Raw genomic sequence first — 70382 nt, 5'->3', positions numbered from 1 at the left:
GACAGTATGACACCTAACTAAACATGCCATGTTGGTTACTCGACTCCTATTGTGTCCATTCGAATTACCAAGTTAAATGGTCAATGCAATGTCACTAGAAGGCCAACAAGTTAACTATTGTTGTAGCATTGCAATCACAGCTGTTCACAGGAAGGTTCCTTTGCATAGTGTCCTGAAAGGCATACCTTTATATATTAATCTCCTCCTTTTAGTTCTCAAGCCCCAATTCTGGTCCTTCTATTAATCGTTAGAAAATCTCTTGTTCTGTCGGTGTCAGCCAGCACTTGAGAAGCCATGGCACCATCTCCCAAGAAAAATAATAAGAAAACCCCTTAGGATTGCCATCATTTCTTATTGCTGCAAATGGAGTCCGGTTATATAGAAGCTACTGCTAGCTGAACTGATATGATTTGGATCCTGCTGCTTCCCTTCTGCAAATGCACACGATTCGCAGCCTATTCTATGTAGTAAGGATGTCTATCCACCACAAAATTAACCAGGAAGGATGGAGCTCTGACCTGAAAAGGAGCCTGTTGACAAAGAGTGTGTGGTTTTCAGGCTAAGGTTCTTGCTAGTTCTACTGTTCTCAATACCTCCAATTTATCTAGTATATTTATAGCTCTTCCCTGGTCTACCTTTTGGTTCCTCTGTATGCATCATTACAACAATTGAGTTAAACTATTAGCACTATCGTAGTGGAAATTTCTTGTGGATCTTATCTTTCCAACTTTTTTAAGCTCTATTTGCTTTTGTTTAGCAAGTTATGAACTTATGCTTTACTAAAATAGTTGATCTTAACCTTGCAAACATACATGATACAAGTTGCAAATATTGTGGATATGTATTTGCTACTTGCACTCATGATTCTGTCATCAGAAGCATGCTTGTTTGTTACTCTTCAAAAGTATTCACTTTGATTGAAATTAGGGAGACATTTCTTTTTAACGCATCAAGAAGTTAACACTGTTAACCATGTTTTGGCTATTGAAACATTGCCAAAATATATCTCTGGTGCAAAATTGAAGACAGCTTGAGCTTATCAGATCTCAGGTTTGAGAAACCTGTGGTTTATTGGCCAAGCTACATGTTGCTAAACAATTTTTGTATCATCAATTTCTTTAACGCATAAAGAATGTAACACTGTAATCATGTTTTTTCTGTTGAAACGTTGCTGAAACATATCTCTGATGCAAGACTGAAGAAAGCTTTAGTTTATAAGATCTCAGGTTTGAGAAACCTGTGGTTTATTGGCCAAGCTACATGCTGTTAAACAATTTTCTCATATCAACATTTCTTTAACGCATCAAGAATGTAACACTGTGACCATGTTTTTGCTGTTGAAACATTGCTGAAACATATATCTGATGCAATATTGAAGACAGCTTGAGTTTATCAGACCTCAGGTTTGAGAAACCTGTGGTTTATTGGCCAAGCTACATGTTAAATGTTTTCTTGGATTATAAAAATTATATCCATCCATAGATATCAGTACATAACAAAATGACCAAATCATCAAATCAATCCCTTAACCATGCTACAGGTCTTGCAACATCATCGTTGAAGATGGTGAGCACCAATGTCATTGACAAGTTGGTGCTGAGATACTAAACATTAGCTGAGTGGTCACTTCTGAAATTAGTTGTGCAGACAAATCTGTTTTTAGAAAAGAGTGAAATGCACCGGCGGCCCTCGAACTTGTCACTGTGCCAAATAGGTACATCAACTCTGAAAACGCATTTTTGGGTCCCCAAACTTGCTAATCGGTTCACGCGAGGTCCAAATCCCGTTAGCTAACTTAAATCACCACCTGTTAGCTGCGGGGCCCACCTGTCATCCTCTCTTTTTTTACCTCACCTTTATCTTCTCTTTTTTTCTCCCCGGCACCTCCGCCTGCCTCCCAATTCCTAGCCGGTGCCGCCGCCCAGCCTCCTTTCCTGGCACCGACCTCCTCCCCCGGCTCGTGCTGATGTTCTTCCCGGGCGGCTGGCGTAGCTCGTCGCCGGCGGCTTCCGCCGCGAGTGGAGCTTGGCCGCAGCCCGGGGTGAGGCAGCGCAGGACGCCCCTACCGGTGTGAGGCCACGGGCACGAGCAAGCTGGGGCCTAGGAGGCGACGCGGAGCGAGCCGCCGACGTGGGGAGAGGTGGAGGGCGGTGGCCGGCGTGGTCGCAGAACAGCGAAGCAAGGTGAGGGGCGGCGGCCGACGGCCTGCGTGGGCGCTGAGCGGGGGCGACGCGGGCGAGCTGGGAGGCCGCTACCACTGGCGAGCCGCGGTGGCCGAAGGCTGTGGTGGGGCCGCAACAGCGCCTGTTTGTGGCCCGAGCCAGTGCGCGCAGGGAGGAGGACGAGCTGGAGGACGACGACGAGGCGCGGTCCTCCATGACCTCGAGGAGCTTCGCCGGGTCGAGGGCGTAGTCCGTCTCCGGGCCGGTGGGGATGGAGCAAATGTTGGCCGGGTCGAAGCCGGCGTGGCGGCACGCCTTGAAGGTGGTGGAGTGGGTCGGGTCGGCGGCGTAGATGGGGAGGCGTGGCAAGCCGGCGATGCTCTCCGACCCGCTCCAGCGCCGCGCGGCGTCGAGCGCGGCGACGAGCATGATGATCATGGCCTCGCTGGTGGTGCCGAGGATGACGCCGGTGCCGCAGCCGGCGGCGGTGCGGTTCATGAAGCTGGCCGGCAGGCGGTGGAGCTGGGCGAGCCAGTCAAGCGCGAGGACCTTGTGTAGTCAGAGATGAAGTCGACGGCCTTGTGGAGGTACGAGTGGACGTCCTCGGCGTTCAGCGGCTGGAAGCCGGTGGCCTTGTCGCCGAAGACGGAGAAGGCCCCTCTGCCGGCTCAGGTTGTGGTGGCATCGGAGATGCGCCCACCGGCTCCTCCGCCTTCGGTGGCTCATCTGCAGAAGCCGTAGCTGCAGCATCGTCGGCCACCAGCGGTGGCGCTTCTGCTTCCGCCGCCGTGGCATCAGGGGCAGCAGGTGGCTCCAGCATTGGCTCGCTGCCGCCTGGCCTCCTTCCCCGGCGTCGTCTACCTCATCCTCCTCCCACGCCACGCCGGCGTAGGAGACCGTGCTGCTCCCATCGCCGTAGGAGACCTCCGTGCGCACGGCGGCGTCTAGCTCAGGGGAGAGCGTCAAGGAGGACGAGAGGGAGGAGATATGGAGAGAGAGGGGGGCTAATTATAGTGTAATCGGCATTTTAATACAAATTGCTAGGATTTGGACCTATTTGGCACGATTAGCAAGTTTGGGGAGCCAAAAATGCGTTTTCAGAGTTGATGTACCTATTTGGCACAACGTGACAAGTTCAAGGGCCGCCGGTGCATTTCACTCTTTACAAAATGTGTTAAAGTGGATTAAAATAGGCTAACATGATTGCCACAGATTTGTGTAACTTTAGGAGGTAACTGGTATATATACAATCATTTTTGAGGTGCTGTTTACTCTCATTATCTAGTAATGAGTCTTCTTGCTCAGCTTCTAGCTTCCACTACCATTTACACAAAAGACATGTTCAGTTTTGAGTAATTTTTAGATCCTAGACTCTTTTTTTTATCTGTTATTGTACATTTCAACCCATTTCACAAGATAAAATTAATGTCCCATTAATACTCCCACTCTGCCAAAGAAGTTTTTCTTTTGTTTTTTCCCTTCAAATTTTCCTTGGGGCATATGCTTGCCCTCACATGGTTTTGCAGTTGTATCTTTGGTCTCAAGCCCCATTTTTTAAACTTTCACCACTGCCCTTGCATTGACAATGAGCTGTTGCTTTTTTTTCCGAACAAACTGTTGCTCCTATTTTGATGGCAAAAGGTGGCAAAAGCAGGTGCAAAGGTGCGTTGACTTGGTCAAAGAAGGGGAATTCTGCAAAATTGGAAGAAAGGAGGCTGGAACTTACAATTAGAGTTCAGGGCGTTGTAGCAATTATCCCGTTTTCATAGCACAGTTTTAGGAAGCTGGTACATTGACATACTATATATAGGCAAACTTCTTAGCTTGTGAAGCATGGTCAACACATTTCTAGCCCTTATGGACAGTGACCCTCCCTCCAATTGATCCAGCCTTTCTCATCAACTTCTCTAAATTAGTTAATAGCATGTAGTCTAGATCCACTTACAGGTAGCCTAAGACACTTAAGTTATGCACCATGTTTTCAATTAATCATTCGAGCAGACGAACTGCCATCATTTTGCCCTGTTCTTCAGAATCTTTATTTTTTAGTCCATACATGAGACATGCTGCCATTATTGTTACAGATGCACTAGCACAGAACATGCCACGTTACCCATGTCTCCAACTGACAGAAATTGCTGACCAAGTGAAAAGTGGCAGTGAAATTGCCCTACCACTGCCGGTTCATAAGGAAAACCAGCAGTATGAGGCCTTGTTTGGTTTGATGTGGATTGAGAGGGATTGGCAGGGTTTGATTCCCTGCCATTCCATGGCAATCCTTGCACAACCGAACAAGGCCGGGGTCTAAGGAATACACTATTTTAGTTGCCAAGATTGTGGATTCTCCAGCTACATATTACAATGGCTTGCTCTTTAGACGGGTGCAATCTTGGCTAAGTTTTTTATGTACCATGCACGGCAAAATTTAATAATGTAGTATGATGGTCTCTCTAAACAGGTGTCAAATGTCTCTTCTCATAATAAGTCTGCTGCTTTCACTGTTAACAACATGAAATACTTATACCATTTGTGGATATATAGACCATTGTTTGATTTGTAAACTATCAAATGCCGTGCTAACTGATATTATGAATGTTAACTATAGTTTGGCATCTGATTTTAATAACCTGCTAGTTCCTTGATCCTAAATTCTTGTGGTTTTTTTTAATCACATTGATGTTCCTTGTAGAGCTGAAGAAAATTCCTGTATTCTTCCTTTTTCCGTGCATTATGAATTTATGATACCTTGATACTGAGCAACTGGCACAGAACTAGAGTCTTGGTTCAAAAAACAGAAGTACAATAGCTTACACATCCCAACAAGCCATCACTTTATTTTTTGCTGTTGGATTGCCAGAAATTGATATATAACAAACCAAGCAGATATTAAAAATAGCTTACATTTGCACTGGTGAATTCTCCAAGCCAAGCTGACCGATTTTGCTGTTTGTTTCACAGATCAATTCACCGAGATCGGAGTTGCCCAGCCCAAGATTAAGAAATCGCCAGGATTCAGTTTCATTGTTTCTTTATGCTCTTAGACTTTAATTTACCGTTGTCTTTCGTGTGGGAATATGGCATTCTAGCCTTCGTTTACTGTGGAGTGGACCTATTTATCTGTCATCAACATTAGATTGTCAACTAAGGTTGTTTGCTTCAATTAACCTGCCTACCAATTATCACAGAGTTTCTGTGGTCGATATTGATTGACGCCTGGTTGACTTCGTTCCAACGTACAACGAACATTTCTATATTCCTTTATACAAGGAGGACGTATATATACCCCTTACGACGCACCATACTAGGGGTGACGGGTCCATAGACCCGGGGTTCTTGGATTGCCTTCTCACAATGCTTGGCCTAATAAAGGGCTCAACAATAACGCGCACTTGGGCTGGCCTAGTTGCGCAACGTCAGGCGGAGACCGTGATCCGGCCACTGACTGGCTCTTCCGACTAAGAGGCCTAGTCGGCACCTCGACCCAAGGGTCCAGTCAGGGGTGGGATCACAGTCCGACCCCAATCGAGTTCCCCCGAACCAGAGTTCCTCCCGACCAGTGATACATCACGTCGTACCTCACCGCTCCCCGATCGCTGACTGCCGAGATCGCGATCCGGCCACTAACTGGCTCTTCCAACTAAAAGGCCTAGTCGGCACCTCGACCCAAGGGGTCCAGTCGGGGGTGGGACCACAGACCGACCCGACCGAGTTCCCCCCGACCGGTGCACCTCGACCCAAGGGGTCCAGTCGGGGGTGGGACCACAGACCGACCCGACCGAGTTCCCCCCGACTGGTGATACATCGCGTCGTACCTCACCGCTCCCCGATCGACTCAGTCGGGGTTGACTGGGACAACCGACCGGGGATGCTCGCTCGGTGTGGGCCAGGGAGCAGGTGGGACGGATACGAGGAAGCGTCCGGTCAGCCGGTCGTACGAATAACCGTACCGTGCCATGCCCTGCACAGTATCGCCGTAAACCTACCCGCTACAATGGAGTGGCCTGACGAGGAGAATAGGGACCGAGGACGGAGGCCATACCGTACCCGACGACATGGGCCTAGGTAGCACATGTACACTCTCTTATCCTTCCCGGACTTATAAGGCCGTTCCCTTGTACTATAAAAGGGGACGAACCCTCCACTTCTACAACTTATGCTCTCCTTTACGCTCATACACTCTCTCACATTACGCCACTCGCATACTCGTAACACTTAGCGCACGTCTGGGCTCCTGTCACTCTCCTCCACTGAGACGAGAGCATGGCTAGGACTCAGGCACCCCCTCTCATCCTCCTCTTGTTTGTACCTCCACTGCAAACTTTGAGCAACTAGGCTCATGAATAAAGTCGACCGACCCTGACTGGACGTAGGGCACGCTTCTCAAACCAGTATACATCCTGTGTCATTGTGTGCTAGGCCATATCCGATCTAACGCATGGTAAAACTATAAATATTTACTTGTCAGCCAGATTTCGCACCAACAGTTGGCGCCGTCCGTGGGGAAGACGCCGTTGCGTTCACGTTTTTGGAGGTCATCGGATGGCCCATCTTCCAGCTACCTCCAGCATGGTGGGCTCCAGCGATACGATTCGCTTCGGTTCGTTGGAGTTTCCCACCCACACACTCGGTGGGGCATGGGTTCCACCTGTTTTCGCCCCGTCCTAGGCCTTCCGCTTCGAAAGTCTGGACTTTGTCGCCGATCGGCTCTGCGTACACTCCTGGGAGGATTGGCTCGCATCGTCACCCATGAGCCGCTTGATGATCTCGACGTGGAGGCACTCACGCTCCACATCGAGTCCATGCTGGGCACGAACCTCATGGTAAGTGATGTGAATACTATCATGTATTCACTGGCTAACACTTTTCACCAGCTCTCCGAAGAGACTCCGCTGTCCCCACCGCGCTCGCCACACGACTAGCTCCCCTTGGGTCTCGCATCCCCTATGGACTCGTACACCCGAGGGCTCTGGAGGATCATGACGTCGCCTCCTCACCCCTGCGAGTTCGTGGAAATGGCAGACTATGCTCCTGCCTCCTTCCATGACCTCTGCGACGAGGAGCTCGAGAGCGACGGCTCCAGCATCAGCGATGAGACTTACACTCCGCCGAACCACCGTGCAGAGGCCCTGGCGCAAGCGCAAATGCACAGCGACGAGCTACGCTAGCGCCAGCAAGACGCGCAGCTGCCGCCACCAGCGTGCCTAGTGCATCACTCCATACCACACGCGTGCAACCCAGCAAGTGGCGCACGAGCCCGCGCTCGCCAGGTCCAGCGCAACATCCTGGCCGGGAGGGATGACCTCCCGCAGTTTGCTCAAGCCGAACAGAACATCGCCGCCGCAGCGATGCTTCTCCGAAGCCTCCCCGAGCCGGTTGACCCCCAGGAACAGGCCATCCACCGAAACCTCCAGGCACTAGTGGATACTATCACCGTACAACAGGCAGAGAGCTCCGCATCGCGATAGCGACACGCGGCTTCATGTCCGACTGGAGCACTGGGGCCGCACCAGCCAAACCACTCCATTCGCTCGCCTCAACAGCTGCACCGTGCAGGGCAGAGCGTCGCGGCCGCGCCACAGCCTGACCCCGCACTAGCTCCATGGCGTCAGCACGTGCACGAGTGGATTAAGCCGAATCACGATGCGTGCAGTGTCATCCATGCGTGATGCCTAGCCCAGCACGATGCCGACGTCCACCAGATGGCAGCTAGGGTAGCTGACGCGGGCCGTAACCGGTTCGACGAGGAGCGCGAGGAGATGCACCCCAGGCGTGGCGGCCGATCGAGCAACCAGAATGGCAACCGGAGTCCCAGCCCAGATGGGTTGGGTCCCTGAGCTTTCGGTCGCTGCATCCAGAAAGCGACTTTCCCGCAGTGCTTCCGACCGCCCATCAACATCACCAGGTACACTGGGGAGACGAAACCCGGTGTGTGGCTTGAAGACTTCCAGCTCGCCTGCCGAGCCGGAGGAGCCGATGATGACTATTTCATCATCCAGTACCTCCTTATCTGCATAGGGGAGTTTGTTCGAGCGTGGCTCGAGTTCCTTCTGCCTAACAACATCCGCGACTGGGCGGAACTCAAGGTCTTCGTGGGAAATTTCTAGGGGACGTACGTCCCCCTGGGAACTCTTGGGATCTCAAGAGTTGCAAGCAGGAGCCTAATGAGTCTCTGCAGGACTACATTTGTAGATTCTTAAAGCAATGCAACTCCCTCCCTGACATCGTCGACCCAGACGTCATCATTGCTTTCCTCTCAGGGACAACGTGCAAGTCCCTGATCCACAAGCTCGGTTGCGTCAAGCCTCGGACCACCCGCAAGCTGCTCGACATCGCCACAAACCACGCCTCGGGAGAAGAGGCTGTTGGGGCGGTCTTCAGCGCCGGTCGAGACAAGGTCAAAGCCAAGCATGAGGACCGGGATGATGGCCCCTCCACGCAACGAGGCAAGAAGAACAAGAAGGATCAGCGTCGGCCAACCGACCCGATCTTGGTCGCCGTGGCCGGCCGACCGGACAAACAACCCCAGTCGGGCTAGCACGACCACTTCAAAATGCTCATGGAGAGCCCCTGCACCAACCACGCCTACCCCATCAAGCACCTCTACAAGGACTGCAAACTCCTCAAGCGTTTTCTACGGCAAGCCAAAGGAGCGGAAGGGCAAGGAGGACATGGCCAACAAGGAGGGCATGGCGTGCAAGGATGGAGACGGCTTCCCCGACCCCAAAGCATGCCTCATGATCTTCGGGGGATCCAACACCGACCACTCCAAGCGGCAGCACAAGGTGTGTTACCAAGAGGAATGTGCCATCGATTCAGTTGTCCCTACTTTTCTGTGCTGGTCGAACCATCCAATTACATTCGATCAGAAGGACCATCCCCCGTGCGTCCCCCGACCGGGTCGATACCCGCTCGTCATCGAACCCATCGTTAACAGGAAGTGCCTCACCCGGGTGCTCATGGATAGGGGCAGCAACCTCAAAATCCTGTATGTTGAGACCCTGGATGCCATGTGCATCCCCCGGTCCGAGCTTCGACCGGTGAGTGCACCCTTCCACGGCGTGATCCCGGGGATGCAGGCATATCCGCTCGGGTAGATCGACCTGTCAGTCACGTTTGGCGACCGCGCCAACTTCCGCATAGAGGTCTTGACCTTCGAGGTGGTGGACTTCTTCGAGTGCTACCACGCCATCCTGGGGTGGCCATGTTACGCCAAGTTCAAGACGGTCCCCAACTACACCAACCTCAAGCTGAAGATGCCGGGACTGCACGGCCCATCACAGTGGGTAGCACCTTCTCACACGCCTACACATGTGACCGTGAGAATCTCGAGCTCACCACTGGCATTGTCAACTCCGTTGAGCTCTCGAAACTCAGAAAGGAGGCATCATCGGCAATGCTTGACTACAACGAGCCGACCTCCGTGAGCACCTTCAGTCCAACCGAGGAGACCAAGGCGGTGGAGATCAACCCCAGCAACACGACCAAGATGGTGCAGATTGGGACCAAACTCCCAGCCAAATAGGAAAGCGAGCTCATTAACATCCTGCGCGCCAATCGGGATGTCTTCGCATGGAAGCCTGCTGACATGCCAGGGATCCCGAGGGAGGTTGCCGAGCATGCACTACGAAGCACCTCATGTTCGAAGCCCATCAAGCAATGCCTGTGCCGCTTCGACGACGAGAGGTGTAGGCCTATAGGCGAGGAGATCGCCAAACTCCTGGCGACCGGTTTCATCAAGGAGATGTACCACTCCGACTGGCTTGCTAACCCAGTTCTTGTAAAAAACAAAAATGGGAAATGGAGAATGTGTGTTGACTATAATGGCCTTAACAAGGCGTGTCCTAAGGATCATTTTCCTTTACCCCGCATAGATCAGATAGTCGACTCCAGCTCAGGATGCGAAATCCTCTCCTTTCTGGATGCCTACTCCGGCTATTTCCAAATCGCGATGATAGAGTTTGATCAGGTCGTGACCTCCTTCATCACCTCGTATGGTTCGTACTGTTACGTGACCATGCCCTTCGGTCTGAAGAACACCAGTGCCACGTACCAACGGTGCTTCGTCGACCAAATCGACCTGCCCGACCATCCTGATCAGGTCGAGCGGCTGAAGGCCACTATTGCCGTCTATGTGGACGACATAGTGCTGAAGATGGCTCAAGCGGGTGACCTGCTGGCGAACTTAGCCGCAACATTCGTGAACCTCTGAAGGTTCAGCGTCAAATTGAATCCTGAGAAATGAGTTTTTAGGGTTCCCAAGGGGAAGCTGCTCAGGTACATCGTGTCCGAGCATGGCATCGAAGCCAACCCTAAAAAAATCATGGCCATCGCGAAAATGGGTCCCATAGGCAACTCAAAGGTGTGTAGAGGCTCACTGGCTGCTTAGCCGCTTTGAGCCGGTTCATCTCCCAACTCAGCGAGAAGGGGATGCAACTCTACAAACTCCTCAAGAAGTCGGACGCGTTTGTCTGGATAAAAGAGGCACAGAAAGCTTTGGAAAGCCTCAAATCGTTGCTGACTTCAGCCCCGATCCTCATCGCTCCCGAGCGAGAGGAACCCCTCCTCCTCTACATCACGGCAAATGACCACGTGGTCAGCGCCATTCTCGTCGTTGAAAGAGAGGAGCCCGGACACGTGCTGAAAATTCAGCGACCGGTGTACTTTGCCAGTGAGGTGCTCACCGACGCCAAGGTATGCTACCCCTAGGTCTAGAAGCTTCTGTACACTGTGCTGATGGCAAACCAGATGCTCCTATACTACTTCACCAAACATGAGGTCATGATCGTCACCTCGTACCCCCTGGGTGAGATCGTCTGCAACCGCGACACCGCGGGCCGGATCTCCAAGTGGGCACTTGAGCTCATAGGCCACAACATCATGTATGCCCCGCGCACTGCGATTAAATCTTAGGACCTAGCTGACTTCGTCAGCGAGTGGATGGAGGTCCAGACCCTGATCCCGGATGTCGCCCACGAGTACTAGACGATGTTCTTCGATGGGTCGATCATGGGACCCGGCTCGGAGGCTAGAGTGGTCCTGGTCTCCCCAGAGGAAAACAGGCTCCGCTACGCAATCAACCTCCACTTCATGGCCTCGAATAATGTCACGGAATATGAAGCCCTCGTCAACAGGCTACGAATCGCCATCGAGCTCGGCGCAACATGGCTTTACGTCCGCGGTGACTCGGAGCTGGTGGTCGACCAAGTCATGAAGGAATCTTCCTGTAAGAGTCCCCTCACGGCAGCGTACTGCCAAGAGGTACGCAAGCTCGAGGGCAAGTTCCAAGGGATCAAGCTGCATCACATCCCGCGAAAGGACAATGATGCCGCAGACTCCCTCGCGAAACTGGCGGTCAAACGGGGCTCGCCCCCGGACGGGGACTTTGTGAAGGACCTCCACGAGCCATCCGCCTGCATCCGGGAGGATTCGACCCAGATGCGGCCAGCTCCTGATCGCATGCTCGGGAGCTCCAACGCATCGACACAACCCAACTTCGACCAAGCGCTCGGGGGCTCCAACCCCGACACCGCGGTAATGTTGCTTGACCCGATCGACCGGAGGGCGCCACTACTAGCCTACATCCTTGAAGAAGTCCTCCCCCGGAGAGGACGGAAGCGCGCCGAATCGCTCGACGCGCCAAAACGTTCGTTGCCATCGGTGATGCACTTACAAGTGGAGTCCGTCGGGAATACTCATGTTGCATCCTGACCGACTCGGGGAAACAACTTCTCCTTGAAGTGCACGCCAGGATTTGCGGACATCACGCGGCCCCGCAGTCGTTGGTTGGGAAAACCTTTCGCCAAGGTTTTTACTGGCCCACGGTGCTGGGAGACGCAGAGGAAGTGGTTCGCAGGTGTAACGGATGCCAGTTCTACGCTCGGCAGAGTCACCTGCCAGCGCAGGAATTCCAGACCATCCCCATCACCTGGCCATTTGCGGTCTGGGGCCTCAACATGGTCGGACCCCTCAAAAAGGCAGCAGGTGGCTTCACCAACCTACTCGTGGTGGTGGATAAGTTCACCAAATGGATCGAGGCGAAACCCATCACCAACATCCTCTCACAAGAGGCAGTCGAGTTCTTCCTCGATATCGTCTACCGGTTACTGTATCATCATAAACAATGGAACAAACTTCACTGGCAAGAAGTTCCTGGACTTCTGTGACGGTTATGGCATCAGGGTCGATTGGACCTCGATCGGGCACCTGCGAACTAACGGTCAGGTCGAGCGGGCCAATGGTATGGTCCTCCAAGGCTCAAGCCATGCATTTTCGACCAGATCAAGGAACACATCGGACCATGGGTCGCAGAGCTCCCAGCTGTCCTATGGAGCCTGAGGACGACCCCAAACCGATCGACACGGTACACCCCCTTTTTCCTGGAATACGACACTGAGGCGGTGTTACCATCCGACCTTGACTACGGTGCCCCAAGGGTAAAGGCGTTCGACCCCACCAAGCCGCGGAGGCTCAACAGGATGCGATAGACCTACTCGAGGAGGCGCACGAGATGACCCTCATCTGCTCCACCCGTTACCAACAAACCCTCCGCAGGTATCACGAGAGAAAGATTCAAGGGGGAACCCTTGAAGTTGACGACCTCGTATTCCAGAGGACCCAAACAACCAAGGACAAGCACAAGTTTTCTCCACCATGGGAAGGACCGTACACGGTGGCCGAGGTGATCTGCCCAGCCGCCTACCGACTGAAGGACGACAACGGTAATATTTTCACCAACACTTGGAACATTGAGCAGTTACTACATTTATTTCCCTAACTCGGTTCATTACCAGTCCTTTCCCATTCAACACTTTCTCCTACAGCATCCCAGCCCGAACACTCTCGGCCTGGGTCACTCGGGGGCTCCATGGGGGTACGGCTCCACCCCCTCTTTTACTTTTTTGTGTAATCACGCACCTTGTCCAAATGAAAGGGTGCGCCCGAACGAAAGGGCATCCCGTCCTCTAAACTACCCTAAGAAACTTACGCTCTAGCTTGCAGACCGATCAGACCCCGCCATGACTATGGTTACAAGCCTCATGGGCCACGCCCAGATTCTTAAGATTGTAGCCTATGGTCAACGGGCAAGTTTGAAAGGAAAAGGGTGAAAAGCAAAAATTACTTAAGGGCAGAAACAAGGACGGGCGGGACAAGCTCCCAATCACAATTACAAATGAACATAAAACTGTTCACTTGGGGGCTCGCAGTCCCCCACAAATATATCTTATGTACCGAGAAGAAAAGGCATGGATGGAGTACGAGCACTCGTCCCAGGTCACTTGGGTAAACTGGCTTTCGGCCACCATCGACGCCTACATATCGTGCCTACTCGGCGTGCATCTCCGCTGCCACGCCGCTAGGCGCGCAGTAGATCAGGATGATGAGTCAGAGGCCGAGCATTCCGATGATGACGTCCGGCCTTCGACGGCCTGGGGAACGAGCACGGCATAGAGGACAAGGAAGCCATGGTTCCTCTTCCTCCCTCGGCAGCGCCCTCATCCTCCCATTCGGCCTCTCAGGCAAGAAACATCCAGGATGCACGGCGGATCCATGTTATGAGAATTCTTTTCGCATTGTGCCCCCCGGACATGCCCAAAGAGGCTCTAGAGGGAAGGAGCACGCCGACGCCTATTACTAGAAATCTTCTGGCATCATGAGGAACAGCCTAAGCCGCCCATGGTGAAGAGCAGGAGTCTAAAACCTACTAGATCGACAACCCGAGCTATGGGAACTCCAGATGCAGAAGCCCCTCCTATTTATAGCCAGGCGGCCGGCTACCGCCCAGGGATGGTTACAGTACGCGTCTATGAACGCGCGATAAAGGCTCCTAGCATCGAAGCGACAGTTCAGCAACCGCGCACTAAAGACGCCTGGCTCTAAGGCGATGGTTCGACTACCGCATAGTAAAAGGCGCTAGAAATTGAGGCGAAGGTACCGGGCCACGAGGCAACGGTACGATCCCCACGTGGAGTTCGTCCTTATCATTTTGGATACGGGGCCACCCCCCACAATGCGGCCCGTCTGCCCCACAAACAAGACAAAAAAAACAACACCCTTGTGTGCTCCCCCCAAGGAAGCAGCAGCCTACCGTCCGAAAGCCCCTTCACAGCTTCAACAAAGCCCTAAAGGGACTCAAGGGCTCCTGACGGGTCCATAGACCCGGGATCCCCAATGGAACTGCCTTGTCACAATGCTTGGCCCAACAAAGGGCACAGCAACAATGCACGCTTGGGCCGGCCCAGCTGCGGAACAAAGTGGAGGACTAGTTTAATTTAATCCTAAAGTAGTATGATGATAGCCTAAATATGAACTAATCACGCCTAATTAGTTCATATTTGTAACTTTCTAATTGGCATCCAAATCAAGACTTATCTTTTTCTGGGATACAAACTGGAAATTGCCTTCTTATCATGTGTAGGGATTTATTCTGGGATCCAAATAGGAAATTGGCTATCCCTCCAAGGCTAAAGCCACAACATCAACTTCCCTTCTTCCTGGCCACCTGCCGTGCCTCCCTGAGCCCGGCCACGTCTCATTTGGCGTCCGTCGGATAGAAGAGATCCGGTCGTTATTTGGTGTCCGTCGGATAGAAGAGATTCGGCTGTTCACAAGCACACATGCATGCATGTGGAATTTTGCAAAAAGCCCATCAGTTCTCCGCTAATTAACTTCGGGTTCAGGGAGGTCCCTCGCCAACCGTAACCACGTTTGGTTTCTTTGCGGCACGCCCCCTGAGTTCCAAAATATTTCAATACCATGAAGAGAACATTTCTCTTGGAGCCCTCCCCTTCCATGCCATCGGCTCCCGGCACCACACGGCTCGCTGCTACTTCCCCCTCCTTCCTTCCTCTCCGTCCTCGTGACGGGCGCTCGATCCCCACGTTACCGCCACACCAGGGAGCGTCCCTCGCTGCTCATCCCTTACCACGAGCAAGCAGACAGAGCGGATGTGGAGGCGACGCGAGCGTGCAGTGGGGAGGAGTGTGGCAGCCGGTGCATGGGAGGGGAGGAGCGGGTGTCTGGGCCACCGGGTTGTCGCTGCTACAGTCTCGCTGTCCTGGCCGCCGCTGCTGCCGCCGCAGCCAGTGCAAGAGTGCCCCCACCCGCGTGTACTCCTGCGTGAGCTCACCCTGCTCGCGGCCCCTCAAGAGGTGGCACCTCCATGATGACGGGCAGATCCCAATCGGACACCGCCCACTGGAGCAAGGCTTGTCCTCCTCACGGCTACATGGCGACAGCGACGCCCCTTGGAAGGCGTGGCCATGGGTGCTGGTACGGCGGCGCATGCCCCTGCATTCAACGCAACGCATGCGAGCTTCCACCAAGGCCAGCCGTCCGCCTACTCCATCGTTGGTTGCAGCTTCTGCCTGCTGCAGCTGCCTCATCCTTGCGCATTGTTGCTACACCTTCTTAGCCATGCGTGTAAGTATGTGTTCCATGAAATTCCCCTGGAGCTTCTATTTTTCGTTGACAAAAACCTAAACCTAAACCTGGTTACTGCTCTGTAGTTGTTCGGATTTCACGGTGGAGGAAAACATTTTATTTGTACTCCCTCCGTTCTCGAATATATGATGCCGTTGACTTATTCCTCCAACTTTGATCCAATATCTATTGAATGAGTTAGTTAACTAAAGTAAAAATGTATATCATTATATCTATTGTCAAATATACTTTAGATTTAATTTGTAGGTTTATCTATTTGTAAAAATATTTGTAGAAAAGATGAATAGTCAAACAAATGAAAAAAATCAATAGCGTCATATCATATATTTAAGAACGGAGGGAGTAGTTTCCAGCGACTCGTAAGAATCCGTTTTTACGGTTTTTTTTTCTTCTTCTTGCACATGTTTTTTCTTCTTCTTGCACATAATAGAGACAAAAAATCATTCCCACACCTTTATCTCCAACCGTCCAACTCTTAACATTCTAGTGGAACTGCCTCACGCGGATCTTCATCGATTGGCCCGTGCTCCTTCATGCCTTACGAGGCTTGCCTTCGCATTTCCCCGTGCGCTGCCTGGTCTTCCTACTCTTCCTACTCCCGACTCCACCGCCGCCACCTTGTGCGTTGCTCCACCTCCACCACCACCGCCAGGCCTACCACCACCTCCTACGCACATCATCCGCCGCTGCAACATCCTCTACCCTCCCCGCTATCTCCGCCCTCCTCCGACGTCGTCCCCGATGCCCTCGCCCCTGCTCCGGTCCCATCCTCGGACGTGGTAGCCCTCCCCCTCGGCGTTCTCCCCCTCTGACGTCATCCCCAGTGCCCGCCACTTCTTAGGCCCGTTCCTTCCATCTTCCGGTGGGATATTTAAATATTTGTTATCCTTATGGATGCGCTTACGTATTTTTCATCCCTCTATAAACGAAGCAACACATTTGCCATTTTCGTTGACGTTGTGCACCAACTCACCCGTGCTAGCATGGATCGGGATGAGAAAAGACCAAAACGTCCCTGCCTTATCCCTATTAGCTATCCATTTCCTCTCTCTCCACCACTTACGTGTGGGACCCACATCTTGGGGTCATCTTCAACCTTCGAACACTCTTGTGACCGCGAGCTGCTGCCGTTTCCGTGGCCGACGCTGCTCGTCCCCGTGGCACCAACCGTAGCGAGGAGCAACAAACCAAGCAATGGGGTCAAGGGATTCATCGAGGGCGACATCGCATCCATCGTGGCCGGCTGCTCCACCCACCCGCTCGACCTCATAAAGGTTTGCATGCAACTGCAAGGGGAGGCCGCCACTGCAGCCGGCGCTCGCGTTCCACGTCACACCGTTCGAAGGTTGAAGATGACCCCAAGACGTGGGTTCCACACGTAAGTGGTGAAGAGAAGAAAGGGATAGCTAATAGGGATAAGGTAGGGGTGTTTTGGTCTTTTTCCTATCCCGATCCATACTTGCACGGGTGAGTTGGCGCGCCACGTCAACGAAAATGATAAATGTGTTGCTTCATTTCTAGAGATTTCTAGAGGGTTGATAAATACGTAAACTTAAATATCCCCTTTAAATATCCTAACGAATATTTTTTCTTTTCTTTTGCCCGAAAATACCGCACAGCACACGGGAACGGACGGAAGAAAAGGGAAAAACCCTCCCGGCGCCGCCGCTAGACGCTAGCCACGGCGGGTCCATCAGTATCTGTGTCCGCCGCTTCCTCCTACGGGCTACGCTCTGGCCATCATCTCCCAGCGCTGCGGCCGCCGCCGGCCCCACTCGATCCTCCCCGGGGTTGGTCTTCTTCCAGCACCGCCCGCTTCCGGACTCCCTCCGGCCGCGCCTTCACCGGAAGCTTTGCCCACTGCAGGTATGCGGTACCCTGCGCCAGGATCTAATCACAGCTCCGCTTGATGCCTAGAATTAAGTGTGCGCGTTTTTATACACTGAAGTTGCGGTACTCTGCTCCTGAACGGTATCCACCTGTTGCGGTGTGGCCTTCTATTGATGTGAATTCTAATGTTCGTGGTCAGATTTGTTTCCTGCTGATGTAGATTATGTAGTAGAGACTTGTGTAACTATGGGTCAACTTTGCTGATTGAATGTCGGGCAACCGATTGCTTTCTGGCCCTTTGCTTTCAATAGGAATGGATTATTAGACCAGTCCCTTAGGTTTTGGTGGGAATATCAGTTCAGATTCAATTCCCCCAACAGAAGCGCATTCATCCCCTGCCCATCCAAAGGGGTTGAATGGGCCTAATTCCCATCCATCTATGCAAGATTGCTTCTCTCCTTTGTTTTTTTACAATTGTTTTGCTTACCTCAAAAATGTGACCATGATTGCTCTGCTTCTTGGTTTCAGTTTCTTTTGAGAATTGGTCATCATGGGGTGGGAGCTCACTGAGGTCCCTGGCAACCCAACGCCCTCCCTCCAGGGCTCCACAGGTATTCCAATCGCTTTAATTGCCCTAGCCTGCAATTGAATTTTATTGCTATTTGATTTTGTTTTTCTTGTTGCTTTGCATACCAGTTGATGTGGTGGCTGCCAACATTGAACCAAAGCTAGCCAACGCTCTCATTAGGTAAAGGACTTTTCATCCCTGTTCTTTTAGTTTGGATTCAAACTTTTCAGTGGTCTGTACTGTTTTGGGAGTTATTGTTTTGTTAAGAAATTCAGGAAATAATAGTTGGAGGGCTGCGCGTTGGATTAAGCAATGGGTGTCTAGAAAAGCCAATATTACATCTGGAATTTCTACTCTTCTGCATAGGAACATATAGTTGTCTTTGATTTTCAGTTATGTTGCATCCACCTGATATGAAATTCAAACCCCCAATGTTTCTATTTAGTTCTCTCTTCAATAAGAAAATCAACACCATGCTACATCTTTCTCTCTGCAAGTTGCAACGCCTTCCTGGTTGTGTTTGGCTTTAGCTTGACCAATTAGTGTGATAAACATTCCAAGTAATTTTTTTTTACTGGTCACAGGCAGTTGAGCACGATATGTCCTTTGGAAAATCTGAGGCATGTAAAGCGGGTTCGTCGATGTACTGATTGTGGTAGAATATGCAAATTCTCTCAATTTTCATTTTCTGTTTGCCTTCTGAGCACACTACTCATGGAAGACATGTCACTAGCTTTCTGAAAACACATGTTCTAAAAGTCATGCCATAGCTCTAGAAATACTCCTAAATGTCAGATACAGAATGATATTTATATTTTCTAGTCAAGCACAACCTTGTGATGCATCAAAAGTTACTTTTGCACAATCATTAGTGGAAAGTTTTATTATCATCGGGACGCAGGATGCCTTTTCTATTATTATCTTGTAAAATATCTACATATGCCAAAGTATTTGGTCCTTCAATGCAAAAAGTGCCTTTTTGCGCTGATTTGTGTCAGGTAGTAAGCAATTTTAATGAAGGAAAATCAGAGTAGCTAGAACTTAAACTGAGAAGCACAATATTTCAAGTTGTCCTACCATGTAACAAGTATTTCAGAACCCTTAATCTTGAACTAGTAAAAGCAGAACTGTTAGAATGTATTAGTGCTAATGGGCCTGTGGCCCCTGTTGTGTTTATAGGCCGGCTGGCAGCCCGCCTGTGGGCGCCGTCGGCCCAGGCGTGTGAAGGGTGGCGGTTAGGGTTTCCCAACCCTAGCCGCCCCTGCCTGGTCTCCCAGGCCTAAATATGGTTGTAGCCTGTGCTCCCGTATCAATCAATCTAATCATTCCTCGCCACAACATCTCTTTCATGGTATCACGAGTCTAGGTTTCAGCCCTAGGTCTCCAGCTTCCGCTTCTAGCGCGCCCTCGTCACCGCCGTCCTCGACATCTCTTTCAAGAACCAACCACCACAATGTGGAATTAAAATTGAGCAGATCATAGTATTTTTAAGCTTGGCTGGAGTTTTTTTGTTTCTAACTATTTATTGTATTACATTTTACAGGAAAATCTGACTTATCAATAATCCTATGCCTTTCTACTGGGTCTCAAACTTGTAGCAAACAGCTTCCTGGAGATGTACAAAAGATAGTGGATACTTATCAGTTGAGTCCTTTCATTGCGAAAGTAAGTAATGCTTTCATCCTTGGCTAAAATTTCATTTTGACAATTTTTTTGGGCATGTGAAAGTGCTAGCCATGCGATTCTGGATTGTATCCTTGACAGAACCTCTTATTTAGATAGACTTACCTTGTGCCCTTGTCATATATTGACATTCACTATTTGTTAAAGTCTTTCACAGGTTGCCAAGTGTTCCGCTACATCAAAAGAGGAGTGGGAAGAACAATGTAAACTTTGGCCAACTTCTTACCATCCTGCGCACAAGTATGTCCTAACTCTTATGTGTCTGGTTATGCATTTTCTTGTGGTGTTCTGTAGGATTTACAATGTCGGTTCATAATAATTCTCCCTCTGATCCCAAATATAAGTTTGTTAGGACATCGACATGGTCTCCAAAATTGCACTTTGACCAATAGTATCTATTGGAATATATTATTTTAAATAGAAAGAGTTACATAGTATGAAATATGTACCATAATGAATTTACATCCAGCCTCATGCTATCAATTTTAGTTATTGATTGTCAATGCTAAAAGGTTTGTATTAGCACAAAGCTAGATGGACTTATATTTGGGATTGTAGGAGTACTTGTTAGTTTCTTTGCCCAAACATGCAATATTTTCTAGGACACGTTACCTGTTGGGACCCCCTTTTTTTCAAAATGTTATCGATGAATTTAAGAGAAAAATAATTCTGTAGCTGAATCTCAAAATGAAGCAGTTACTTCAAAGTTCCAACCACCATCAATATACTTCTACAGAAGTTTTTCATGTCCCAACCAAGGTTGCCAGCAAAGCTGCTTCAGTTGATGGTGGAATTGGACCTCCAGTCTACCACTCTAGCCTATAGCACTGCCCTTGAACTGATAATACTCCTCCATCTTGCAGCATGACTCCATTCTTGATGGATCACTTTAATCTGCTTGGGTAGTTGCATCTGCATTCACAGCTCTAGTTCTCCTTGTTTGTTTATCCAGTGGTGTCCTGGACATTGGCAAGTGCATAGCTCTAGGGTCTAGAATTTTCAGTGGACAGTGGTGTTTGGTGGGCTCCTGGTTGTTTAACTTCAAGTTATGGCTCATTAATCATATATTTTAAATAATTATTTGACAGAATGGAATTACAGTAACAAATGTTTGCATCCAATTGGCAGTTGTTCATATAGTTTTGTTGTCCGTAGATATAGTTTAGTGCAGAGAATTAGAGTTGCATAGATGCTGCAGCTTTACTGAGTGGTCTTCAACTCTTCATTCAATTTTTTATTATGTGCTTAAGTATCCTTTCCTATGGATTTCTATGTTAATTTACAGCCTTGATATTATTCGTGGATTTCGAAATGACGAATTACCATCAATATTTAATTGCATGAAGACTGCTATTCAATTATCAAAGGTGACCACTCTTGGCTTAACAATGCCTCTTGGAAGCTATATTATAATTATTATATTGTGCTCCGTTATTTTCAAATGTATGTCTCATTGTGGAGCTGTGGGGGCTATGATTACTATTCTTAGGATGCTACTCAATTTCATTTTATGTGTAACTGTTTAGGGTAGGCATAAACGATTCTGAAAGTTTATGCACATTTAATTTAGTATCTCCTTTTGCTTGGTTAGCAACCATACCCAACACCACTCGTCAACAAATACCAAGCAATAAGTCCATGGCTTTGCGCAGACACCATTGAACCACCTGAAACAAGCAGAGCAGAATAGTTGGAGACCAAGTACGCCACCCCCAGCACTTGAGAGACCAGATCCAGTAGCTGGGGGACTAATTTGTGACACACAAAAAACTAGGCGACAACTAAATTGGTCGAAACCAATAAAACTTCTGCTGCTGGATTGGACTAATGGGTCAATGGCGATGGGTTGGGGCATGCAGCGTAGTTTTGAAGTTTGCGGTGGATTTGCGTCGCCACACTAAACTGGAGACTGTTTCTCTTTGAGCTAGCTTCTCAAGAAACCAGTTCCTAGAGTGTGATTCCATGAAGTTCTATTTCATCTTGCTGGATGATTGCTGTTCAATCATATACTTATTCACTAACCTCTACTTTGGTTATCTGTATCTACCAGGCAGGAAATGCTGCCATTATTGTTGATCCATCAAGTATGCAAATAATTGCGAAGGCTACAGACCAAACACACCAGCATGATACATCTGCAGAAGGAAACAAACTTGCTGAAGTGAAAGCAAATGATACCTTCTCTTTGGATGAATCAACTGAGAATAATGGCAATTTGTTACGGCCAAGCTCCCGTCTTTCTAAATGCAACAGTTTGAACATGGAAGTCTCATGTATAAATCCTTTGGGATGGACGAAACGAAGGACTACTGAGCAGAAGCCATTGCCCTGTGAAGGCTGTTTTGCATGGCATCCCTTGAGACATGCTGCCATGGTTGCCATTGAGAATGCCGCTGAGAGGGATAGAATGTTGTTCCCTTCATCGACTCCAATAACCATGCCAGATTCAAATGGCAATCTGGAGGATTATTCGGACAATGAACCAGCAAAAAGGCTAAAGACGGACACAAAAGTGAGCCTTGTTGCTTGTCATAAATTTCTCATTGCAATGCTGTCGTATAAACTGTCAATTATGCTTTCATTTCCTCTGTTTTTTTTCTGACATGGTGAAATTTGAACTTCAGGATAAAGAGCAATCTACAGATGAATCATGCTGTGGCGACTTGTCTGAAACCACCAGACCATATCTCTGCACAGGATTTGATATCTACCTTGTTTGGGAGCCATGTGCAATGTATGTTCACTGATATACTTTGACATCAATGTATATTCATAGTTTCATTTTTGCTCACATGTATGTTTGTTTAAAGGTGTGCGATGGCACTCGTACATCAAAGATTCAAGCGCGTGTTCTACGCTTTCCGGAATCCAGTTACTGGAGCGCTCGGTGGAGTCTACAGGTTGCATGGGGAGAAAAGTCTAAATCATCACTACAATGTATTTCAGGTTTCAGTACCTGAGACATACCTGAATGGTTTGAGTGACTGTTAAAAATACTGCTGACTGGACCTCCTTTTTATTTTATTTAGAAAAGAAGATCCATGAGGTTTCATTTTGCATCATGGATGCCATTTTTGGTACAAGGGCATATCAGGCTTCCATGATACTGTCTTGTTGTACCATTAAAAATTGCTCCTTCGGTTACCTTTAAAATAATTGGATGCTATTGACCTTTTATGCTCTTGGAGATATGGCATTGACCTGGGAGCTATTTCTTGCCTTTACTGTGCACAATTTGCGTCTGAGTCTACTAGCTGCGTCAAGGAGCTATCTGATCCTGATTTAAGTCTAAAGTTCATATAGGAGTGGTTAAGAATTTTTGTTCGTTGCATGCAACTTTTAAGCTCCGCCCTTATCTGTATTGGAGTTCTAAATATACGAACATCAAGCTGGCAACATGAAAAATCTAAAAGCAGTAATGCTCATTTCTCTTTTACAGAAACTGCAAGTCTGCATCTTCTGGAGGATGCTATCAGTACTCGGCCATTTACACCAAAAGAAGCTCTGAGGCTTTAAGCATTGCAAAAACTGTAAATCTTGCACATCTGCATGAGCATGCAACCAAATTTTCATCTTTATTCGAACAAACATACACTGAACACTCGCTCATCAAGAAGGCATTAAAACCTTTTGGTTCAAGGTCTAATCCTAACTCCTCCAAAAACAGAAACAAATGCAAACAACCTATCTTCTCATTTACACAGCTCACCACCATCACTAACTTGCTCCAAAAACGCATCACAGAAGCCAGCCTCGCAAGCTAGAAACATTCTTCTTCTTCATCCGCTGAGAGCTTAGTTTGCAGCCCTCCTTTGCATTGGTTCAGCTTCAGCCAAATGGCGACTTGGCCTTGTTGGATGAGGGGTAGATGGCGGAGAAGCTGCTGCTGCTGCAGCTGTTGCTGTGGCTGTTGCTCGGGCCCTGCCGGTACGACGGCGGCGTGCTCGACGTCGACGACGACGCCAGCTTGGCCGCCGCCGCCACCGGGGCATGACCATGATGGGACGGAGGCGGCGACGCGCCGCCCTTGAGGAGGACGTCCACGTTGGCCAGGTCCTCACGCTCCATCCTGATCTCCTTGAGCATCGCCGCCACGTCCTTCATCGTCGGGCGGTCGTCGGGCGTCGGGCTGACGCACAGCAGCGCCACGCCCATCACCTGCATCATCTCCTCCACCTCGCCATCCGACCGGCCCCGCAGCGCTGGGTCCAGCACATCGGCGCGGTCCCTGCACCGCCGCACCCAGTCCACCACGTGGAGCCCGTCCGGGATCGTCGGGTCGATCGGCTGCTTCCCCGTCAGCACCTCCAGCACCACCACGCCGTAGCTGTACACGTCGCTCTTCTCCGTGATCTTCATCATGTACCCGTACTCTGTACAACAGTGTTCATCTCAGTTCATCAACAATATAATGAAGTTCATCTCAACAAATTGCCACAATGTTTGGCAAATGTTTACAACTCATATACATTCAGAGTACTACTACATACCAGGGGCGATGTAGCCGTAGGATCCGGCGACGGTGTTGGACGACCGCCCAAAGTCGCCGTCCTCGACGAGCTTGGCGAGGCCGAAGTCGGCAATGTAGGCCTCGAAGTCGAGCCCGATGAGGATGTTGTTGGCCTTGATGTCGCGGTGCACGATCGGCGGCACGCAGTCGTGGTGGAGGTACGCGAGCCCCTGCGCCGCCCCCAGCACGATGCGGTACCGGACGTCCCACTCCAACTGTGCGCCGGCGCCTCGGCGTTCGTGGAGCACCGCGCCGAGGCTGCCGTTGGCCATGTAGTCGTACATGAGCAGCCGTGTTGTCTTGTTCCAGCAGCAGCCGAGGAACCGCACGATGTTCTTGTGTCGGATGGAGCCCAGCGTACGCACCTCCGCCGAGAACGAGTCCCGGACGCGGCCATTCGTGCCGCCGTCGTCCTTGCACGACGCTGCCGCCGCGTGGGTAGTGTTGGGCCACAGCTTCTTCACGGCAATCACCTCGCCGGTGTCGATGCTCACGCGGTACACCACGCCGGAGCAGCCCTTGCCGATGATGTTGGCGTCCACGAGACTCCTCACCACCTGGTCCACTGAGAAGCTCAGCTTCTGGAACGGCGTGAACTGCCACGGCCACGACAGGTCTCCGCCGCTCTCCGAGTCGCCGCCGCCACCACCGCCGCCGCCACTCTTCCCTCCGAAGCCCATGCGCCGCGCGCGCAGTATGCCGATCATGCCGAGGACCATCGCCACCGTCGCCGTCACCAGTAGCGCGATGGCCAGCTTGAGGCGGTGCACGCGCTGCGCCTCCTCGGCGGTGTTCATCACCGGGTGCCCGTTGGCATCAATGCTCACGAAGCACACGTCCCCGCCCCTGGTGCAGAGCCCAGCGTTGCCGGTGAGGCACGACGCCGAGAGCTGTCGGAACAGTTTCGTGTCGGGGAGGTACCCGGAGAAGTTGTTGTTGGACACGTTGAGCGTGACGAGGTTGTCCAGCCCAGCGAGCGGCGCGAGGCTGCCGTCAAGCGCGTTGTGCGAGAGGTCGAGCACAGAGAGCTTGCTCAGCACCGATATTTTCTCCGGGATCAGCCCGGTGAGGCCGTTCCGGCTCAGATTAAGAGCAATGTCGAGCCCGTCGATGTCGCAGAGCTCGTTGGGGATGCTTCCGGTGAGATCGTTGTCACTGAGGTCGAGGAGCTCGAGGTTGCGGCACTGCCCGAGCGCCGGCGGTATCGGCCCGGACAGCGAGTTACCGCAGAGCACCAGCCTGCTCAGCGTCTCCAGCTTGCCGAACGCGTCGGGCACGGCGCCAGTGAGGCGGTTGTGCGAGACGTCGAGCTCCTGCAGGCTGTGCACGGCGGCGAGAGTCTCCGGCAGCGGGCCGGAGAGCGAGTTGTTGCTGAGGTCAAGCATCTGGAGCTGTGAGCAGTTGCCGAGCTCGGCCGGCACCGGCCCGGCGAGCCGGTTGCTTCCGAGGTCGAGGAAGTTGATGCTCTTCATGCCCGACACGGACGCCGGGATCGACCCCGCGATGCGGTTGCCGCCGAGCCGCAGCCGCACAAGGCTCGCCGCCTTGCCGATCTCCAGCGGCAGCGGGCCGGAGAGGTCGTTGGAGAGGAGGAGCAGCTTGGTGAGGTTGCGGAGGAGGAAGAGCCCCGGTGGTATGATTCCGGTGAGGTGGTTGTGGGAGAGGTCGAGCGCCTGGAGGTTGCTGAGGGACGCGAGCGCCGCCGGGATGGAGCCCTCAAGCTGGTTCTGCCAGGCGAAGAAGACCTGGAGCCCGGCGAGGCGGCCGAGCTCCGGCGGGATGAGGCCGGAGATCTCGTTGGTGTCCACCTGCAGCTGGATGAGCGAGGTGGCGTTGGCGAGCGACGGCGGGAGGGTGCCGGTGATGTTGTTGTCGCTGAGCATGAGGTCCTGCAGCGCCGGCAGCCGGCCGAGCGACGCCGGGATGGTGCCGGAGATGGAGTTGATGGAGAGGTCGAGGGAGACGAGCGAGGTGAGGTTGCCGAAGGAGTCCGGGATGGGGCCCGTCAGCGCGTTCTGCCAGAGGAGGAGCTTCTGGAGCTGTGGCAGGGCGCCGAGCGATGGCGGCAGCGGGCCGGAGAGGGAGTTTTCGTAGAGGTAGATGTTGGTGAGGTTGGAGCAGTTGCCGAGCTCCGGCGGGATGGCGCCGGAGAGCTCCGTCGTGTAGATGGACAGCGTCTCGAGGCTCTGGAGCTGGCCGAGGGACGCCGGGAGCGGGCCGGAGATCTTGGTGTCGGCGAGGCCGAGCACGGCGAGGTTGGAGAGCTTGGAGAAGGAGTCCGGTATCGGGCCCGCCAGGTCGCGGTTGCCGCCGGCGCGCAGTGACTCTAGCAGCCGCAGCTCGCCGAGCGACGGCGGGAGCTCGCCGGAGAGGCGGTTGTCGAACAGGAGGAGGTTCTTGAGCGATGGCGCGAGGCCGGCGAGCTCGGGAGGGATGGGCCCTGACAGCTGGTTGGAGTTGAGCGCCAGCGTCTCCAGCGCCGTGGAGTTGCCGAGCGACGGCGGGATGGGGCCAGTGAGCGCGTTGCCGCTGATGTCAAGAACGGCGAGGCGGCGGCACCGCCACAGGTCGTCGGGGACGCCGCCGGTCAGATTGGCATCGGAAACCACGAACGAGACGAGCCCGGGCAGCGCGGCGCAGAGGCCCGCCGGGACCGGGACCGCGAGGTGCACGGACTGGAAGGACACGGATGTTACGACGCCGCCGCCGCCGTCGCAGGAGACGTGGGACCAGTTGCACGGGGACGCGGCCGCCGGGGACCAGTCCGGCGGCCGCGCTGCCGTGGTGTTGAGCCAGGCCGTCAGGAAGGCGACCTCTGACGAGCCCGCGGCCGCAGCAGCAGTGGGGAAGGTGGCGGCGAGGAGGAGGTGGAGTAAGAGGAGGGGAAGGGAGAGGAGGAGGTGGCGGCGGCGCATGGGGCTTGGCGATGGCAATGGCAACGGCAGCCGCATGAAAAACTGCGCGGTGTTTGGGGCTCGGGCAGTGCACAATGCACCAAGCAAGGGCTTGCTTGCTGCCCCCCTGCTGGATTGGGAGTGGCGATGATCTCAATGGAGATGGAATGGGGGATTCAATGCAGTGTGGAGGAAGGAGGAGGAGCAGGAGCTCTCTCTGTCTCTCTCCCTTGCTAGCTTCTCTCTCTTCCTCAAAACCCTCAAAGGTGTTTGCTTGTGTCCTGCGGCTTGCTGCCTGCTTGGTTGTTGCAGGAGGAGGTGGACGATGGATGGGTGCTTGCATCAAGGCATTGGGCTCCTCAAAACCCTCTCTTCTCTGTTCTCTCTCTTGGTGGTGGAGAGAGAAAGCACTTGCATCGGAGGGCGGGAAAGAAATTAGTGCGGCACTGACAAATTAGGGGAGAGGACGAGGGATTAGCAATGCCTCTCTGCCTAGCTCTTTTTTCTTTGAGCGTTTTCTACTCGCAAATGCTACGTACACCTTGCCGCTTGCCAACGGCCTAGCGCGAATCTCTACACGCTGCTTTGCATGCTGGACGGCTTGGATGCCAAGCATCAAGTTGGTTTGTATTGTATGGGCGGCTAAAGTGGTATTTCGTCCATTTGATTTTTGTAAAGGTATATAAGGATTTTAAAGTCAAACTTCATAATTTTAATCAACATAATTAGACAAACTTTATACTAGTATGCTAGCTTAGTGTGTATAAAAGTTACACGATATTTCTGGTATTGAAATGACGGCATTGACTTTGTAACAATTAATAATATATTGCAAGGTAAAGTGATGGTCAAAGTGTAGCTCTAAAGATTATTTTCGGATCCTAAAATGCCAACGAAACAGTATTGATAAATCACATCCAATATGAGCATAAATGTTGTTGTATTGTGTATGTATGCAGTGCGTGTTTCCGATATATTGCGATAGAACATTTTTTTTCCTATGTAGATATAGTGTGACTCCAATAGTAAAACTTAAATTCAAGTTCCAGATGTGTTGATACATGTATACTTGTTGTTTTGGAATTGATCTGAATTGTTAGAGCAGTTGTTATCATATTTCTTTATTCAACGGAACTGCACTCATAATAAGTAGCAATAAAATTAATTTGATGAGTAAAGAGAGCACCCTTTTGTAGCCAGCAGCCACTCTGCATCCTGTCACTGCCGCTTACCCGGTTTGAAAATTACATTCTCTGCGCCCTGAATATAGCCACACTCAAGGGGTGAACAATTAATTCTTTCGTCTGTACTTTGCTCAGTCATTTCACTATGAAATATTGGTTGAGCAAAAAGAAGTTGGCTCAAAACGAACTGCCGGTGCAGAATGCCCGGTGCTTGTGCTAAAATTTAGTAGGATCACATTGGATGTTCGGATACTAATTAGGAGGACTAAATATAAGCTAATTATAAAAATAATTGCACAGATGGAGTCTAATTCACGAGACGAATCTATTAAGCCTAATTCATCCATGATTTGACAATGTGGTGCTACAGTAACCATTTGCTAATGCTGGATTAATTAGCTTTAATAGATTCATCTCACGGATTAGACTCCATCTGTGCAATTATTTTTGTAATTAAATTATATTTAATAGTCCTAATTAGTATCAAATATCTGATGTGACAGGTGCTAAAGTTTAGTGAGGGTGTTTCAAACACCCCCTTAATGCAGCTAACTATATGTGAAGTTGCACCAGCAATTTTGATGGATCTGCTAATTCTGCATAGACATTTTTGTGTGTTTCCCCAGACTGTGTCCATTATTTGAAATGATAAACAGACGTACGGCACTGCCAGCCTGTCCCTCTCTAATCCAGTGGTTAGTCGTCAGTACAGTACTAGTGTATTGTTAGCATAGAGGTGTGAAGATGCCGGCATGGGTTATTCATTGGATTAAGTACTGCACTCACGCGCCCGCTCAGAGCGGCCGGGTGCCGCCTATGCATCATATGCCGCTGCCACGAGCCACAATCTATAAGCCTAAACAAGATTACTTAGTACTGTAACTATTTAGTTACCGTAGCGTCTTATTACAGCGTCACCTCTGGGTTTTACAGCCATCACCTTTGTTTCTTGCAAGCTATTGTGTGGATATGCACGTGGGAGCAAGCGTTGAGTTGGAATTTTGGATGATGAACGAGCTAGTGCTTGTCGACCTGGAGCAACTCTCCAAAATAACAGAACATTGCAAAGGAAAAAAAATGAAGGATTAATTAATGAGACGCAAACCAAGATAAAGTTAAAAGATTACTCTATGTGAGTTGAGGGTTAATTACTTAGGTAATTCATGGTCGATCCTTTTTACTTTTACATTCACATTTGAGCCCCTCTTAGATGCAATTTTTGTACTACGAGCCAAGTGCAGATACATATATAAAGGGTTAACAAATTACATTTATATTGATGAAGTCATCCCTAAACAAAGGAGTTGGCAAATTGGTAGGGTCAGCAAACCAAGGAAAAAGAGAATATCCAATCTCGTCTCTTTTGAATCATTTAAAATAACATTCCTTGTAGTCAAGCAATTTCCTCATGATCCATTTTATTAAGTATTTTTGTTGAGCTTTGTTACAATAGTTTTAAAGTATCAATTCTTATTTTACTTTAAAAAAGAATTAAATAGATTTACACATAACTAAAAGGGTATCACAGTAATTTCTCACTATTTTTGGTACTTGGTCCCACCAAATTGGTACTTCATGGTACTTCTCTTTAGGTACTTCACGGTACTTTTCTTGTTTCCACCGTTTGATTTCTCAGAATGGACAGCTCTCATTTTTGTTATCCCTTTAGTATATCTTTTTTCTTTTACCTGATCTTAGTGTTGGCGTTTTTTATGGATTGCCATTTCAAGTATGGCTCCTATTGGCAAATATTGTTGGGAATCGCTCAAAAAGACATTGTCTTCTTCAGCAAGAGCCAACTAGCCTCGCAAAATCAAGACTATTGTACAAATTCACTTAACCTTGCTGGATCTAAGCAGGCATGAAAACCATGTTGACCTTGCATCTTCTCTGTTGTTTTGATCTCAAAGCTAAGGATCATTTGCTGATGGCTAAGATATGAAATGACTTACCCTGTTTTTCTACTCAGGGTCATTGCTGAGCTATACGCGTCGAGGTTGAAGGCACGAAGCTAAGCAACTTTTCCAGCACGAGGCTCAGAAGCTTTCAAGCACGAGGCTAAGGAGTTTTCCAGCACGAGGTTAAAGACACAATGGCGTGAAAAGCATGACTACAAGGAGGCGTGGGAAGCGTGAACACCAGGAGGCATGATTAGCGTGACTGCCAGGGAGCGTGATAAGCGTGACTCGGTAGGAGAGTTCAATTGTACAAGTTACCCCAAAAATCTTTATGTATAGTATATTCTAGGAATGTAGTAGGTGAGAAAAGGTATTCATGGTATGTAAAATGACCTCCGGGTCACTATAAAAGAGGAGCCCTACCCTATTGTAAAGAGACAGATAATTTCAAAAGAAATTGCAAGTGCTTTTGCATTCCATTTGTTGTGTTCGAGTCTCTTTAAGATTTGTTTCCCAACAAATATAATTGATGTCAAGGTCGGTATTAATACAACAGAATCAATCGCGAAGGACTGCCAACAAACTAAAATAAAACAAATTCGATATCGTTTTGAATACCAAGTTTACCCACAGCAATGTCGTGTACTTGCAAATAAATTCTGACAATATAAGGATGCTTTGTGCAACTTAAACGCAAGCTGTGAAAAAGTTGAAATCAAATGGTAACATTCAGAATGAAGGTGGGATGGGTGTGACTTCTTAGGGGTGGTTAATACTTTAACAACTTTACCACGTTAGCCCTATGATACATTATTCCTGACCAAGTACTACTATTCCTACTGCATTAACAGTGTTTACACTACAGTCTAACCCTCTGCCTAATCTAGCATTAAAATATTGACAGTCTCATCTTAACCAGATGGCTCAATACTAGGCTCTGCCTCGGGCTCTGGGCTTGTGGCTACCTATTTAAATTGAAGCCATGTTAGGCTGCTGGTAACTAGTCAATTGTGGCCCAGGAAAAGAATCTCTCAAAGTGTTATGATTTGAATGGGCTTGTGGGGTTTCTTTTGAGGTAAAGCAGAAGGAATTGGGAGGCATAATAGCACTGGATTAGGATGACTTGTGGTGGGGTTCATCCTTCAGTGTCTTCATGATACATATACTAGTGCCACAAGAGGGAGATACACAACAAGAGTAACTATTTTGAAGGGTTTATTTTCCTGCATATTCTTGAAGTCAGCAATAGGCCATAGGACTCCAATCTTGTGTGAGAATGTGTAGTTGCTAATACAGTACACTAGATAGGTTGTAGATATGAAAAAGAATGTGGTTAGCTGTGGACTGTGGTTTATGGGGATGATCGATGTATGATTCATATAGTGAAAAATTATAAAGGTGTCAATTTGTGTTGATGTTTATTTATGCTTTATTTTCTTTACATGCTCATTTCTTTAAAACATGGTAACTTATGCTTATTGTGTTTGTTGTCGCGGAAATAAAGTTGTACAAAATCTAGTCCTCCAAGTTGTTTGACAAATGACTCTGAAGTTAGAGTTATTATGTTGTTCTATACTATTCTTATTATCCCTCTCACATTTCCATACATCCAATCCATCCATCGATGCAACACAATAATATATTTTTCAGTAGCTCAATTTAGAAAATAAATGAAAACTTGCAAAACACTAAAAATATCTAAAAGCATTCTAAAATGTAGGCTTCATCTCAGCTTGGAATTGTGGATTGTAGCATTTAGAATCGGAAGCTGAAATAAGCAAGCCACTTCTCACTCCAGATTGTAACAATATAATCCATAGATAAATTGCTACGATCGAACAATCTGATCCGCCCAGATTGTAGATTGTTACAATATACAAGCTGCTTTTTACGATCTCAAGCTGAAACAAATATATCCATAACAGGTTTGCAACGTCAAATGGGGTTACATATGTCCCCGTCTGTTCATGAGACGCTCCTCTATTCTTCATCTTTCTGGTGAAAGTTGAACTAAAGAAAACTACAGACAGTTGCGCCACAATGCTAAATGCAAACTTCCCTACAGTCTAAAAAGTTCTAGTCAAATGTGACCAATCAACTTTTGGTTGCACATATAGGTTTTGGCTTAAAGTTGAGTTGTCTCTTTTTTCTTTAGCTGTTGGATGTCACTCAATTGGTTAGGTCATACTGCTAGTTCCTGGTTTTGGGGGGTTTAAAGAATCGGGCCACATTGGAAAGTTTGGCACAGGGGACCCAATTGACGGCCAGTTGGTATCATGGGACAGTGACAAGAAAGATTGCCACTCGTGTGCATTTAAGACATTATGATTGGTCTCAAAGATTATATATCAAAGGATTCAATAGTAATGCTGGTGCCGTTCAGTTTGAGATCTCTCTCTCATTTTTTATGCTACCTACTCCCTCTATTTTAAATTGTAGTCATTTTAACTTTTATAGGTTCATAAATATTATTATTCACCTAGACATACACTATATCTACATGCATAATAATATCTAGGAACTAAAAAAAGCTAAAACAGCCTACAATTTGGGATGAATGGAGTAATTATTATTCAAGGGAGTAATTGTTATTCATACTTCCCCTATCTTCTAATATGATATTGTAACAATTGACAATATGGAAAAGGTTTGAGTACAAATTAAAACAAGATGAAAGTTACAAATTATTTATGAAAATTATCAGAAATATATTGGCAGAGATTCTACAACCGTGCAAAATTTAAAAATTTAATGATTGAACTTAATTTTCTTCGGTCTTACACAGTTTTCTAAACCATCAAAATTTCTTCATGAATCTCACTCATCCAGACACCTCTTTAATGGGGGTGGGGGTGTTGAACAGATGTGGTATCGCCACTACGGGGTTATTTCTTGGTTTCGTCCAGTCATTAATAACTTGATTATTTTTAGATAATACGTGCTCACACTTACGGTTTACCTATACCTCAATCAAGCCATTTATTTGAAAACAAAAGAAAGAGGACCTATGTGAAATACTGGAAATTTTGAAAGGTTTACAATTTATTAGTAGTGCAACATGTTTCCCATTATTTCTGATCAATATGGTTTACTGTATTGTTCAAACCCCGAGAACTGATATAATAAGCCGTGCAGCAGAGAGAATCATGATCGATTGTGGGTAACAAAGGCGAGACGTAAGGACATGCTCCATGTAGAGATTAAACTGTTAAAACTTCAAGAAGTGAATCATGCAGTGCATGTGGATCCTGGAAAAAGTACATGCGGCGCAAGCTGTAAAAATTCTTCTTACCAAATGCCACTAAATTACTGCTTTGTTGCTCTGCAGCCTGCAGGCACAAAGCTGGAGGAGCAGGTTTACTCGCAAAAACAAGAGGTTCTAGATCCCAATGCAATGCCCATTTTCTTTTCTAGATCCAAGTAGAGTGTTATCCTAGTTAATTGCATCAAGATATGGTTAAACAACTCAGATATTTTTACTGCATAAAGTGTACTATTTCAAAGGATGCAGTACAAATTTACTTGGAGCTGTTAGATACAGTTATTGAATGATGGCACTTCACATTAAATTGGCCATATTTTCATTTAGAAAACTGGAGAGAAAATATTAATAATAATCCTTCCAACCTTCACATTTATGACAATTGAACACCAATTTTTCTCTTTTGTGGAGAACAAGCCATAAGTATAGCTCAAATTCTGCTATAATCGACACAAAATAAATAAAAAAACTCAAGACAATTTCTTTCTCATATATACCGTACCAAAAATCAAAGCCAGTGGACAACTTACAACAATATAAGTAGTGGTACATGGGAATAACTCACCAGAAAAGGAAGAAATTGCTAGTGTAGAGCACACGATAGTGAAAATAAACTCTTTAAACGTTCCTTACGGTGGAACCAACCTACCCGGCATAGGCGTAGCTAGGGCACGTGAATACCCAAGATTTTGGTGAAAAAACTTATTATACATAGTATATATGAGTATTGATCTAGCCCAAATTTGTCTCCACCGATCTAAATGGAGCTCAACTCAGTAACTTGTCAAGCGAAATCAAAAATAAACTATGTGTTTGGATGGGAGATAATGTAGGACGGGACGATCCCGTCCCAGTTTTTTGGGATGGGATGATTCCATTTCATGTTTGGTTGAATGGAATGGGTCCGTTCCAATTTTTTATTTGGTTGGAGAGATTGCAACAGACGGGATGAGCACCGTTTTCTCCTTCTGTCAGACACCGTTTGTGGGGTCCACCTGTCATACTAAGCACCTTCTTCCTCCTAGGGCCACGCCACCCTACCGTCCCCGATCCACCCGCCGCCGCCCCTGCTCGCCCCCCGCCGGCCATGGGGCGCCGCGGCCGCCCCTGCTCCACCCACCGCACCGCGCCACCCCTCTCCACCCCCCGCCGCCCCTGATCCACCCCGCCGCCGCCCCTCTCCAACCCCCCCCCCCCCCCGATCCACACCCCGCCGCCCCTGCTGACCCCTGCCGGCCATGGGGCGCCGCGGCCACCCCTGCTCCACCCGCCCCGCCGGCCATGGAGGGCAGCAGCGCCATCCCCGCCGGCCATGGATGGACGCGGAGATGGGACCCCACGGACTTGCCCCCGCCGGCCATAGGGCCTCACGGAGCTCGCCCCCGCCAGCCATGGGGCCCCGCAAAGCTCGCTCGTCACCGGCCGTGGAGGGCACCGCGGAGCTCGCTCGCCGTCGGCCGTTCACGCTCACCCGGAGCTCGCGCCTCTGTCAGACGTGGAGATGGGAGGCAACGACGTGCACGGGGGATGACCCTGTTCGCCAGTTTTGGTGGGACGGGATGTCCCGCATCTGGAGAGTATATTCCTTCCTGGGGATGTCCCCGTCCCACCCGTCCTCAAACCAAACGCGGGACGAAGTGGGATCGTCCCATCCCATCCCACTTCATCCCTGAAACCAAACACACCCAAAGTTCACACCTCCACCTCAGTCCGACTTCATCAACTCATTCCAAGCTTCTATTTCGTGTTCGTTAGCATTCGGCAAGCGGTAAGCTGCAGCACGACGTCGGATTGATTGAGTGATGCACGCGTTGCGGGCACGACAGCTAGGTGCACACGGGCTAAGGTGACGTGGCTAGTAGGCCATTGTTGTACTTTTGATATTATTAAGATGTTATGGCCCTATATATTGCATCGCATAATTTTTTAGAGTAAATTTCACCTACGGTATTTAAATTTGTCTTGAGTTCTCATCCGATCCTAGTACTCTCAAAATGCACAAAACGATTCTTAAACTTATCCCAAGCTATTATTCTGATCCCAGTACTTTCAAAATGCACATAACAGTCCCTAAATTTGTCACAAGCTCTTATCCACGTTCATAAACTTTGCTCCGGTACTTTCAAAATGCACATAATAGTTCCTAAACTTGTCTTGAGCTCTCATCCACGCTCATAAACTTGCTCCGGGCTCTCATCTACTAAAAATTTAAGTGAGGTTTAAACTTGAGACAAGTTTAAGGACCACTGGGGAAATTTGCTCTTTTTTTTACTTTACAACAAATACCATGAGCTAAATTCCTGACTACGCCACTGCTACTCAGGTTCAAGTTTAAACTTAACACAGGTCTTTAGTGCTATTCTTTTAGTGGTATGCAACCAATGGCGGAGGGAGGGGGGCGCCCAGGGGCCAGGCCCCCTATGGTTTAGAATTTTCCACTATAAATTTTGAATTTGATCAAATCTTGAGTAAACTTAGCACTGCTGGGCCCCCTAACAATGGAAAAAGGGGATTCCTGGCTACACCCGTGTATGCAACATGGCCATTAACAGTGAGTCACCTATGGTGATTTCATCAATCTCAAAATCTGCCAGCATACTCTCTCAGAGGTGTACCGTGTTTGAAAGAAAAAAAACTTAAACCCTAAAAAGCATCTCAGCGTGCACATAATCACACCACACCACCCAACCCACACCATCTTCTGCTGTCAAAGTGTAGACCTCCAAATAAATTACCCACATCCCGAGGTTAATGAGGGCACACCACATGCATGTTACAACTAGATTCCATTGGCACCGCTTTTTTCAACAGATACAGCACAAGATTACAACTAGGCCCTGTAGGCAGGCACATGCGAGATGGATTTACCGCGAAACCATCCAAAATATGCGACCTGTATCCGTTCATCACAGAATAGTGGGGCAACCGCAAGAGACGCGTTTTTCGTTTTTCGGGAGAACAGACGCATAGTATTGGTGACTGGTGAGGCCTAGTTAAAAGGTTGCAAAGATTTGACAAATCCACATTATCACATTCCAATGTCATCATGAAACTTGCGAGTTAAAAGAAAAAAACATAGCTAGCAAGCTCATCTGAACATTTTGTCTAGACATTATAACTTTGTCTGTCATATCAGAACATTTTCCAACCAAATTGGTACCAGCATTCCATATGTAATTATTTTGTTTAGACGCCATTTGTAATTAGTTAAAATAGCCGCGAATGCACTCTTTATTTTATTAAATAGATGTCTATTTTACTACCCTCAATAACCCATTGAACAAAATGTCAACTCGATTTACTCCCAACGCAATTTCAGTTGGTTCACTCCAGTCCTACAATGGGAATCATCTTTGTTTTCCCCCTCTCTACGTACTACGTGAGTTCTAAGTACAAATTTTCCCATGGTACATAGCACACTATCAGGTTCTAAGATACACCGTTGTTGATGCAGATACCACGGGACCACTATACAAAGGATCCTACTAATATCCATCTTCAGAAAAGTTGCCAACTGGCAACCAAATCGATCATTCAAGTTACAGGCAGTAAAACTTCATAAACATCAGCGCAGCACCATGTGCCTATAGACACCAAAAGTTGTAAGATTCTAATAACATTGTGTGCATGACTTAAAATACGGATCAGAGTAGAAAAGGTTGACCCATTGCAAGTTTTCAGCATTCATCCAAGCGTACCATGCCCTCCGGAGATTTCAAGGAATCTGACTTCCTTAGCCTATGACCCATCCATTTCCACAACCACAGGAGCAAACTGCACTCAGATTGAAATAACAATTTCACTAAAGTGTCATAAGAGAGAGGTGATATCGCCTGTGATCATGATCCAAATTACCTCGTCATCTTCATCAATGAGGTTAACTGCATTGTCCTCAAGATCCCATCCAAATGTAGTCTCCAGAAGCGCTTTTAATTTTCTAGCCTGCACATGGAATGGAAATGTTGAGAGATATCCTACAGTTACACTAATATGTCTGAAACCAATTTTCTCATCATTTTGCACATTAAGGATCACAGTAACCATTTAGCTAGTTCTGCCCATGCTAATTAAATCACCGAATACGAAGCTATCAGTTTACATGCAAAATTCAAGTGCAAAATACAGACTTGCTAGCAAAATTTGTGTAAGCAAAGAGAACGTTCAGAAATGCCAACCCATGATAGAAGGTCTCCATCGACGACGGGGGCTTCAAATACTACTGTAAAGAAATCCTGCAAACAGTAACTAAGAGAAATCAGAAAGTGCATGTAAACCAATTTGTGAAGTCACCAGCACATTTTCAGGCAAACTATTTCATACTCAAAACATGTTTTCTTCTCGAACTATGCAGGAGAGCTATTAAGGTAGAAAAAAAAAGCACACGAGTCTGGTTAGACCCTACTCAAGTACAAGAGAACCCCACACACCCACACACTAAAAACTAAACAGATGCGCCACCATCTACAAAAACAACGACCAGAAACCTTCGGGGTCTAAACACCCAAGGTTGGCGACCTAACCAAGAGCTCCTGGAGCTTTCTTGCTCCGGCACTGCACCAAAGGGCGCCTTCATTGCAGACAGCCCGCAGAACCTCCTGAATGCAAGGCCTAGCATTATCAAACACACAAGAGTTTTGGTGTTTCCAAACCTCCCAAGCGACAAGAATAATCAAGGAATTGAGGCCCTTCCGAAATTCCTTGGGAGCTGCTGAGATTGCTCTCCACCACCAATTGGAGAAGCGAGATGTTGAGGGATCAGGTGCCACCATAGAAATGTCCAGCTGCTGGAGATCAATGTCCAGACCTGGCGGGTGAACACGCAACCTACCAGCACATGGTGAATAGTCCCCTCCGCTTGATCACATAGAGGACAAGCCTCGGGATGCGCCAGACCCCTTTTTGCGAGGCGATCCGCCGTCCAGCACCGATTGTGGAAAACCAGCCAGATAAAGAACTTGCAACGAGGAGGCGCCCAGCTTTTCCAAATCCTTCTCCAGGGACCAAATTTAATGGTTCCCACAAAGAAGGCAGCATAGGCAGATTTACTGGTGTATAACCCAGATTGGGTTAATTTCCAAGTGAATTGATCTGGTACCTCATGTTGTAGGACTATTCCATCCACTAAATCCCATAACTGAAGATACTCAATAAGGACTTGAACTGTGAGAGCACCTTTGATGTCATCCACCCATCTGCGGTTCTGAAGAGCTTGAGCCACACTTCGTTGCTTGGCTGTTCGCTTGGGCACGCAATTGAATAAGCTGGGGGCCAATTCAGCCAATGTGTGACCATCCAGCCATCTGTCTGTCCAGAACAAAATTTGCTCACCATTACCTACAATTGCATCGACCGCAATGTTGAAAAGGGCTTGGGCCTTGCGGGGGACATTTACTGGAAGTCCGGCCCATGGCCTATATGGATCAGTCTTGTTTGCCCACAGCCAACGAATCCTCAAAGCACACCCCAGAAGCTCTAGGTTGTGAATTCCAAGGCCGCCATATTCGAGGGGCCGCTGCACTCTCTCCCAAGCTACCAAGCAGTTGCCACCATTAGCCTGCTCCCTTCCCTTCCACAGGAATCCCCTTCTCTTATCAATAGCTTTGAGAACCCATTTCGGTGAATCCATGGCAATTAGATGATAAATGGGAGCAGCTGTCAAAACTGCTCGAACCATTTTCAATCTTCCAGCTCTGTTCATTAGAGAAGCCTACCATCCAGGGAGATAATCTGCCACCTTGTCAATAAGAGGCAATAAAACCTCCTTGGTCGGTTTACTAATAGTGAGAGGCAGCCCACGATAATTGCATGGAAACTCTTTGATGGCACAAGAGAGAATGTCAGCTGTGAGGGCCACTTCCTCATCAGAACAATGGATGGGGGAGACTGAGCTTTTGGACAGGTTGGTTTGAAGCCCAGAGGCATGCCCAAAGAGATCAAGCAGTTGCCTGAATATATGCAAATAATCCCTAGTAGGCCTCAAAAAACCACTGCATCATCCGCATAAAAAGAAACCCGGTGCCAGGCCTGCTGAATGGCCAAAGGTTTCAGCATGTGTTCCCTTGTAGCGTACTCTATCATGGAATTCAGGACATTCATAACAATGATGAAGAGCATAGGGGAGAGGGGGTCTCCCTGCCTAAGACCACGTCGATGATGGATAATCTCCCCTGGCTCACCGTTCACTAGGACTTGAGTTGAGGATGTAGACAGAAGCAGACATAAAAGATCACGCCAGCGCTGTCCAAACCCCACGACTTAAAATTTCCAGCAAAAACGACCAAGAAACTGAGTCGAAGGCCTTAGAAATATTTAGTTTGAGAAGGATGTGGGCCTCTTTCTTGTTCTTATGCAGCAATCTTACCATCTGTTGGACAAACATGAAGTTATCATGGATACGACGTCCTCTCACAAAGGCACTCTGATTTGTGGAGACCAGAGAGGGGAGTAAAGGGGCCAGCCGGTTAGCCATGATCTTGGCCACAAGCTTAGCAAAGCTATGGATCAGGCTTATTGGCCGGAAGTCCTTAACTTGGGTAGCATCCTGCTTCTTAGGCAAAAGAGTGGTGAAGGCCGTATTAAAAAGTCTGAATCTGAACACATGACCTCGATAGATTGCATCTGAGCCATTAGAAGGTCACCCTAGATGATATTCCAACAAGATTTATAGAACCTGCCTGTGAAACCATCCGGTCCAGGGGCCTTATCCATGGGCATGTCCTTTATGGTTGCCCACACCTCGTCTTCTTGGAAGGGAGCATCGAGAGTTGAGAGTTCATGTTGCTGTATGACAATCTCAGCAAGGTCAATTGTGTAACTCCGATCCTCAGCTCTACCAAGGAGATTATCATAGAAATTAGACACCACTGCCTGTTTTTCCTCCTGGGAAACTGCTAGTTGATCACCATCCTGCAATTTGGGAATAAAATTCTTCTTCTTCCTGAACCTGGCTTGCTGATGAAAGAAAGCTGTATTAGCGCCTCCCTCTTGGAGGTATAAAATTCTAGAACACAGCCGGGCGATTGTACGCTCCAAAGAGGCCAAACCAAGACAATGGAGCTTGAGCTTCCTGCGCAGCCACTCTTCGTTTTCAGACAGCATCCTAGAGTCTCTCTCAATTTCAAGTCGATGGAGGATCTCTTTGGCCATCCCAAGTTGGGCTTTGATGTTCCCGACCTTCCTCTGTCCCCATTTTTTAGACCTTTACTAAGCCTTTGTAATTTCAGAAATAGGCGCTCAACTGCACAATTGGACCGCACAGGTGCTTCCGAGTTCTGTTTAACAGCATCCAGAAAGCCTGGTACCTTTGTCCAGAAGTTTTCGAAGTGAAATCGACGGTTGCCACCAGTACACACTTTGAGACCAAGGATGAGGGGACAGTGATCAGATACGCCTGCCGTCGTACTTTGAAGTACTGAATCTGGAAAGATGCATTCCCATTCAACACAGCAGAACGCCCTGTCCAGTCTGACCAAAGTGGGGGAACGCCTCTCATTTGACCATGTATATTTTCGACCAAACAAGGGAATCTCTTTTACTTCCATATCATCTAAGAAGCATCTGAATCTGCCCATCATTGCTCTATACAAGTTCGTGTTGTTCTTATCAGCAGCTTGATAAATGAGGGTGAAATCCCCTGCTACCAGCCAAGGTCCATTACATTGAGCATGAATGTTCCTGAGTTCTTGCAGGAAAAGGACCTTCTCATCGTCTCCTTGAGGTCCATAAACCCCAGTGAACCACCAATTACGACCATCCTGCTCGGCAAACAGAACTGAAACTGAGTAGGAATCTACCCTTGTGGCAATGGCCTGGCAGGAGCATCCTTTCCAGGCAATCAGAACCCCACCTCTGGTTCCATCAGCCGGAAGGGCTATGAACTTGTCAAAGGCAGTGCCAAACACAGAGAGGAACAGGCGCTGTGACATGTCGGCAACCTTGGTTTCTTGGAGACAAACGATATCAGCATTACTAGAGAGAATGGTCTCCCGGACAGAATTCCAACGATCCTTCTGATTAAGACCGCGTGCATTCCAAATTAGAATAGAGAATGGATTCATTGTGAAGACAAAAAAGCCGACCAGAAAAGAACCAGATTACAGCATCGCAAGGACCTCCGTGGAGCGCACTTCATCTCCTTCCCCAACCGTCCAGCCAAAAATAGCAGCCATGGCAGAGACGTGGGAGTCTGAGAGCAAAGGCTTGTAAAGCTTACTGTAACTGTCTTGCGCTGCTAGGTCAAGCACCTCACGCTCCCCAAATCCAAGGTGCCTCATTACTCTCTTCTGGGCATCTGTCACAGCTGGCCCTGGCAAGCAAGGCTTGGTTGCCACCACATGACGACTTCGACATGGCAGGGACCCAGGCAGGGGTGCTTTCTTCCAGTGCTTCTGAATCACTGGTTGGGGAAGAAGCTTGTCCACAGATTTGCAGACCCTTGATAGCCTCTGAATCGGAGTAGCCAAGGATGACTCCACCTGGGAATCGGGTGCTGCCGGTGGAGAGGAGGCCCTGGCACGGCGCCTCTGCCGGGAGTACACGCGGAGAGGGGAAGAGACATCCTCCATCGGGCGTGGCTCGACCTGCGCAGCAGCTCCAGGATGGACGACCCCGATGGTCGCCACCGCGAGGCCTCCATAGCACCCAGGCCGGCAGCAGCGTCTGGAACAGGGGTGTCACTGTCCGGAACAGAAGGACCATCCTCCAAGCGTGGCTCGGCCAGTGCAGCTGCATCTCCTGGATGGCCAATCCCTGAGAGTGGCTCGACCGGTGCGGTAGCAGCCCCTGGGTGGCTGGCCTCGGTGTCCGCCGCCGCCAAGGATTCATCGGCGGCCACGCTGACAGTGTCGCCCAGAACAGGGGCATTCCCCTTATCCATCTGAGCAGGAGGGGCTTCTGGGCTCACAAAACTCTCCAGAACTGGATCGCAGGACCTAAGCCGTCGCCACCAGCAGCTGGAGGCTCGATGATGTCGAGATCCATCTCAGTAGGGATCCGAGGGGGGGGACGAGCACCACGCCACCACCCGGAAGACGTCGCGCCGGCCCGCAGTGTCCGGGTGAACACCGCTGATCCAGCAGAACTCGTTGAGCAGCAGTTTCGACGTAGACAACTCCCACGCATGCGCCGGTATGCCCGGAGTTCTATGTCCACCGCTGATGATAAGCTTGCCGCCAAAGAATTCATGAAGCGAGTCCATCGCATGACGTGTAGATGGAGGCGGGGGCTCACAATCGGCCGTCCTCCATTGTAAATTCTTCTTGTTGTCTCATCGTCCGGTAGAGCCAGAAGGAAACTCGCAGGCCCAAGTCGGAGAAGAGAAAGCGCTTCCCCGTCGACCTCGTACCGACAAGCAATCAGCTCCTTGACGGAGAACTCCATGTCATCTTGGCCAGACCCGATCACAGAGATTACCAAGGCCTTACCCAGGGCATCCTCATGCTGAGCAATGCTAGGCGAGCGATCGATGATCCGTCTCGGCTAGAGACTCATCCCCGCTCGTCTGCAGAGAGAGATCAGCTGGGTTTGCAGCACCATCCTCACCAGGCTGAGAACAGGAGTCCCTGCCCTGATCGCCACTCGCCGAGCGCCGCCTACGCCTACCTTGATCCGCAGTGCTAGCGTCAGTCTGTCCGGAGTGGGCCTGAACATGATCCAGCGGTGGTGGTGGGGGAGCAGAGATAGGGCGCCACACCATCAAGCGCCGTGGGGAAGGTCCCGGCGGTGGATAAGCCCGCCGGCCCAGCGGTGGAGACGCACGCCGACGGATGGGGCAATCAACAAAGCGATGCCCGAGCCCAGCAGTGGAAGCAGTGCGGGACTCAAAACATGTTTGAACGTGTTTCTTTAAAACTTTGGTTCATTCTGCAGTCTGAGGTCAGAAATCTGAAATATGGACATGCATCAAACAGGAAATCAAGTTAACTTGAATATCTTCTTCTCGTTTAGGTATAAAAAGGCATTTTAAAACATTCAAGGGTGGAGGAAAACAGTAGCCATTGAAGAGACAAATTACCCATTTACACGGCCCATGATAGTATGGATTTGATGAAAAACAGTACCATCATTGTGAACCTTGGTTGATGTCAAATACAGGCACAGCCTGAAGGGATCAGGGTATATGAAGGAAGATCAACTAAGGGCAGATGTAAGATAACTTCAGATGAGAAGACGGCATAAGCTTAGTTGATAATGGATAGAAAGCTAGCATATCTATACGGACAAATCTACCTAAAAACTCCTATCTAGTCTCTTAACACACGGAATAGAGAAACAACCCAACCAACAAGGAACTAAATATTCTTTTCTGGTCAAGAATTCAAGATATGATCAATTCTGCCTAGAGTGCGCCACATTTCCATTTTTAACATATACTTCTGGTTAGTCATAATAAGGATATGACAAAAATAATAGTATCTTAACCCATGTGCACATCTTGTTGTCAACACTGTACAAACAAAAAATTACCTTGGAAAGACGGTACAGGAATATGTCTCTTGAAAACCATGCTTCATCCAAAAACGGGGAGTTGCCCACATCCTCACTTCTGGAACTGGAATCTTGGGTACGTTGAAACCCATGCTTGAGTTGATAGTAAAATGTCCTTAGAAACTAAATGGAACACAAGCAGATAGCAGATAGAAATCTGTTAGGTCCACATAGTTTGATATATTATCCCAGATAATTTAGTAAACACATGCTTGAGCTCAGAAATGAAAAATGGAGTGGCTAGTTAATACCTTTACAAACATGTTAGTCCTTGTATGAAGAGGCTGCAGGGATAACAAAAGAAAGGGTCAAACAAGCACGCGAATTGTCCATATCATAATTAGAGAAAGAAAGAAATCAAGAGGGAAACCACACCAATAAAGTGGTTAGATCTCAAAAAGCAAGATCCTGGCTAGTAGAATTTGGTCTTCTATCAATTTTGAATTTCATTCTGAGTTTTTCTAACCTTGATTTTTGGGATCCAATTTATAATACTAGGCATGACTTTTTTTAATGTGTGGGTGGGGTTACAGTTCTGAACCACGATGGCGACTGTATGAACTGTTAAAACCTAACATACACCAGTCATCATGTAATTTGAGCAGAAATTTCATAAAGAAGTACAGTGACTTAGCTTTATCAAGATGTGCACTGAGTTAGAAGTTCAGACATAGAACTTGTTCCAGAGGGGGCCTAATTGTTGCTAATGAGGTATTGAAACTTAAAAACAGCTATGGACTGCAATTGAACATTTCACGCGGAAGCATGGTCTCTCAACTTCATCAATACAAATCACTGATGTACAAAATATGAAACCAATACATTTTCCAAGGTGATAAAGGAATCATAATCTATGTATTCACCACAAGAATAAATATGTTCCAGTAACATTGTAGAGTAAAAGGAAGCCCAATATAAAATTATATCCTTCAATATATCAGAAGAAACGATAACAATGCTGGTTAAGATTAAGAATAGCATAGTACTTACAGCTTCACTACAGCTCAAGAGAAGACTGACTAATGCTTTCCACTGCATAAAAGCCTCCAGTGACTGTCCCATCTACACAACTCAAATACATCAGAGAATGGTCTAGTGGAACTGTAACTCATTAACGAAAAATTTAGTGTTGTCTGTAGTACCATAAAAGCTATGAAAGCAAACTGCAGCTCTCCCAAGAGTAAATCTTCTTGGCCTTGATAATTTTTGGCCAAAACACTTTCCAGCAAGCTTGTCTGAGAAGTAGAACAGCCTCATCAACAATCAATTATAAGATGTCAACTCAATGACGATTGCTGTTGTACATGTGATATCTATGGGATGGATTACTTTGAGCAAACAACCCAATGATAGAAATTTACAACCTACTTACAGATTGTATTGCAATTTCAAACAAATTATAGATGGTAGTATGATTCACATATGGAAGTTTAAAGCAGCAGCAAATTAATGGAGTCATGCCTACTGATAACCATGTTGACAATCAATCTACAATTGCACTCTCTTTTACCGTTCAATTCCAGAATGATATATGCATGAGTCGACTATAAATGATAAGAACATTACTTTGTCCAAGTTCAGTGCTGTCAAGTCACCCCCAGAAACGTTCTTATGCTTAACTGAAGCAGGGATACTTGTGTAATAGCATCCTCTCCGCTCAGACTGCACAGGAACATTCTTTGTAAACTTGCTTTCTCTTAGTTGTTCCATCAGGCGTCTCTCCATGTCACTTTGGGGAGCTTTATCCATCCATGATGACTCCCATGCAATTGTAATTTCCCCTCCAATTGGTTCTGGATGAATGAATCAACACGATTATTTTCTACTTCATTAATTGATTTCATCAAAACATATCATCATGCGACTATTTCCGCAAGGGAAAATTGGTTTCATAGCATCAAAAGATCACCACATCTGGAAAATACCATTGAAAGTTTGCCGTCCTATAAAATACCATCGAAAGATTCAACCGTCAACTGAAAATAACATTTCGTGACGTTCGACTGGAAATGCCGTTAACGTCGTCCGTCTTAGACGTATCCTCCCTTCCATTTTTCTTCCGATCTTCCCAATGCTGAACGCCTTCCTCGTCCCTCCGTTGCGCCGGCAAGCCGCTGCTTCTTCCTTCAGCCCCAGGCCGCCACCTGCCCCTGCTCCAGGCCGTGCTGCGTCGCTACTGCGGCCGGGCCAACGCCCTCACTGCATCCAGTCGTGGTGCGAGGCGCTTCCCCTATGCCCTCGCTCGGGCGTTGCGACGTACCTGAGGGCGTCGATTTGATGGACTTGAAGATTGCAGTGGTGGATTTAGTGCTTGCCCGCGCGAGAAATTTGGAAGCAAGCAGGTGCTTCTGATGCTATATAGAGAAGGGAGGGGAAAATCAAGTAGAACGAGGATATAGGCATGCTCCATGTTGCTTGCTTGCTCTGTTCGAAGATGCAAGAGCTGAGCAGGTGCTGCCGTGCTGCTTGCTTGCTTGCTGATTTGAGCAGCGCCCTCGGCCTCGCATCCTTGGCGGCGTGGAGCTCGGACTGTAGCTGGAGGTGGCCAGGGGCCTAGGAGGTGGCTGCAAGCTTCTGCGTGCCCATGGCGCACGATCAAGAAGAGGGGCAAGGAGCAGCCGGTGCTCACCTTGGGAAGGAGGAGCCGAGGAGGGATGAGCTAGATAGGATTGACGGCGTTTCCTCTGTATTTAGGCATTGTATAGCCGTATATAGCTGATTTATAGCTTTCCTTGTATAATGATTGTATTCCTTGTACAACAAGCCATATTGGCTATATAATAGAGGTTAATCCCCCCTCATTGGGGTGCGGGTGTTTTCCCATATTCTATCCTCTACATGGTAGCACGAGACCGGATTCAATTTGATCCGGGACTTTCCTTCCGCTCCACTCCTCCCCCTGGCACGCCTAAACCCTAGGCGCCCACCTCCTGTGCGGCTGCACTCCCTCCCCCTCCTGCGCCGACGCAACCCCCCCCCCCCTCCTCCCATGGCCACCGACTCCACCGCCAACTCCTCCCTATCCGGCGGCGGCCTCCTGACCTTCGGCGACGCCACCGCCCCTCCTCGCGGTTCTAGCGCCCCCCCCCCCTGTGCCGCCTCCTGGTGGCGGCCTACCTCTCCATCAGGCGCCGCCGGCGGTCATCCACCCCTACGCCACAATCTCCGTCTAGGCCCACATCCCCATGACGTTGACGATGAAGAACTCCAACTACTCCAAGTGGGCTTCCTTCTTCAAGTCCATGTGTGGCAAGTTCGGCCTCAAGTCGCACATCGACGACACCGTGGCGCCCCGTCCTGACGACCCTAATTGGGATCAAGCGGACTGCTGTGTCCGCTCTTCGGCTCCGTCGATGACTTCGTCCTCGACCTCGCCGTGGACGACGACGAGCAGCCTGCCCAGGCCCTCTGGCTCGCTATTGAAGGCCTCTTCCGCACCAACAAGCAATCCCGGGCGATCTTCCTCAGCCACAACTTCCACTCCATGACCCAGGGCGACTCCTCCATCTCGGAATACTGCCAGCGCATAAAGAACCTCGCTGACGCCCTCCGTGACATCAGTCACCCTGTTCAGGACTCACAACTTGTCTTGAATCTCCTCCGCGGCCTCAACCCACGCTACTCCAACACCGCCGATAACATCACCAACTCCACCGCCAGCTTCCCGTCCTTCGCTCAGGCGCGTGACATGCTCGCCTTGAAGGAGTTTCGCCTCGCCAACGAGGAGAAGATCTCCAACTCCACCGCCCTCCTCACCGGGACCTCATCGTCTTCATCCTCCGGCTGTACAGGCGGGTGTCGCCCGCCGTCTGGCCCTGTCCAGACCGGCGGTGGCGGTGGCAGCTTCCAGGCGCCCCCTAGCGGTGGTGGCCTTCACGACGGTAGACCCCCACGGCCCACCGGCCCGTGGTTCTGCTTCAGCCTTGGGGCTGGCTCCTACGGTGCTCCGGGCCACCAGCAGGCCGGTAGCCAGTACCCAACGAGCGGTGGGGGATGGTGCGCCTCCGCCCCTGGCCTCCTCAACCCTCCTCCGCAGGCCCACGCCGCCTTTCTTTTTACGTCCCTGTCCAAGCGTCCCCCCAGGCGCCAACCTAGGACCAGACAGGGCTGGTTGCTACCTTGAACTATATGGCGCTGCAGAACGGCAGCTGGGTGGTCGACTCCAGTGCCTCCGGCCACATGTCGTCTTCGGATGGTATTCTTCTTTCCCGCCTCCCTCCCTCTCATTCGTCCATTACAGTCGGCAATGGTCAAACCCTTCCTGTCACGTGCCATGGCAACTCCACCCTCACCACCCCCACCTCACACTTTCGCCTAAACAATATCCTTATTGTTCCTTCTTTAATCCATAACCTGATTTCTGTTCGTCAATTTACTAAGGATAATAACTGCACCATAGACTTTGACGCATTTGGTTTTTCTAGTCAAGGATTTTCCAACCAGACGCGTGCTCCTTCGCTGCAATAGTGTCGGCGATCTTTACACCATGCCTCCAGCAACCAGCTTTGCAGCGCCCCATGTCGGCCTCACCATCTCCTCTAGTTTGTGGCATCTTCGTCTTGGTCATCCTGGTCCTGCCGCTATCGATACACTTAGACAGAATTCCTCGATTGCTTGTGATAAAGGCAGCCATACTCTATGTCATTCATGTCAGTTAGGCAAACAGGTGTGGTTACCTTTTTCCCATTCTAGCTCTCGCAGTTCTACTCCTTTTGAGTTAGTTCATTGTGATGTTTGGACTTCTCCTGTAGCTAGCATTTCTGGTTATCGCTACTACCTAATCATTTTGGACGATTTCTCGCATTTTTTCTGGACTTTTCCTCTAGTTCACAAGTCTGAAGTCGCCTCGCACATCACTGCTTTCTACGCCTATACTCACACGCAGTTCAGTCTTCCTGTTCGAAGCATCCAAGCTGACAACGGGACCAAGTTTGTCAATAAGACCCTCACATTTTTTGACTTCTCAGGGTATCCACTTGCGCCTCTCGTGTCCATATGCGCCTCCCCAGAATGGGAAAGAAGAGCGTGTCCTCCGCACTCTTAATAACGTGACTCGCACCTTGCTCATTCACTCCTCCATAGCCGCCACATACTGGGTCGAGGCCTTTGCCTACGCCACATACCTGCTGAATAGGCGCCCCTACTCAGCCATTCAGAATGACATTCCATTTCGCCTCCTCTATGCGCAGCCCCCCGATTACTCTCACCTTCATGTTCTCGGGTGTCTATGCTATCCCAACCTCTGTCACGGCACGCCACAAGCTAGTTCCTCGCTCCACCGCTTGCGTCTTCCTCGGCTACCCTTCCTCCCACAAGGGGTACCGCTGTCTTGACCTAACCACTCGCCGCGTCATCATCTCTAGACACGTCGTCTTTGATGAGTAGTCCTTTCCCTTCTCCCACCCCACCCCACCATCCCAGCTCGACTTTCTCCTATCGAGACCTTCTGGTTCTCCTGCTACTACCTCGGTCGCTCCGTCCTCGGACGTTGAGCAGCCGCGGCCCTCACCCCTTGTTTTGCAAGAGCTTCCTGACGATGACCCTGCCATCTTGGTCCGTGGCCCGGTTGTGCGCTTGCCGCCCCAGGCTGCTTCGCCTCAGCTCAGACCGGGCGGGTCTGTGACCGAGCCGCGATGCTCACCAGCCGGCGGGCCATCTCCACCCGTTGGGCCGCACCAGTGGCTCCTGCCTCCTCTACGGCGCAACTTCCACCTCATCTATAGCCGTCAGCCGCTCCCGACGGCCCCTGCTCCTACGCAAGCTCCTGCATCGCCGGCGCCTCCTGCCACGCCGGCTGTAGCACCACCGGCACCCCCTATGCTGCCAGCTCACTGCCCTTTCACTCGCTCGGCCACCGGGACCATCCAGCGGGTGCAGTACAGGAACCTCTCGACCACAGCTTCTTCGACCTCACCCTCGCTCATTCCGGCACATCGGTTTGGCTGATCCAAACTGGTGTGCGGCCATAGCCGACGAGTTCCAGGCGCTCCTCGACAACAACACCTGGCGTCTCGTTCCGCGGCCCCCCGGCGCCAATGTTGTGACGAGCAAGTGGATCTTCAAACATAAGTTCCATGCAAATGGTTCCCTTGCTCAACACAAGGCACGCTGGGTGGTTTGCGACTTCTCCCAGCGACACGGCATCGACTACAATGAGATGTTCAGCCCGGTTGTCAAACCAGCGACGATGTGGACCATCCTTAGCATCGCCACTTCCCATGCCTGGCCGATTCACCAGCTGGACGTGAAGAACGCCTTTCTTCACGGCCATCTCGAGGAGACAATCTACTGCCAGCAGCCTCTCGGCTTCGTCCGTTGCAGAAATCCTTATACGGCTTCAAGCAGGCGCCTCGGGCCTGGTACCAGCGGTTCGCCTCCTTCCGCGACAGATTGGTTTCGTTGCCTCGACCTCGGACACCTCTTTGTTTACAAGGAGGGTACGAGCCTCGCCTACTTGCTGCTCTACGTCGACGACATCGTCCTCACCGCCTCGTCTTCGATGCTCCTCTAGCACATCATGGCTCGCCTTCACTCCGAGTTCCCCATGACGGATCTTGGTGATCTTTGTCACTTCCTCGGCATCTCCGTCACGCGCTCCCCAAATGGCATGTTCCTATCCCAGCGACAGTACACCCTAAACCTTCTCCAACGCGCCGGCATAGCTGAGTGTCACTCCACGCGACTCCTGTTGACACTCATGCCAAGCTCTCAGCGACAGATGGCGACAAGCTCAAGGACGGCTCTGAGTACCGAAGTCTTGTAGGGGCCCTCCAGTACCTCACCTTGACTCGACCTCACCTGGCGTATGCAGTTCAGCAGATGTGCCTGTTCATGCACGATCCCCGCGAGCCTCATCTTGCGCTAATCAAGCACATTCTACGCTACATAAAGGGCACCCTATCCTCCGGGCTTCACATCAGCACCGGCCCTATCCAGTCCTTGACAGCCTACTCTGATGCGGACTGGGCTGGTTGCCCGGACTCTTGACGTTCCACCTCCGGCTTCTACGTCTATCTTGGGGATAACTTGGTGTCTTGATCCTCCAAGCGCTAGAGCACAATGTCTTAGTCCAATGCTGAGGCTGAATACTGGGTTGTGGCTCATGCTGTTGCAGAGTGCTGCTGGCTTTGACAGCTTCTACAGGAGCTCCACGTCCCCCTCGCTTCGATCACTGTTGTCTACTACGACAATGTGAGTGTTGTCTATATGACAGTCAATCCGGTTCATCATCGACACACGAAGCATATTGAGATCGACATTCACTTCATCCGGGAGAAGGTTGCTTTGGGACAGGTTCGAGTGCTTCATGTACCTTCATCCCATCAGTTCGCGGACATCATGACAAAAGGCCTTCCAGTTCAGCTGTTCACTGATTTTGGATCCAATCTTTGCGTCCGGGAACCTCCCGCTGCGAACCTCCCGCTGCGACTGCGGGCGGGTATTAGGCATTGTATAGCCGTATATAGCTGATTTATAGCTTTCCTTGTATAATGATTGTATAGCTTGTACAACAAGCCATATTGGCTATATAATAGAGGTCACCCGCCTCATTGGGGTGCGTGGTGTTTCCCCATATTCTATCTCTCTACACTCTGCACGTCATGGAATGCTATTTCTAGTTGACGGTTAACTTTTCAATGGTATTGTACGAAACGGCAAGCTTTCAATGGTATTTTTCGAATGTGGCGATCTTTCGATGCTATGGAACCAATTTTCCCTTTCCGCAACAATCAAAGCTGAAAAAAAAACAAGGAATGCATCTCATACCAAGACGTTCAATGGTACTCTGTGACAAGTAGTTCGAGAGTTGTTTCCAATCTCCATAAGATTCCAAATTGTATGGTCCAAGCTGATTATCAAACTCGAAGCGCCTTACTGCTTCAGAGTATCTGATTTCCTACCAGAAAATAAGCTTCAGTATAATGAGAAGGCATGTTCCATATATTATTGTTATCATTGACAACACACGTAAGAAAAACTAGCTGAGCTTAAGCATAGATTCTCTAAACTAAATGCATTGCATATTCTCTGTTACTTTTAGTCACATTTTGTATAGACCCAGTATAGGAATATACAGACTACAGAGGTCCTATTCCAGTTGAGGCCATCCATCTTGTGCCTTATCAAAAAATTGAGTTAGGCGTTGTATACTTGTATGCTTATAAATATACAAGGGAAAGAGTTCACAGAGAACAAAGCCATGGAGCAAAGAAAAATTATGAGAATTTGAAGCTGCCACAATAACATATAGCAAAATGCATTTGTTTATCTTAAATAAATATAGGCTAATATAATCTGATTCCAGTAGAATAAGGTGAGAAGTAGTATGCATAAAAAGGTGAGAAGTAAGACATGATAAGAATAATTGAAGCAGATCATGAATAGTGCTTCTTGCAAGCATCATTGATAACAGATTACTCTACCTACAGTGCCACTACATCTCACATCAATCCATTGGTACCTCTTGCAGATACAGTTTCTTTGGTCAAAATGTCCATTATCATGTAAAAGTACAATTTCACATTTTTCTATTAGCTGTTCAATGGGATAGGTCAAGAAATAACTTAAAGGTTCTAATAATGTTTGATATATCACCTCCTCTTCTGACAATTTTATTAACCGCTCCTCTTGTGCGTCCCACTTTCGAACAATCACCTGAAAAACACCACACAGAAGATGGGTATATATGTAAAAGTGTAATCAAGTGCCATCAGTATTTGTTATTTCTGGTCAACAAAACATAGATCCACTTCAACACGGAATGCATTTTGATTATCATTTCTCTTTCATTATTCTTCTACTCAGTGGCGAAGCTAGAGCAAATCGGAGGGGGCTGCATTTGCCTTGTGGGTGCATAGTGTTAAGCTAAGGAGGGTGCATATATGGTGAAAAATTAAGTATAGTAACTGTTTTTTGAACATTTGGGGGGTGCATTAGCACCAACTGATTGTAGTGTAGCTTCGCCCCTGCTTCTACTTCATATTACTACCCTACACTTCTTTACATGCTTTCCATATACACATCCTATAAACTGAAAAAAAAAATTGTAATCCCTCCAGTCCCTTTCATTGGGATAAATTGAACGAAAATGGGCAGGGCAGAGGAACCACATACATATAAATACAAGTATGAACAATGCACTATTTGGAATGGTGCTATAGCTTGGGAATCTAAGGCATCATTTTTCTGTTTAATAGTTAATATAAAAGGGAAAAAAGTGGGAACTATAGTACAAAAATGAAGGGTACAGATAAACATAAAATGCCTTACATTATGGTTCACTATCCTATTTGATACCCCCTGCCTATATATAATAAAAGAAATACGAGTTGTTTATCTAATAGATTTATTGATCAATTCAATAGTTCATCTCAAATATACAAAGACAAATTATCCAAACAGACAGGTGACAAGCTGCCAAAAAAATCAAGGAATAACATGCATTTTAATCCTATAAAGAATAATCAGTGCAATATCCCTCTGCTGTCAATAAACTTATAAACATGCTTTGGGTCAATAGGGAGAAGTACCTCAGATGGCTGCATAGTAACAAAGAAACCAACAGTAGGTGCAAACTCGCTCCCACTCCTAGAAGTGTTTAGGTTGTGGATAAATGGTCAGTACAGCATAGCATACTGTATTAGATAAAGCAATGGTATTACATATACAGACCGTCAGACTGCAGGGCAAATGAAAGTAAAACAAACAGAGCATCCACACCAATACTTTCCCATTTTACGCAGCACAAAAACAGTTTCAAGAACGTTGCATGGTGGGATCAAACAAGTGAAGGGGGAAAGCAGTACTACTCTCTAAGCCTGTTGGGAGCCATTATTGCAGGAAATGAGTTATGTTAGCATTGTAGCATTTTGTGCCATGTGCAGCATAAAAGTATTAAGATTGTGAGCAATTCAAAGTAAAAGAGAAAAAATAGGATATCTCGCTCACTTGCACATACCCCCAAAAAAGCGGACCTCAAACTCTAAGAAACATGCTTTCTGTTGCTTAATCTTTCAATATTTCTATCTGACAGTCTACATGAATGGATTAGTAGCACAAGTAATTGTAACTGATTAGGAAAGGAAATCGATTATTGCAATATAGTGTTAGTTTTCCTTTGCGTTATTTGAGCACAAACCATCCACCTCGTTTCCAAATAACAGTTAGTCCACATGTGGTGAGAATTGGGGATTGTAGTTACTAGCTAGGAGTAGCTCATATTGGTACCTGCTGGAGGAGCAGTAGTAGACGAAATGCGGCCCCGGCGGCACCATCTTCATCCCTTTGAACTTGGGCCCGACAGAGAACACCTGTAGAAGAACAGGAAGCAGGCTGAGGCGAAATCCCGTCAAATTGTTTGACGCACGCACGAACAGCGCTGGGAGGGTTGTTGCGGGGAGAATCGGACCGACCTGGGTGTCGATTCCGAAGAGGGTGCGCTGGGGAACGTCGAGCAGGAGGAGCGTGGAGCCCTTCCGCACCAGCTCCGTCGCCGCCTCCGGGTCCATCCGCGCCGTAGCGCCGCCGCCGCCGCCGCCGCTCGCCATGCCAGTAGAGCGCGCGCTCGCTGGGGTGGCGCTCGAGTGTTCTGGAACGGGAAAAGACGGCTGCACCTGAACGCGCAAGTTCCAGAAGCCCGTCGTCTTATTCTAACCGTGGGCTGGAAACATTAGAGCCTTGAAATGGGCTCGGCCCATTTATCTCTCAGTTCAGGCCCATAACATCCCTTTCTCTCTCTGTCCTTGTGACTCTCCAGACCCGTCCCCTCCTGGCTCCTGCGTTTCCATCTCCATCCATCCATCGGCGGCGGCGGCGAGCTACGGAGCCGACGACCAAGTGGGCGAGCGGCAAGCGGGAGAAGACTAGTGAGTACCTCTCCTCCCGATCCACCCCCATCCCCATCTGGTTCGCTTCAGTCATGCGGTTTTGATCTGCCTATTTAGGGTGTGCTTTGATAGCGTGATCCATCTTAAGGGTTCGCGGACGGATTTGGTTCCTTAGGTTGGGTGTGGATTTTGGTTGGCCTAGGTTCATCCGATAGATGCCCAGGGATGTTGTGGTAGCTAGTAGCGCTGGCATTTGGTTTTTTGTTTCACGCTGGCGTAAGAGTAATTGTTGGTTTAAGAAATCTGATCTTAGTTAGTTGGCGATATATGCTTTATTTTAGACTTGTGACGCATATATATTATAGAGAAAAAATTGCTGTGTAAAAGATGCCACGCCATGCCCCTAGGGTCTCAGATCACATCTTACGGTGGTGGGGAAGGGTGCCTAACTATATGAATTGTCTGTCAAATGTATGGTTAGTACTACGATTGCAACAGTTTGATCTGCACTTTGTACGGTGATGAGTCTGATAAAAATTATACCAGTATGAACCGTCTAGAACCACGGCCTACAACTGCCGCTGCAATTGATCATATAGGTGTGGTGAAATGTAGCGCCCAACTCTGAGTTGTTTTGTTGAATGTGAATGCAGACCTGATAAATTTTTTTCATTCATATATGTATGCACTTTAAGATCTCAGCTTTTACGGAGAAGAAAACTGAAGAATCTTTGTTTTCCATCTTTCAACTGTTATAGTTATCTTTAAAGGGAGACAAGATAGCTATGTGATGTCTTAAGGATTAAAATCTAGTTCTTATCAAAATTTAATGAAAACTGATCACTCTGATATGCAGCTACGACGATCTGCCAGCCCAAAACTTAGTATTATTACTGGCATGCTAGAAATTTGAGATGGCATCATTGATGTAATTATAATCCTACAATGATAATGAGCTTACACACAATGAGCAAAATTTTGTGGTGATCATGGCATTGACAATCTGTCACTGATAAATTTGCAAGCTTGTATTTCAAGTAATACCAAATGAATGAAAACTACTTTAGTATAGCTGTGGGTACAAATAGTGGTTTTACAGAACATATGAAACTTCCATAACTTGCATGCCTACCGCAACAATGTAGTGTTGCTTCTATTGTCAGTAAGGAAGCACTACCTTGCTTCACTGGATATCACGGTTTATTCTGCAGAAGTTGTCGTTTGCTGTTTATGTCAGGTCCTAATGTTCCTTGCTGGAATGAATGCTCTGATGTATCTCATGTTGCCGTGGGCCTCTGGTTCATCTTGCTGTGGTTGATTGTTTTTTTTCTCTGTCCCAAATTTTTTGTTGTGTTCAAATGAATGTCACATCCACCATATGAAATCTTACCCTTATATGACTTATATTTTAGGATTGAAATTTGCAATGAATAGATGATTTTGTGCAAATCTCTGTAATTATACTGGGGTTCAGTGTTTCAATCATGTTCTGCAGAGTTCGCTGCTGTGGATGTAGTTACAAGTTGCATCCTTCAAATTTATTTGTATTAGAAAATCACAGGTGGCTCTAATTTTTCATATTTCTCCTCTTCATGCATTTAAATCCTCAGGACTTGGTAGGATAGACATATGCAGTTTGCTTCATTGATGATAAGTGGAAAATGTAAGTTAGCTACAATAGTTTAACTGTATGAGAACTCATGCTTACACTTATTCTGATGTGTGTTCGTGTACTGGACATTTGGAGTTTTGGACAGGCTCCCTTTAAATTTTAGTGAAGTGCTTAGAAATTTCAATATGACATAATGCTCAAATTTATGTTCTCCATGCCTTGAGAAGTTCCTATATTCTATACATAGTCACAGTTTACTTAATGAGGAAGCTAAGAATTTATGTTGAATTATCCTGCATTTCGATTTTTCAGGTTTTGATTAACATTGAGATTGACTAGGGTCTAAATACTGAAATATGTTACTTTATTTGTTCTAAACAATCAAGTTAGGATCAATTGATTTTTGTGTTCTCCAATTTAATTGAATAATTAGTTAATCTTTCTACGTTGAGCTTCGCAAAATGTTGTATTCATATTTCTTTTTCCAGAATGATTTTGTGTTGATGCTAATGCACGATTATTGGTTGATGTGCAGCAATGGAGAAGTATAACAACAACACTCGATTTGCACCCTTGAGAGATGCTCCATTTGCTGTCCGTGGTAAGCACTCCTGGAGATCTGCACTTGTTTTTATTATGTTCTTTCTGCTTCTGACATAGTTTGAGTTATCAGCAACAATGGTACTCGTTAGGGAGATAAGTGGCAGGCTGCAAGCACACTAAGTTTTTTCCATGTAGATTGTCATTTGAAATAGTAATGAGTTGGAAATGACATAAGAGTGTTTATAGTCTGCTGGAGAGTCAAGGGAAGATCAATAATGTCAATTGGTTGCCAGTCATTTTGCACCATTATATCTGATAGGGTAGGATGGTAGATAATAGTTGTTCATGGTTAATCATGAATTTTGTGGGACCTAGAGGCAAAGGATCCATGCCATGTGGCTTGAACCATTTCAATTATGTCTCCTTTTTATTTGGGTATAATTGCATAATATGATGTACAGCTTCATGCGGAAGCAACCACCTACATAGTGCAATCCTTTGTTGTAAATTATGTGCATATCAATGTCTTTACATGCTCTTTAGGTGGAATGCAGTCAGATTTCGCTCCATTTCTTTGGTTCTGCTTAGTAGAAGCATGCAGTTCATTCCACAAAATTAGCCATTTTAAATTTACTGCATTCATCTTTTCAGGTGCTCTTGGTAGCTCAAGCTCAAATCTTGAGCAAGCCAGGGGATACACTTCTTCGCCTCTAGCAGCCCTGCGACCAAATATGTCTGCACCTGGAAGCCGATCCCTGCACACAAGCCGCCCCCTAGCAGCTCCTGTTGCAAACCGCCCATTGTCGCCCCACCTTCCGCTAAAGAAGCCACAGTTCAGCGCTACGTTCTCAATCTCACACCGTATTTTCGGTGTCGCACTGGGAGTTGCCATCATATCCGTCCCTCTAGCCACCAAGTTCAGCCTGATGTTTGGTGTTTGAGGGTGAAATGCTGCATCGATGAGAAACAAATCCTCTTTCCATTTCCGTGACTGTTTCATCGTCTGGGTCATCTTTAGACTCGACTATTTGGTGCAGTTGGAATAACATCTTTGTCATGCTTGCAAAATTTGGTAATAAGTAAGACTATCCAATGATCAGTGTAAGGATCTCATTCTGGAATGTACATGGTTATGGGGTCTGCAGAACATTGATTTTTGTACACACCTTACAGCGAAGACGTGGATTCTGGGGGGTCGTGAATTTAATGTCCTTAAAAGTTGAACGTTACTCCCATATCAGTTCCTCGGATTGCATATCTAGGCCCTGTTTGGGAGGGCGTGTTAAAATTTAACAGGGTGTTAAACTTTAACACCCTCAAATAAAGGTGTTAAACTTTAGTATCTTGAGGTGTTTGGATGATCTGTTAAAATTTAACACCTTAGGTTGTAATTGACAACTTTACCCCTCATTACTCCTCTCAATGGCAGCCAAATACCCCTTCTTCCTTCTTCTCCTTCCTCCTCCTTCCTTCTTCCTCCTTTCCTGCGCCTGCCGCCTCCGGCCCCACCCCTGCTCGGTCCACGCCGTGCCCGGCGCCAACGTCGGCGTCGGCGCTGCCGGCCGCCCCGTCGGCCCCTCCCCTGCGCATGCCGCCTCCGGCCCCGCCCCGCCGCCGGCGTCCCCTACCGCGGCGCTAGCGGCCGCGCCCGCCCGAGCCCCCAACGCCACCACCGCGCCCGCCCGAGCCCCCACCGCCACCACCTGCGCCGCCCGCCGGTCCCCACACCACCGGATCGGCCTCGCCCGCGCCCGCACCCGCCGGCCGCGCCAGCCGCCGCCCACGCGAGGCCACCCGCGCTGGCCGCCGCCTGCCGCCCGCGCGAGCCCGCCGCGTGCTGCCCAGCGTGGCATCCCGACGCAGGAGCGGCGCGGACCGGCGGTGGCGCGCGATGGGCGGACCAGCGGCGGCGCGACGGGCGGACTGGCGGCGGTGCGCGACGTGCGGATCGGGGAAGGAAGATGGGGGCAGTGGAGGAGAGAGAAGAGGAGAGAGAGGGGGGCAACCAGGGAATAAGTGGGGAGGGGGACCACTTTTAACACCTTTAGCACATTTTAACACCCCCTCCATGTGTTTATGAAAAGAGGGGTGTTAAATTTTAACACTTCATCTTTAACACTTGTGTTTGGCAACCAAAAGTGTTAAAATCTGTTAAAAAGGGGGTGTTAAACTTTAACACCCCCTTCCCAAACAGGCCCCTAGTTTGTTCGTGTAGTGCGGAGTGCCTTCTGTTTTCGTTTCGTTGCAGGGTGAGGAGCCATATCAACAACGCACTCTGTTTTGGTATATGTTGAATATAAAATAATTCTCTTTGAAAAATTGACGAACTGTTACTTTTGGACAGCAAAGGGTCTAGTGGAAGGGCCAAAACGCTTTTCATAAGCAAGTGCTTTCAACGCCACTAACTCACCCGGCATGTTGCCATTGTAGTGTTTTAAAAGAGAAAAATACAAATACGCAATCAAGCGTTTTTAAACTCATTAACACTCAATTTATCATGCGGTGTAGAAATCGGATGCTAGGGTACTCGGCTCCTGCTCCTCCTGACAAAGTACTATGCAACACTGAGTACTACTGTAGCAAGGAGTCGGAATGTAAATCGAGATCTAAAATGAAATACAAAAGAGGAGTTGGAGAAGCTAGAAAAAATAGCTCCTGCTGTTCCTCGCTACAATAGTGCTACAGTAGCTGAAGCTGGCGGAGTATGGCTCGAAACACCTACTACACATGCATGGAGATTACGCTAATAATTATAGGAAATAAGTAGCTTCTTGTAAAACCAACCATATCTCTAAAGTCATTATTTCACTGTTTTCCAAATTTCAAATTGGAATGAAGCTTATAATTAAACAACGCTTTTACAATTCAAGTTTTATTTTGTATAAGCAGCCATAATATTTAACTCATACATAACGTTGAAGCGTTTAATTGGACAAGATATGAAATGAAACTTTGGTCCTCAATAAATGTGTGGAAGAGTTTTACTGTGTTGGAAACTATGTGAATCGAGTTTTATCTACAAAATTCATTTCATCTATCTTTACAACTCTAATGCCAATAGGATCCTGCCCGCTACGGGCGATAAAAGATTTATAGTGCACATTCAGCGAAGCAACTATAGTCTGAAAACAATCACAAACATATCAAACCAATATATAGTTAATTAAAGAACACAATTATTGTATTAATCCTTTTGCTCACACCAGTGTCATAATCTTTTGGAATTAAAATGATCTACAAGAGTGCTCCAGATCTGACAAAGAAATAATGTCAGATGTAACGTAACAAGACATGGTTCCACTAAACAGAATCACATGGATGACAAAAAGGAACTTCAAATTACCTGGTCCTCTCACCAAATGTGCCAAAGCCTTTAATAAATACACTGTTGCCTGATGAGTAGACCTCCTAAAAGAACCGTTTTCCCTCCTAGGCAATACACAAATTACAGTCATGTGATAGCTAACTACAAGCAAATATATGCCCAGAGATCTAACTCGGACTTAAGATTAACCAATCATGCGCACACCACATAACAGTAAACATTATTACCAGCAAGGTGAGTGGCTATGTTTGCATTGCCAATATTATGATCTTTGTGCACGACACTTTCCTTGTTTAGTGCTTGATATTTCTCTCTTTGGTATGCTTCACGACACTTGCTATTCGTTCGATTCCTCTCGTCGTCAGACATTGCTTCACGCCTGGATGCAACTCGGGCCTATCCATCTTCTGCTTACGTTATTTAGGATCAACGTCTTTTGGAACCTGGCCATTCAAAACCGTCGATTGTTTCTTTCATGACAGCGAACTGAAATTTCAGGCCATAACTAATATATTCCTAGTTAACTTAAAAAACATTTGACACATGCTGCCAACAAATAAATAGATGCATTGAGAGTACGGTTGACGGCTCTTAAGTACCAAATCTAGGCTGTCAACTCCTGCATAAACACATAAAAGATGAGCATCAACAGTAGTGGTAGGAGTTATTACTAATGAATTCCACAAGTGTTGGTGAATATTTGTATGCAGGTCCATTAAAGGAGAAAACACACTTAAAGAGTAAGAAACACACTCTCAACCAATCAGGAGCAAGCACATGGATTGAAGGGCCAACAAACGGGAGTAAATTGACAAGATTCACGCACGTACCCAAGTGAGGACCCACCTAGAAGCTACCTAGCCAAAGGTGGTTGCAAGAGGCGGTTACCAGGGTCAGCTGAACCCCTAGTTCGGCCGAACCCATGGTGGGCCTGTTCGCCTCTAGCCGCCACGTGTCGCCAGTTGCCGACCTTGCAATGGCAGTTAAGGAAGATTCTTCGAATATTCCCCTCGGAACCGACCCAAGAGTCTATAAATATGAGGGGAGGGATCTCATTTCAAGACACACCACCAACACACCTCTCCACTATCACTTCAAGATCACACTTAAAGTGTAGAGCTCCACTCTATGGTGAAGCTCTGCTTAGGCTAGTGCTTAGTACGGAGAGAGAGGGGGGATAGTAGATTGGAGGAGTGGTGAGTTCTTCAACACTCCACTCCAATCATGTACCTCTATGGATGCTGGCTTCCTTCCTGAGTAAAGTAAGTGAGTATTCATGATTCCTTGTCTAGTTTACTACTTATATCTAAGTGAGATCAGATCTCTTTGCTTGCGGGTTCATCGCTCTGTATTTATACAGGGTGCCGTAGTTTGCTACGGGTCGACAGACGTAGTTAGACTGCGATAATAATCAATAGCGTAGAAGTGGTGTCTAGGCCTGGGTTATCCTTCGTTTGCCTTATATCCCATGGATTGCTAGAGATAGGCCGTAGGTGGTGACAACCCTATTGGTCATCTGTAATCCTCGACACTCGGATATAGCGTAGAGCTGTTAGCCGGAGGCGCCTGACTCATTCAGGGTAAGCCGGTGCCTGAAGCAAATATCTTTGACCGAGAGATCAACCTTTAACTTTCCTCAAGTACTAATCTTAGAAATCCTCTCTACCCTTCGCCTACCGTGTCATGGTTGTCCTTGGATACTAGAGTCGTAGGTACATACACGTTCCCTTGGATTCGATACCCTTGGAATATTTTGAGGTGAAAGTTACAACGGTATCCGTGCGTTTTGGATTCATTCGAGCATCGCTAAAATACCCAACAAGTACCTTCACTGTAAATGTGGCTGGTGTATTGATTCGCATCATGCTCAAAATTCTAATCCCATGGGATTGTATTCGAAATTCTGGTTCTGATTTATGCATACAGACATGCATCTGGGGCATCCACTGATCTACATAACATTACCAGAGCCCCTCAAATGAGCAAAATTCAAATGTTTAATGTTGCCTCAAAGTCATTGTTCATTCAGTTGCTTGTGCTACAGTACTGTTGTTTAACTGCAGGGTTTAATGTTGCCTCCTCATCAATGATAATGCGATCGGAAATTGCTACCCTTGTGTAACAGGCCACCAAGCGCGCGCCAATGGCACTCAATTTCTCTAGTAATTTATGCTAAATTGATTCTGTGATTTACCTGGCCTCAAATGGAAATCTTTTCTTCTCGAGCGCCTCAGTCTTTCTCTCCAAATTTCACTCGAATTGCAAGAAGAACAGACAGATTATCAACTCAATGGTGACCGCAGCATGCTTGTTAACCCATTTATAGGCACAACTCACTGAACCTGCAGTACTCAACACGGCGGTTGTTCTTGCACCTTGTGGTCATGGTTGCCGTAGTCCAACCTAGAAGCCTCTGGAAGACTGATCAATAATTTCGAAAATATATTAAAACTTTAGTAGAACTGAAAAATATACAAATTGGAGAAATCTGTAGATAAACTTATATCAGCACAATCCTCTGTAAATACTGATAAGACCAAAATTTTAATATTGGCATTGGTTTCCTGGAGAATTAGTACATCCAAAGAGCTTGCGGATGAACATAGTTCGCTTCCAACAGATCCATTTAGGAATGGCTATTGCAATTACTGAATAATGGAGAAAAGAATCCATGTGTTCTTACATTTAAGCAAAGATATGGATTAGAACAACCTGCATGTCTGATGTCAGGGATGAGTGATAGCATCGTTACGCTGCATATCTGAAACAATCAAATTTCTGTGAGAATATTCAAGAAGTGTGAATTTGCCCGTACGAGAACAATTCTCTTTACCTGAAAGTGCATATCTGAAATTTCTTTCCTGCTTCTAGCTGTCATAATTTAAGAAAACATGAGCTATAACTGTCAACATAAACCAAGAATTATTCCACAAGCTTCTGCTTCCCAATTAGGCTATTCAATTTCTGCACTCCAATCTTTTAATCTGAAAGCAACCTTTTGAATGCCCACAAATAGGGGATATGGCTTTGAAGATCTTGACTTGAACTCAGATGGATATTTCAATAATCTTGAAGACACCAAGTTGATTAGGAGATTCATTTCATGAAAATAAAAATTTCTCAAGCAAGTCACAGTTCAAGCCTATCATCAACGCAGTATTTTCAAACACCGGAACCATATCAGGTGTCAGTCTTTAGACCTGTCACCTACTGAGGGGTACCCGAGATAGTGTTTTATGTGTGGGGCTCACCGAAGATCAGGAACTCGAAGGTGAACTCGAACACACAATTTAGATAGGTTCGGACCCCTTATGTCGCATAATACTCTACGTCCTCTGTGTTGGTTGGATTGTATTGATTGATGATTGTTTGGAGGGGGTCCATGCCTCGCCTTATATTGCTGGGGGCAGGGTTACAGGTCGGTTGTTGTACAAGAGTACTAGCCGGATTCGACTAGAGAGTCATACTCCAATTACTACGAGTAGTTTCCTAATCCTCGACTAGTCCTTATCTTCCACGTAGACTACGTCATCCTGCACCATAGTCTCCATGTCTGACACGTCTCGTTGTACAGCCCCATATTGTAGGATTGTCCAAATTTGCTGGTAGGCCCATAGATATATGGCCGACATCAGGGTTCACCTGTAATGACAACAATATTTCAGTACAAAGATCAGGTGGTAGGAACATCGTAGCAGAAAGCAAGATTCATAGCATTTAGAGGCATATTTACACAAGCTTGCTGATACCTCTGATATCATACCTGACATTGACATACCTAAAAAGTTGAAAAATTGGTGAGGGAGGTGATCAAACTACAACAAACATGATTGAAAAGGGGCAAAATGAGTTAAGCAAAAGGCTCTGCTCGCTTGAGCTATTGCTGCGGCTGCAGCTGCATCCTACCTATACAAAAGTATTGTAGTATTGAACTAAAAGCGGCAGCAACAGCCGCAGCAGTAGCTGAAACGAACACGCTGTATACACGGGGTCTTGGTATTGGGATCATCACTATTGTCCAAACTAGAACAAAGACTAACCTGTTTGCCAATGACATTCAAAACTGGAACAAGACTAAGACTAACATGTACCAAACAAAGAGAATTGCCACTGTCAGGGATATTTAACTATTTGCCATCCTTATGGATGTCACCTCTCCATTTTCCATCCTTACGAACACGCTTACATATTTGCCATCCCTATACAAACGAAGCAACACATTTGCCATTTTTACTGACGTGGCGCGCCAACTCACCTGTACCAGCGTGGATCGGGACGGAAAAAGACCAAAACGGTCCTGCTCCTGCCTTTCTCCTGTTACCCATCCCTTTCTCTCTCTCGTGCCACTGACATGTGGGACCCATGTGTCAGGTCATCTTAAACCTTTCGATCCACCAAGCTCGCATGCCGATGACGGTGAAGAGGGTGCTGCGAGGGCCGCGGCGGCTGGCCCCCATCGAGCTTGGCCCACGGGGGGCAAGCGGCGGCTGCCCGACGAGCGGTGGCCAGCCCCATCGAGCTCTGCCCACGGGACTAGAGGCGGCGGCCACGGGGATTAGCGGCGACGGCCGGTCCCCGACGAGCGCCGGCCTCGAGGATGAGTGGCGGCGGCCGACCCTGGCTAGCGCCGGTCGCGGGCAGGGGGCCGTGGGGCGCGGGTGACTGGCGGCGCCAGTCGCGGGCGAGGGGGCGAGGAGCGTGGGCAGCTGGCGCCCAGCGGTGCGCGCGAGCGACTGGCGGCGCCGGTTGCGGGCGAGGGGGCGCAGGGGATAGGGATAAGGCATGAGCGTTTTGGTCTTTTCCCATCCCGATCCACGCTAGCACGAGTGAGTTGGCGCGCCACGTCAGCGAAAATGGCAAATGTGTTGCTTCGTTTGTAGAGGGATGGCAAATATGTAAGCGCATCCATAAGGATGGCAAATGGAGAGGTGCCATCCGTAAAGATGGCAAATAGTTAAATATCCCCTACTGTCACATCTCTGGTCAGCGACCAACCTCTAAGGCTCTTATCAGTAACAGCGCGGCCACCTGCGTTAGCCAAAGCCCAACTTTCTCCTATTTCTCTCTTGAGCTTCCTCCAAGAAATAGTTGAACCAGAAAACTTTTGAATGTATGCACACCTGACCGACGAGAAAACTTTTGAATATATACCTGACCAATGCACGCGGAGTCACAAGATACAAGATCCAAGGACGTTGGCAAAATGACCTCTAGCAGTTTCGCATGAAAATAACAGAGATTTGCACTCGGATTTATTTTCGATCGACGACTCTCCGATCTGCTACGTACATGACACTGCAACCCTCTGAAACATGGAAGCACATTTGAATTACCTGCTCAGCGACATCAAGGTATTCGATGGCTAGGAGACGGGAGCAGAGCAAGGGGAGGAGGTCGTGGCGAACTACGGCGTCGGCGGCACATGCATGGCGTCGTAGAGATACGTGATGGCTCGCACGGAGAGCAGAATCACGTCGCGCCGGCCCGCCGCATCAGCACCCGCGCGGCTGCCTCCGTAGGGGAAGTAACCTCCCGCGTCCTCAGCGCCGAACGTGAGTGCCTCGCAGCGCTCCGTCAGCGTCGTCACGAGCGCGTCCTGCCCCGCGCCCTCCGCCGCCTCCACCATCTCATAGAACCTTCCGCTCCCGGCGCCACGCCGCGTGACCTCGGGCACGTCCCCATCTCATCGCATGATGACCTGTGTTTCCCGTCCCCTCGCCATCGCCGTCCCCGTCATCTATGTCTCGGAGTGGCCTGAAAAAAATCAGAGGAGGCGGTGGGCATGGGAAGGTGGGGAGGTGGTGGCTCGAAAAGCGCGGCGCGGAGGTGTCGGCAGCGTGGGAGGATGGGGGAGGACGGCGGCGCGGGTATGGCGATAGAGGACGGTTGGGCGGTGGCGGCTCGAGAAAAAAAAAGGTGAACGGGAGGTGAAAGAACATGAGGTGGAAAAAAACAGGGGAAGGGGCAGCTTTTGTCTCGTTCTCTCTTTTTTTAAGTTGTAGAAATATGAATACATCATTATATTTTTTATGTATGTGACAATGACAACTTATTTATAGAGAATGAAAGTATCACTGTAATGATTCCTTCCAAGGGACCATTAAAGACACAAACATACACCTAGGAGAAAATTACTAAATGTTTCCCCAAGCAATTCGTATCGTTTTGGACTTAAGGTATAGCTCCATGGGACAGGCTACAAGTTTTGGAGGCAGCATCTATCATCTGCATGTAGTAATTTTTGTTTGCAACTTCGAGTCATGAAGACTAGGGAATACGAAGATTTAACTGCTTAGGGCAACATCAATATATTTGTATTAAAAAGTCTTTAAATAATCAATAAGGTATAGCTATAATAAATTTTACAATAATCAATAAAAAATATGCAATGGTAGGGAGGAGAGAGAGGAGGATGGAGAGAGATACAGAGAAAAGAGAAGAAGAAGATAAAGATTGTTATTTTGTTTTTTATGGGCAGGCTACAAGTCTTTTTTACATGGAAAGAAATATTTCCTCACCCTACATGAGGATGCATTCATACGCAAGCATTACAAGCAGCACCTTTTTCTTCTACGTATTTTTGAAAAAAATGTGCTATGAATTGTTTGATAGGAAACCTTTTTTTAAAAAATATTTTAAGTTGCATAAGAACCTTTTTCCTATTATATATTTTAATAAACTTGGTATAAATCGTACGACTAGCTCAGAACCTTGCGCGTGCGTGGGATAGGGCCGAAAATTAGATTCAACCGACGGTCAAACACGCTTTTCAAACTGCCCTCGCCAACCGCACCACCTGCACAGTGCCCACGCAGCCAGAGGCGAGGACGTGCCGCCATCCCGCCACGACCGCTTGCGCTTCCTGATCTCGCTCACAAGCACAGTGATCCGCCGCCGGGAAAACGGAAAGGGATACGGCCATTTTCGGAGTGCCTTGTTTTTTTTTGCTTTTGTTGTTTGGCTCCCTCTGCCAGGTGCCAGCCTCACACAGCACAGGTTAGGACCGGAAAAAAAGCAGAAAATAATGTAAAGGCGAAAAAGGGAAAACAAATAAAAAGTTGAAAAAAAAATCACAGCGAAGCAGGCGCGGACAGAGAGAAGGAAGCACAGCGCAACACAGCCCAGCGAGGCACACCACCAGCAGCAGCCAGCAGGCATCGCATCGGCCGCTTTGCTTTGCTCTCCCCCTCCACCGCTTTCCGCCGCGGCGCACGGCCAGCGAATTCCAATTCCTTCCCCCCTGCCCTGACGCAAAACCGAGGCCCGCCGGGACGAGCGAGCCAAGGCAAGCATATTCACCCACCGAGGCGTGGATCCGGCGGCGCGCAGCACCAGCAGCGGGTTCCCGAGAAGCAGCCGCCGCGCGGGCGTCCGTCCGTCCGTCCGTCCGCCGCGCGGGCTGTGTATAAATGGCGGCCGAGGAGAGCGGCAGCGGCGTCGCGGGAGCGGGAGGAGGGGAAGCTCCGGCGCCCTCGGCTCCCAACGGGGACCGCTCCGGGAACAGCCCCCCCGCCGCGGAGTCGTCCTCCGCAGGTGATCTCCCGCATCCTCCGCTCTCCCTGCGTCGTGAGGGTTCCGGTGCTGCTAGTGTCGGTGTCGGGTGGGTTGTGTGTGGGGGTTTCGCGCCGCCACCGCTCAAGGGGGGTATTGAGTAGGCGGTTCGCTTTCGTCTCCGCGGATTGGCAACCGCCTACTTCGATCCCTGCTCGGTGAATCGTGATTAGTGGGATAGGGCGATCAGGAACCAACCTGATGTTGTGCACATGTTTCAGGATGAAATGATCTCGGTGCTCGCTGCACACCGTTGAGGTGCGCCTAGTTTTTGTGCCGTCTCTGTGACTGATTGGGCACCTTTTTTGCATTGAGTGTTAGAGCTAGGTAGGCATATCCTATTCCTATTTCCAGAGGGTGCCAATTGCTTGTTCTGTTGACTGCTAATTTTAGGCATTGGCACACCAGCATTGGTCTCCCTGAATGAGTCTGGTTTGGCGATCATAGTTTCTGGTGACCATTTGTGCTCCTGGACTTTCTTCGCTTTTGGAACATGGTTTCTTGAGCCTACTTGTAAAGTTTAGCTTCTTAAATGTATAGATTGCGCTCAAATTTCTATTTCTAACGAGATAAGGTGTGATTAGTTAGCTGAACTGGATTATTCCAAATTTGTATACATTGGCAGACATGTTTGTGATCTATGCTAGTAACTTCTTTGATGTTGTCTCTGTTGGTCACATAATCTAACTGTTAGATTGCAACATTCGATGATCTTGTTTTGTTTAGTCTTGCTTACAATTTTATGACTTGCTGAAACATGCCCAACACATAAATGTGCCATTTACCATGCTAGTCTTTTTTGGGTTATTGGGATAGGCCTATGGCTTGTTGAAATGAAGTCAGTAGCCTAGATGTTACATGCTCCATGGTTAGACCAGTGCATTCTTTATCAGAGTATTGAGCGGTGTGCTTTGGTCAAACAGTATGTAATTTAAGTTGGCATTTAACTGACCAATGCTATTGTAGTTTTTGTTGGTACAATTTAGTCTCAATTTCATTATAGTTAGCGATGGTAATTGCTATCCATTTTTTCTTTCTGCTGATATGACTATCCTTTGTTCTCCCAGTAGATGACAGAGGTCTCCATAGAGCAAGTACCATGCCAGGGGTGATTAAGAATGATGAAATAACAAATGAAACTGTTGGCCCATCGAATTTGGAAAGGTCTAGAACTGAGCGCCGCCGGCAAAACAATCCAGCTGATGATCCTGCTAAACAGTTATTTGATGAAAGGATTCCAATTAAAAAGAAGGTGCATATATACATCCGGGCTCGTATTTATCTGTTTTGTCTCCGAAGCTTCTTTCGTTTTGGTTTGCCTCTGAATTATCTATTGGTTTATGGACTGGGAATAGATAGTTGCATTACTTGTGCATAATAGTGGTCAACTTTCTTTGAATTAATGTATATTTTAAAATTCATGCAATGTCTATTTGAAACTGATGAGGAAATGTTACATAATACTGCAACGTTCTCATGAAAAAGTTAAAAGGCTTCCTAGTTGGAAAATGGCTAACTAGGACCAGAATGGCAGCCTTTTGCTCATCACTTGATCTTTTTGCTACCTTACCTTTGTTCCACCTTATGCAGCTCAAAATGCTGAATCGGATTGCTACAGTAAAAGATGATGGAACTGTGGTTGTTGATGTGCCAAGTGGTCTGGAACCAGCTACAGCTGGTGGGACAGAAGATGCTTATACTGAAGTTCCTGTTGACGAATCATTGGATGGAGCAGACATACCATACAGGCCTCCTATGCAAATTGTTATACTTATTGTGGGTACACGAGGAGATGTGCAGCCATTTGTCGCTATAGGAAAACGCTTACAGGTCAGTCATAGCCGAAACTTGTTATCAATCCAGTTCTCTCTCTGTCAATTCAGGTTAGTTTTGTGCTTCTTGCAGCTGAATGCCATCATATTTGTCATTTCTGATCTTTGTTTTAGAACTATGGGCACCGTGTGCGATTGGCAACTCATGCCAACTTTAAGGAGTTTGTACTAACAGCTGGCCTGGAGTTTTACCCGCTTGGTGGAGATCCCAAAATACTTGCTGAATGTATGCTTTTTAACAAATAATTTCCAAGTTTTTTACATTATTTTAAGATTAATGTCTTGATATGCTCATAATTTGAGCAGACATGGTGAAGAATAAAGGATTCCTACCTTCGGGACCATCAGAAATTGCTATTCAAAGAAAACAGATTAAAGAAATAATATTTTCTTTGCTACCTGCCTGCAAGGATGCTGATCCTGACACTGGCATTCCTTTCAAAGTTGACGCAATTATTGCGAATCCACCTGCATATGGTCAGTGTATCTTTTTTATCTTGAAAAGGTTTTTTACACCTTGCTTTGTTTCTTTTCCCGGTTATTGAAATCAAGTTCATTTAACTAACATAGAGAGTAGAGACAATCCCCAAATGAAGGAAAAAAATGTTCCTGTGATAGAATCTGCATGTTACTTGTTTAACTTAAGATGTTCGACCGTAGATTGATTATTTCCTTTATTCATCTTTGTCATGCTGGTATTTCCCCTAGATACACGATATAGCGACAAACTTATCTGTAAAGTCATGTTTTTCCTTTTCATATTTCTTGTAGAGATAC

At 47.9% G+C, this 70382-nt stretch overlaps 5 protein-coding genes and 1 pseudogene across 13 annotated transcripts in view; 3 read left to right on the top strand and 3 right to left on the bottom strand.

Annotated features, from left to right (window-relative positions):
* Positions 1–5322, top strand: part of LOC117864983 (uncharacterized) — a 7966-nt gene extending 2644 nt beyond the window's left edge. For 2 of the 4 annotated variants that reach the window (XR_004642417.2, XM_034749045.2), the window contains exon 3: positions 5121–5322. The gene's annotated coding sequence lies outside the window, so the exon portion shown is untranslated. Of the gene's footprint in view, positions 1–3803; positions 4204–5120 lie in introns of those variants that run through there. The other 2 variants (XR_004642418.2, XM_034749046.2) reach the window with 1 other exon arrangement.
* A 12660-nt stretch (positions 5323–17982) lies between these two features.
* LOC117863715 (tRNA-specific adenosine deaminase TAD3-like) lies at positions 17983–22917 on the top strand. The gene is made up of 9 exons (XM_072295181.1): positions 17983–18043; positions 18129–18180; positions 18585–18655; positions 19544–19665; positions 19841–19923; positions 20969–21050; positions 21734–22195; positions 22308–22417; positions 22494–22917. Exons 1-9 carry the CDS (start codon positions 17983–17985, stop codon positions 22672–22674), a joined length of 1224 nt encoding a protein of 407 aa, XP_072151282.1. The 3' UTR covers positions 22675–22917.
* A 316-nt stretch (positions 22918–23233) lies between these two features.
* On the bottom strand, positions 23234–27701 carry LOC117862705 (uncharacterized). The gene is made up of 2 exons (XM_034746205.2): positions 24174–27701; positions 23234–24056 (listed from the first exon to the last, which is right to left on the bottom strand). Exons 1-2 carry the CDS (start codon positions 27142–27144, stop codon positions 23512–23514), a joined length of 3516 nt encoding a protein of 1171 aa, XP_034602096.1. The 5' UTR covers positions 27145–27701; the 3' UTR covers positions 23234–23511.
* Positions 27702–36707: 9006 nt separating this feature from the next.
* On the bottom strand, positions 36708–54533 carry LOC117863670 (uncharacterized). 4 transcript variants are annotated; one of them, XM_034747478.2, is made up of 14 exons: positions 54329–54531; positions 54144–54226; positions 53447–53504; positions 52512–52571; positions 51684–51813; positions 45483–45709; positions 45059–45151; positions 44907–44978; positions 44168–44200; positions 43896–44039; positions 37607–37663; positions 37287–37373; positions 37130–37205; positions 36708–37015 (listed from the first exon to the last, which is right to left on the bottom strand). In XM_034747478.2, the coding sequence occupies exons 1-13, from the start codon at positions 54461–54463 to the stop codon at positions 37170–37172; spliced, it is 1215 nt and encodes a 404-aa protein (XP_034603369.1). In that variant the 5' UTR covers positions 54464–54531; the 3' UTR covers positions 36708–37015; positions 37130–37169. The 4 variants fall into 4 exon arrangements, 3 of the variants coding, with proteins under 3 accessions (XP_034603369.1, XP_072150960.1, XP_034603370.1); XM_072294859.1 differs by having other exon boundaries at positions 36708–37205; XR_011898661.1 differs by lacking the exons at positions 36708–37015; positions 37130–37205 and adding an exon at positions 43444–43530 and having other exon boundaries at positions 37290–37373; positions 54329–54533.
* LOC140223284 (uncharacterized) lies at positions 40070–43428 on the bottom strand (annotated as a pseudogene).
* Positions 54534–67336: 12803 nt separating the features above from the next.
* Positions 67337–70382, top strand: part of LOC117863854 (sterol 3-beta-glucosyltransferase UGT80A2) — a 9812-nt gene continuing 6766 nt past the window's right edge. Inside the window, exons 1-5 of one of the 3 annotated variants that reach the window (XR_004642307.2) lie at positions 67337–67755; positions 68841–69025; positions 69364–69603; positions 69720–69831; positions 69912–70082. Coding sequence is in view for 2 of the 3 variants with exons in the window: in XM_034747719.2 (XP_034603610.1) it covers positions 67632–67755; positions 68841–69025; positions 69364–69603; positions 69720–69831; positions 69912–70082 (832 nt within the window). In the remaining variant the exon portion in view is untranslated. The remainder of the gene's footprint in view (positions 67756–68840; positions 69026–69363; positions 69604–69719; positions 69832–69911; positions 70083–70382) is intronic. The other 2 variants (XM_034747721.2, XM_034747719.2) reach the window with 2 other exon arrangements.

Source organism: Setaria viridis, chromosome 7, assembly GCF_005286985.2.
Source record: "Setaria viridis chromosome 7, Setaria_viridis_v4.0, whole genome shotgun sequence".
Classification (NCBI taxonomy): Eukaryota; Viridiplantae; Streptophyta; class Magnoliopsida; order Poales; family Poaceae; genus Setaria; species Setaria viridis.
The sequence above is the reverse complement of the archived record's forward strand: the minus strand, read 5'-3'. Positions and strand labels throughout refer to the sequence as shown.

What these genes read in the sequence shown, in the direction of transcription:
- LOC117863715 (XM_072295181.1), top strand. Translation starts at nt 17,983, where the DNA reads ATGGGGTGGGAGCTCACTGAGGTCCCTGGCAACCCAACGCCCTCCCTC. An exon ending in TCTTACCATCCTGCGCACAA is followed by an intron (nt 19,924 to 20,968) that starts GTATGTCCTAAC and finishes GTTAATTTACAG; the next exon opens with CCTTGATATTATTCGTGGAT. An exon ending in GTTTGGGAGCCATGTGCAAT is followed by an intron (nt 22,418 to 22,493) that starts GTATGTTCACTG and finishes GTTTGTTTAAAG; the next exon opens with GTGTGCGATGGCACTCGTAC.
- LOC117863670 (XM_072294859.1), bottom strand. Translation starts at nt 54,463, where the DNA reads ATGGCGAGCGGCGGCGGCGGCGGCGGCGCTACGGCGCGGATGGACCCG. An exon ending in TCTTCGGAATCGACACCCAG is followed by an intron (nt 54,227 to 54,328) that starts GTCGGTCCGATT and finishes GTTCTTCTACAG; the next exon opens with GTGTTCTCTGTCGGGCCCAA. An exon ending in GAGTACCATTGAACGTCTTG is followed by an intron (nt 45,710 to 51,683) that starts GTATGAGATGCA and finishes TCATTCATCCAG; the next exon opens with AACCAATTGGAGGGGAAATT.
- LOC117862705 (XM_034746205.2), bottom strand. Translation starts at nt 27,144, where the DNA reads ATGCGGCTGCCGTTGCCATTGCCATCGCCAAGCCCCATGCGCCGCCGC. An exon ending in CTACGGCTACATCGCCCCTG is followed by an intron (nt 24,057 to 24,173) that starts GTATGTAGTAGT and finishes ACTGTTGTACAG; the next exon opens with AGTACGGGTACATGATGAAG.